The 72089-nt window shown below is 37.5% G+C and overlaps 1 protein-coding gene and 1 pseudogene across 1 annotated transcript; one reads left to right on the top strand and one right to left on the bottom strand.

The window, feature by feature from the left end:
• Positions 1–53935: 53935 nt before the first annotated feature.
• On the bottom strand, positions 53936–68492 carry LOC140852229 (putative receptor protein kinase ZmPK1; annotated as a pseudogene).
• Positions 68493–68852: 360 nt separating this feature from the next.
• On the top strand, positions 68853–70154 carry LOC140852228 (uncharacterized). The gene has a single exon (XM_073245202.1). The coding sequence runs from the start codon at positions 68853–68855 to the stop codon at positions 70152–70154; it is 1302 nt and encodes a 433-aa protein (XP_073101303.1).
• Positions 70155–72089: the final 1935 nt, after the last annotated feature.

Below are 72089 nucleotides of genomic sequence, written 5' to 3'. Positions count from 1 at the left end.
CCCTACCTCGCCCACTATCATCCTGACCCTACCGGCCCCTCCTATGCCACAGCCCCACCTCACCCGCAGTCGCCCTGACCCCGCTGGTCGAACCCTGCAGCCCCTACCCCACTGGCATCCCTATGGCCCCATCCCCATCGTCCTGACCACGCGGCCCCTGCCCCGCCATCCCAACCCTGCGGCCCCTGCCCCATGGTCCCATCCCCATGCCAGCGCACCTACTATTGTGAGTATTAGTGATGATATTAGTGATGGCTAGTGTTGTTTTATGGTTAAAGATGCAAAAGAAGTTGCAATGATTTTTTTTCCAATGGCTATATTCTTATGGTTGCCTTCTTATTTTTTTTTATGATCATCCAAAGTAAATGGATATTAAAAAGACTGGCCTCTTTTTCTTCTTCCCATATGATGTCTTAACACTGATGGATGCCGATGGATTTTGATTGCTATATTCTTATGGTTGCTTTCTTATTTTCTCTGATGATGATCCAAACTAAATGGATATTGAAGGGACTAGCCTCTTTTTCTTCTACCTATATAATGTCTTAAAGTGAATGGATGCCAATGGATTTTGCTTGTTATATTCTTATTGTTGCCTTCTTATTTTCTCTAATGATGATTCCAACTTAATTAATAGATATTGAAGGAAATGGCTCCACAGATTACTATGGGCTCTTTTTCTTATTCCCATATGATGTCTAAAACCTGATAGGTGCCGATAGATTTTACTTGCCATTTTTGAGGACAACAGAAGATTTTACGCAATGAGAACTGATCTCTTCTTCTGCATGTTCGGAGTCCTATATTAGCTCTGAAGCAATAACTTGCTGGTACACTATAAACTGAAACTTGCCTTCCCTTAAACACCTCCCACAAATAGTAATTTCTTTGGAATCCTACAAGTCTAAGAAGTCATGGATTGGGGCTCCACTTACCTAAATATCTATTTATTTTATTAGATCAACTTGATGCCTCTAGTAACGTTGTCTTTAATCTACGCCACATGATGCACCACAGTAGATCTATCCTTAGACCCATCAATCGATGTCGATCCTTCATCAGAGAGATCAGATGTTATGTAAGATTGTTAGTTAGCATCTGCAATATATCACCAGAAAAATGATTCTCATCCAGTAGTACATGATAATGTATTGGTCTGCATGGCTACAAAGATCGATGTCAAACTCTGACAGATGACAAATACCTATGACAAGTTGCCTTTCATCAAAGAAAAACTACTTGTAGAAACTAGGATGCTCGAAAGGGAACTGAAATTGTACATCAACAAGATCTGGGCAAAAGTATCCTATTGATGCAGTCAAGTATCTATTTCCTGATTTATGTTTCAAACTAATATTGCTCATTTTTTTTTAGTCATAAATTATGCATGTTACTTTTATAAATATGGTAAAAAGTTAAAATATCATGATATATAGTTAAATAAATATGATACATAGTTATTTTATTCTGGTACATAGTTAATACAATATGATACATAACTATTTTTATTTTCAAAGATTATAGATCATGTCTTTCTGAGGTCGGAGCCATCACAATCGAAGAGGGAGCTCTGGAGGAAAGAGCTCTCATTTAGTTAGTTCATATGATTTTGCGGCACATATGTCATATGGTAAACTCTAATACTTTAGTTATTTTTTTATATTATTTTATCCTTTATTATCTAATATAACATTCTTTATGATATCTTGATACTCTCAAGTTCGGACGATAGGGGGTCACCAGTGACCCCACAGTCACATGCAGCAGTGACCGGCTATCAGATATAGAGGCATAGTAAAGGACCCACCTAGCTCGCAGCACCTCTAACTCGATTGAAGGATAGAGAGCTCATCCATATTTAGAGCCGCTCATAAGTACTATATTTTTACTGAATATGTTTAAAATTTAGCCATTGTAGAGTCTAATATTTATTGATCACAATTAATTTTGCAGCACATTTAAAAAGAGCTCAGTGCCTCATGTGGTTATCGAGATCATCTGGCAATTGGTGCTGGGGCCAGTGGATACGTTCTCCAGTTGGCTGTCGGAGGCACGTGATGTAGTCTGAAAGATGTTCTGAATAAGTCAAAGGTATTTAATTTAATAATTCATGATAAGTTTGTATTCTATATATTAATACATACTTGCTTCTACTTACAGGACTACTATCGATTCTTATCTCCTCAAGACGAGGAGGCTAGCCATCCAATCTTCGAGCAGGTGGCCTTACGTAGGTTTCGAGATGGACTACATAGCCTACGGCGGTCCACCATCAAGCATTTCGATTCTCAGTCACCATCAGATTGAAAGTCCCACAGGGATCACTAGATATGGGCAGACATATGGGAGGCCCTTTGCAATCAGTAGAGCAGTGAGGAGTACGTCGGTAGGTGGTAGAGGGTCCAACAAAATCGGGCCACCCAATAGGATCCGATCAGGCACACAAGTGGTTCCATCGGTACATATGTTGTGATCGATAGACTGGTAAGAAATCTATATCAAAATTCTTTACTAGAACTATAAAAACTCTTATATACATACTTTAATTAATTTATTTTTATTATGTATTTATTGTAGACATGACAGTTAGGTCATCCACCAGACCAGCTGTAGTTGTGGCGGGCCATACACCAGTCTAGAAGGACTAGTGACTATTTAGATTCTATGTCATGATAGATCATAGTAAGAACTTTAAATTTTATTTACTAATTAAGTTGTTACGGGATCTAATTTTTATATTAGAACTAATATATTTCTAAACTGTTCAGATATGTTATGCAGCATCCATTGCTGAGAGGTACGATGATGACCCATTTTCTCAATCTCCCTTGATCTTGAGGGATGGCTCAACTGTTGGGAAATGTGTCCCAAAAAAAGCCAATCATCAAGCTGTTGACGGTTGAGCAATCAAGTATTGTAATTGATTTGTTAATAAATAAAATATATTCGGCATCTTCAACATAAGCTTTCATCTTCTAATGAACTCCATTGTTATGATGAAGTCCTTAGGACTATTTAAGTTCGATAAAGAGAGAATTTATCGATTAGTCCTTAAAACTGTTCACGACCAAATGATAAGCTGTTAATAAGGACGACAGCTTCTATCGAGCATAGGTCGCTGTAGGCCATATGGGTTGGTTGTCCTCTTAACCAAGGAGTGTGGAGACACTGGTATGGCATATAGGTGAGATGTAAGGGTACATCATCATCAAACATGACCAACTCCAGAGTATTCTGCTGTCGAGAATGTCTCTGATGGGATATAGGTATAAGTATCCCTTAGACTTGAGATCATCTCAGTGACTTGCAAGCAACTCACTGTGCTTTGATACTGGACTAACTGAATTTTTAATTCAGGGATGGAAGGCTTCTGGGCACAGTCAAGTACTTATGAAGTCAGAGTGTGATCGAGATGGGATTGACCACTCCAAGAGTTGGAGAAGAATGAGTCGCTGTATTTCAATTTAGCAAAACCTTGGCCAGGGTAATCCATCAGATGGATTTGATATTTTGAAATACAATGTGGACAACCTGATCAGAGTTGACAGATGAACTCTGGGGTGTCCTATGATCATTTTGGTCAAAGAGATGAATTATATGAAAACTATATCCGCATGGATTCTAAGGATGTTGTTCTACACATTCGACCTATCCGATCGTCGGGTATCATTGCTAGATGGTCACTTCGATTGGTACAAAAATTTATTTCTGTGCTACCGAGGTTTGAACCTATGAGGTCACACACATTAGAGTTTATGATCCGATCAGATGGTTGATCAATGATTAAGAATCGTTCTAGGGTTAAATGATCAATACGATTGACATTTAACCCAGTGCAAGTATTGCAGGAGGATCGATTAGCAATTTGATTGCTAATTGGCTTAATTTGATTAAGCCAATGGGCTGAGATTAAGTCTAATTAAATATGATTTAATTAGATTTATTTTGGACTTGATTGGATCAAGTTCAATTGGTTTATTGGATAAGCCAAGTGCAAGGAAAAATTAGTCCTAGTTCAACTAGGACTTGGGTCAATCTAATCTCTAATTTGATTAGAAAATTAAATCAGATTTAAATATAATTTAATCTGATTAAATTAGATTCTTAATTGGGTTAAGACCTATTTTAATTAGGTTGATCTAATTTTGGTTTGATTTGGTTTGGGAAACCAAATTAAAACAAGTCATAAGATAGAATCCTAGTAAGACTAGGAATCCACCTTGCGCCACATAAGCCTTCCCCACACCCTCTCTCTTATTCAACGTCAATCTCCACTTATTTTGTGTGACAAAAGCCCTCTCCCAGGTCTCTCCCACGTTCACAAAAGGTTTCCTCTCTTCTTTCTTACATGGAAGGTGGTTTGGATCAAATCAAAAAGGAATAAGTTTGGATTTCGAATTCTATGAGATAGAGTTTTAGAAATCCAAAACTCTTTCAATTTTACACCGAATTTATCCAATTTTTTTTTAGAATTTTCATGGATTTTAGGGTACACATTGTGCACCCTTTTCGAGTGATCCATGTATGAAAATATGGAGGAGGTGCTCAAGAGTTGGGCGCCCCTTAACTTGCCATGTTTGGATAAGCCTTGACTAGGTATTTGACCTAGATAAGGACTCTATCATATCTCTCTATATAAAATGAGTTTCTTTGTGAAATTTTAGGAGAAGATAGAGATTTGAGAGTCCTTTTAGCCATCCAAAAATTAGAGAGAAAAACCTTTGGGTCGTGGAGATATAGAAGACGCAAGTTAGGGTGTCTATAGAGAAAAACGTGAAGAAGAAGAGGGTCTTCTTCTAAGTTTTTTGTTTTCATATCTTTTCTCCTTCCATCTTGAGTTTCCTGAGAGTGTCTCAGATCTGAAACTCCTTCTTTTACTTTCCATCTTTGGAAGAGTCCAAATCAAGAAAAAGGAGGCACCTGATCAACCATCAAAGAAGGATCAGCGCAGTACTAGCATACTGTGCTGATTTCCTGAAGCAGGACTTCTGATCGAGATTCGTGGGCTCGTGTGGATGACTCCTAGAGGTCGGACGCATGTGCGGCTTGCAACATCATCCTCAAGCCCGGATCAGCGAGGTTAGAGCATCTAGCTTGCAAGGTAATAGATCTGATCTATTGTTTAATACATACATTAGATGTGGTATAGAAACATGTTGATATGATCAACTTGTAGTTCATGCTATATTTATATATTTTAATTTTTGATTTAATGATATATAATAATCATGCAATAGGATCTTAGATCTAGAGATTCTCTAGTTTTAGAAAATAAATTTTAATTTATTTTAGCCTTCCGCTGTATGATCTTGAAAAAGTTTCAAGATCTAACCCTGAAACCCTAGATCTGGTTCCTTCATCAACACCATCGGAGGGGTGAGTAGGCACCGGGTTATAGGATTCAGCTACAGCTTCGACCCTCCACCAGCTCGATATCCTTCGACGTCCTCATAGGCCTCGACGTTCTAGACCTGGAGCGATGCACACATGGAGGAGGTCATGCAGAGGCTTCGGAGCCAGCGACCCCAAAGCTTCTTAGATGCCATCCATGATACAGTCATAGAGCTTCTTCAGGATCTGCAACTATGCGATCGGTTGGGCTCGTCATCTCAGCCATCACATCAGATAATTATATTACTAAACCCTTTTACTTGTTTTAAGTTTTCATATTTAGAAACTTCATATATTTAGGTTTGAGTTTGAAAAGGAGATCTAGAGGCTAAAATTTTAATCTAACCATCCAATCGATGGGTCGGGGGTGTCTATAGCTTCATATCATCGAATGAAATGTGTTGAAATAATTTATTCGAGAATCGAAAGAGTATATCGAAAGATACATCTTCGTATCAAAATTTATTAATAATATTTTTTTTTTCATTACAATATGCTGGGACATCCGGCTCTCATCCACTAGTTACAAGAGAGGAGCAGGAGGAGGAGGCGGATGACGATGAGGATCAAACCTAATTTTTTTTTGATGTATTATATTTTTTTAATACTGCTTGTAAAAAAATTATATAATTTATATTTTTAATATAATATAATTAGTTTTTAATTTTTGATTATCATATTATCTTTGGATTTTAATTATAATAGGTACTAATAACCCTAATTCATTGTGATTAATAAAAATAGATTTTAAAAAAATATTATTATTAATTTTTTTAAAAAATAAAATTAATTATTAGAGATGGTATTAATGATGGAGCATGTCATTCCTAATACTTATTAGTAATGGTATTAGCAACGATAATATCATCACTAATATTTTTTAAAAAAATTATTTAATTTAAAAATTAAAAAAATAAAGACGACATTAGTGACGGCATTATTGGTCGCTAATAATTATTAGTGATGGCATTAACCATGAAAATATCATTGTTAATATTTTTTAAATTTTTTAAAAAAAATTTAATTTAAAAATTAAAAATAATTAAAGATGAAATTTTTTTATCGCTAAAGCCATCGCTCATAGCCTTATTAGCGATGGTTAAGATTGCTATCGCTAATAAGAGTATTTAGCGATCAAGTTTTTTTCAGATTGGCTGTTATGACGGAATCAGCAATGGTGAGATTATTAGCAATGGCGAGTGGACTATTAGCAATGGCAACTAGCCATCGCTAATAGTCGGATTCTTGTAGTGTCCATTATTGAAAGTGAAATTCAAAAGCTACTCCATATAAATATCTTTCTTAAGATATCTATTTAGGAATGTAGTTTTTACATCCATCTGTCATATCTCATAATCGTAAAAAGCTGCAATGACAAGTAGTGTCCTGATGGATTTAAGCATAACGATAGGTGAAAAGTTATTCTGATAGTCAATACCTTCATACTGACTATAATCTTTCATCACGAGTCTAGTTTTATAGGTCCCTGCCTAACCATCTACACCTATTTTCCTTTGGTAGATATATTCATATCCAATTGGCACTATACCCTCTAGTAGATTCACTAAGATCCATACTTGGTTTGAATACATTAAGTCAATTTTTGACTTCATAGCATTCAACTATTTCTCGAAGTCGATGTCTGACATTACCTCATCATAGATTTTGGGATCATCTCCATGACCCTTATCTTCAACAAAAAATATTTTCTCTATATCCTCGGTAAGCATATTTAAGTATCTTTCAGGAGGATGGGAGACTCTACTTGATCTATGAGGTGGAGGTGGAACTACTTGCTCATTGTTAATGAGTTCGTCAGGTTCTTTAGCTTGTTGCTCTTTGAGACTTTCTCTTCGAGCTCAACTAACCTCCCATTGCCACTATCCTAGATAAACTATTTTTTTAAGAATATAGTGTGTCTACTTACAATCACATTGCGATCGTCTAGAAAGTAAAAGTAGTATTTTATTGATTCCTTAGGATACCCTATGAAGCAAGCTTTAAAAGATCTAATCTCTAACTTGTCTGTCATTTATCTTTTGACATAGGCTGGACATCCCCAAATCTTGAGATGATCAAGATTCGATTTCTTATCATGCCATATCTCATATGGTATAGTAGGAATGGATTTAGAGAGAACCCTGTTCAATAGATAAATTATGGTTAGTAGGATGTGTCTTCAAAGATTTAAGGATAAGTCAGTAATGCTCATCATAAAACAGATCATATCTAATAGGGTCCTATTCCTCTTCTCAGATATCTTGTTGAGCTGGATGTATCAAGAGGAGTCCATTATGAGACTATATTATTTTTCTTAAGATAACTCAAAAATTTTTCACTAAGATATTCTCCTCCTCGATCTGATCGAAGAACCTTAAGGAATTTTTCTATTTGCTTTTCCACTTCATTTCTAAATTCTTTGAACTTTTTAAAAGCGTCAGATTTGTGTCTTATAAGAAATATATATCCATACCATGAAAAGTCATTAGTAAAGATAATAAAGTAGTTATAACCACCACTAGCTTGCATATCAAATGGATCACATACGTCAATGTACACCTGGGCAAGTATCTTAGTGGCCTTTTTCCTATGTCCTACAAAGGATAACTTGGCCATCTTTTCTTGAAGGTAGAATTCATAAACTAGATATAACTCAAAGTTAAATGAGCCTAAGAGACCATCTCTTTCCACTTTGTTTATCCAGTCTTCTTCAATATGGCCAAGACTAAGGTGCCACATATACTTGTGGTTAACATCATCTCTAGATCGATTATGACCTACAATACTACTGACTATTTACTTGTTTATATTCACACACGCATCAACATCCAGGTGATAAATACTATCAATTAAAAAATAACACGCAATCAATTTATTTCTCAAATAAATTGAACAGAAGTCTTTATTAAAATTAAAAATAAAATCTTTCTATGCTAGTACAGAAATGAAAATTAAATTTTGATTAGCTATAGGCACATAATAATAGTCTTACAAAATTAATCTAAAATCAGACAATAATCGAAGAAGATAGGTACCAATAGCTTTTGCAGCAACTCTTACTCTCTTGCCGACCCTAACGATCATCTCATCATGTCGTAACCTTCTACTTTCCACTAGACCCTGTATAGAAGTATATATATGAGCACTTGAATCAGAATCTAATATCTAACTAGAAGTAGAGAAAATCATAAGGTTAGATTCAACAATGAGCATCCTGGATATACCTACCGAAGGTTTGTCTCCCTTCTTGGTCTTTAAGCTCCAAGTATAACGGACAGTTCCTCTTCTAGTGGCCATCCTTCTGAGAGTGAAAATATTTTTCTTTATCTACAGCCTTCTTTAGAGTGTCCTTCTTTGGCTTTTTCTCTTTCTTCTGCTTTTCCATAGGCTTATTCTTCTTCTTTTCTGAAGACTTTTTTTTGAAAGAAGATGTCTACTCCACAGTAAGAATGGAGCCCCTTGAACTTTTGAAGGTCCCCTCTGTAGTAATCAACATGTTGGCAAGTTCGGATAGAATGCAGTCTAACTTGTTTATATGGTAATTTACTATAAATTATCCATATAAACTAGTCAAGGATTGCAGGATTAGATCTAATTGTAATTCTTTTTGCATCGTAAGGCCGAGCTCTCAAGCTCTTCCAGGTCCTGGATCATTATCAGACCAAGCTCGTGGATCGATTGCCCTTCATACATCTTAGAGTTGAAAAGTCTCTTCAAAACTTCAACTCTCATAATTTTACTCATCATACAACTCTTGCAGATAAGTGATTATAGCCCTGACAGTTGGCATGTGCTCATGCTAGCTTTGCAACTTGTTTGATATAGAAGCCAGTATATAGCACTTGACCTGATGTCATCATCCATCCATTTATCTAGTGTAGCTCTCTATTTTGCACTAGAATGGTTTGACAAAGGAGAGGGAGGGTCCTGATCGAGAACATATCCTAACTTTTTCGATATCAAGACTATCTTGAGATTCTAAGTCAGGCCTTGAAATTGGTTTCGATCAATCGATTGGACTTTGATACAGACTAAAAGATTTAAAGCTGACATGGTTAAACTATGAAGAGTAAAGATTCTAGTTAGATATTTATATTTTATTTTATATTTGTTTTAAAAATTTTAAGAAATAAATAAGCTCCCACTATTTTTTAGGATCTCTCACACTCTCCGGATGGAGAAATGAAAATCCTAATACGATAAAGATTTCTAGTGAGTACTGCGGTCCCATCAATATACGTGCACCTCACCTGACAGATATTAATTAATATATTATACCAATGAGTGGACAACTCTTGTCCAATGTTTCTCCAAGCATGATGCAGTGATTCGGTCTCTAAGTCATGTAGGATTACCTGACAGATATTGGCTGCACTTGTTAGTTAAGTCAAATCCACCATTCAAAATAAGAGTAAAGTCATTATTGGATCCCTTACCTGATAGATATTGAGCTCAACCCTATCATCACCCTACAACAACTCTTTGCTAATAAAGTAGTTCGTATTTTCGGTGCAACTAAACTACTATAACCAGTCAAGAACAATCAACACCAGTTACACGTCCGCATATCTACAATAGTGGAAGACTGCTAGATTTAATATATATGCGAGGAGATTTTAATTTAGGTCTCATCTAGTTAGCCATCACCATGACTAGTCATATTGGCATGGGCTAAACCGAATTATCAAGCAACCTGATTCAAAACTCAATCTACCAAATTGGATAGGATAGTGAAGATGAGTGGGAGGCTCCCCTTTGAACATTCAAGGATCCTAATTAAGTAACCATCATCTAGTACTTGCCTTAGATACTAATTGATCAATTGATTTCAAATAGGTTAGCTTAAATGATTGAGGCTCAAGCCACCGAGCCGAATTAGGTCCTTGGATAAGCGATTTGATATTTGGGTTTCAATCAATCCAACCAACTACAACTATTGATTTGATTGTGAGCACTCTTGACTTAATCCTAATTAACTCTTGAATGGATTTGATCAGCCACTCAGATCGATTGGGTTCCATTAGGTTCAAATCAATTATCCTAGGTGTAGTCAAATTATTTGACCTAATTTTGATTTAGCCATGACCAATTGTTAATTTTATTAACATAAAATTTTGATCTAAACAATAAATGTCAGATTTGAAACACATGAATGATTTAACATGTTATGATCTCGAAACAACTTTCATATTCTAGATCAAAATTTTAAATTTAAGATTTAAACATATTATGATTTTGAAATTATTTTTCAAATTTCAGCAATCATTCAGATATGATAAATTTAGGTCTAAAACTATTTTTTAGATCTAAATTACTACTTATATATCTCATATATGAATAAAAATTAGATCTAAAATAACTTTTCAGATCAACAAAAAATCAGATCTAAACAATCAAAAATACTTTTCAAAAGGATCTAACATCGATATGTGATAACCTTTGCAACATATCGATATCGGATCATTAATCAAATTAATTTTTAGATCTAATTAAAAATTAGATCTCATCTTATTTTCATACATATGAATCTATGGCTCTGATACCACTATTGAATTTTAGGTATTTTGCATGTAAAATTTAAAATAATTTTGAATACAAGCAACGGAAGACTAGATTAAATCAAATTTAATCCTACGCATGCATAGATCTAATTCAAATACCTATGGATCTAGTTCATATGATGATAAATAAGATTAAAAATATTTAATTTTAAAAAATAAAAATAAATATGTGATCGAATCACATATCTGAATCACTAATCTCCTCTTTCAGATCAGGATCAAAGGATGTCTCAGGTTCTAGTATAGTCACACACATGCTCGGCTTCTATGGGTATCCACATGAGGTTTGATCTGATTAGAGGCTTTTTGATCTTCTTGGAGTGCTAGCTCCCTTGCAAAAATCACTTCCTTGATAGTTAAAAAGAATCTTCTTCAATCTCTAAGGCTATCTGAAAGAAGAAGACTAAGAGGAAGAAAATGAGGAAGAAGAAGCTATGAGAACCCTTTCTCTTTTCCTTCTCTCTTCTATCTAAAACCCAACACCCAAGAGGAACCCACACCCAAGCTCATGCCCCAAGAAAGGTTTTTGTTCTTATTTTGAAGTCCCAAAGCCCCTTTATTTATAGATGGCATCCATGAGTTGGATAGGGTTTAGATTTTGACAATGTCAAACACCTTATCAAACTAGGACTCCTATTTTAATTCATAACCAAATTGATTTAATTTCAAATCAAACTAGATCTGAAATGAGAGCAAGGGAGGACATGTAGAAGGCTTGATGTGATGTTTTGGATGTGCAAAAACTCTGGGGATGCAGTATTCGTATAGGCATGGACATGTGGGGCGCATAGAGATAGAATCCTAGTCCAACTAGGATTCCTTTAAGTGCTGATTTAAATCTGATTTAATCCTAATCAAATTAAGATTAGGTTACATTCAAAATAAGTTAATTTCTATTCTAATTAGAAACTCAATTAAATCTGAATTAAATTCTAATCAAATTAAAAAATTGATTGAATCAAGTTCTAGTCAAACTAAAAATTGATCTCTTTATATAATTGGATTATCTCATAATCCAGTTAGGCTTGATGTAATCAATCTCAAACCATATCAAATTGAATTAATTTAATTAGATCTGATTTGAACACCATAAATTAATCAAATTGAGCCAGACAATAATCTAATTGCTAATTAATCTTCCTACAATGCACTAACACTTAGTGAATTGGTTAATTGTAACTTTTGCATTATCAATCATATTGATAATTGATTTCTATTATGATTCATAATCGTAATCCAACCATCTGATCAATCAAGAACTTCTTTTATATGTGACCCTATAGGTTCTTGTTCTATCTAGTAGTGAGAGATATCATGATCCATATTATAGTATCTTCGAAATACTTTTCGATGGGCTAGAATAATTCTAGCTCATACTCAACTAGGATTATCGATCTATAATGATCCTAATGAGTTTCATAATCCACTAGTGACGCCTAGTAGCATGTGGTGACAATCCAACAAAATAGAAAATAGAATCCTTAGGTGTAGTTACCATGTGATTCAGTTTCTCTATCGTGAGTTCCAACAAGATGAAGGTCATGAAAACTCGTCAAACCCCAACATCTATCATATGAAATATTAGATTATCTTAAGTCCAAATATGATACTCATGAAAACTCTTTCCATCAATCACCTTGCTATGGGACTTAGCTTCTCAAATCCTATAGGATTACTCCTTATCTACTAAGATCGATAGATCTCTTATAAATGTACACCCTACTCCTACAATGAACCTATTATAGCCAACATACACTACAAAGATCTGAATGACTAAAAAATCATATTTATGTGTAGTCAAACTATAATAACCCACTGTGAGTAGTCGAGACATCGCAGATCAAAAAATTGCTCACACCACTACTGCATCAAAAAGATCACTGACGAGTGAGTAGATATCCATGTGATCTCTCATATAGTCATGCTCAGTACCGATGTTCTCTAAGAACCGCCCACACTCTCGCTCAGTCTCTCTATACTATAAATTCGAAACTCATCTACCTCGAAGTAAGCGATCTGTGCACCACTCTAACTGGATCAATCAACATCTCTATGACGATCCATCGATTGAAAGTAATTTAAGAATTAATTATACATGTCTCAAATCTAAACTCTTTAGAATATGTATCTTTAAATTATTAATTTTTTGGATGATTCTCAAACATATAATACAAGAATGGATAAAAATTATCTATTTTATTAATAAATTAATTATTTAAGTATAAAAATATGTCCTAAAATTATTATAATGTGTTTGCTATATTGGCTTTTAGGGCATACATCTAATGGGGGGCTAAGGAGGGGTAGCGTGCTAAGAAGTGGCCAGCCATGGGGTCCTGAGGATGGTGGGAGATGCAGTGTAGTGCGGTGTGGAAGCAGTGGTGGAAGTGAAAGATGAGGAAGAGGAAGAGGAGGAGAGTGGGGAGAAGGAAGGCATTATCCATGAACATGGTGTCAGAAGCATCGGTGGTAGGGCTGGAAATGGGGTCCAGCATGGTAACCCATTGGTTCTTGTGGCCCACTATAAATGGAGAAATTATTCCATGCACCAACTTCAAGTGAAGCAAGGCAAATCCCGAAGCATGTGCATGGTGGATAGTGTGCAATCGGGAATTGGTCAAATACAATGGGTAGCGTGGCATGTTATCCACCGTGGCATTTGATGCAGTCAATTATACCTAATGCATGCAATGCGGAGGCCTATAAATGGGTGGGATCCAACAAGGCTGTCAGTCTTCAAGACAACCTCAGTATCGCATGCACCAGGTGCAATTGGACCATGCAAATCCCATGATGGATAACACGCCATGCTATCCCTTATATTTCACCGATTCCCAATTGTGCACTCTCCATAGTGCATATGCTCCCCAATTTGCCCTAGTTCACTTGCACCTAGTGCATGCAATAATTTCTCTGACATCATAAACTTTTCATGTTCTATGCCAAAGCGACCCCACCTTGAAGGAGAAATTATTGCATGCACTAGGTGTAAGGGCTAAAGCCGGCCTATCTCTTCCCTAATAATATCCAAAAATAATTTTTTTTAAAAAAAATAAAAATTATGTTAAGATTATCAGAATGCAAGAAGATATCTTGAAACTAACCAAATATGTTATAACTAAATTATCTTAGAATTAACTTCCTTTTAGGATTAACTTCATTTTTAGAAAAAATATTTAGAAATCCTTGTGGATTGAGAACATGTAAAAAGGAAAATTAGCTTTTGTTACCAGCTTATAACCCCCATACCATGCGCCAGATGCGATATTTTCAACAAAAAATATTTTATTTTATATATTAATAAAATATTTTATTTTATTAATCTATATATATATATATATATATATATATATATATATATATTAAAATGGAGGCTTCTCATTGAGAAGCCTCCCTTTGACACATGGAGCTTTAGGAAAATCAGAGGAAGCTGCATGGAAGCGCTGCAGCTTTAGGAAAAGCATGGGAGCGCATTGGCCCATCTTCTTGGCAAAACACAACCGAGCAACAGAGCCCACTTCTTGCTCTGCCTCCGCCACAGCTGTCATGGCCCTCGACACGGCTACCTCGATAGACATGCGATCCCTTACAGTAATGACATAATAGCATTCCCCAAGAGCCCCAAGATTTCTAGGGATTTTTTTGATGAGATGTGGTCAATCCTGATGATGGAGCCATGAATATCCAGGTGACTTTCCAATGAGAAGCGGCTGATGTGGATGAGGAGGCCAAAATTCGAGCACAGGTTCTCGAAGGAGATCGGCAAGGTCACTGATGGTCACAAGATCGGGTCTCAAGAGGGCCCAACAGCACCTCAGCCCCTCTGACCTCTGAGACTTGGTCCAGAGATGGCAGTCCTTGAACTCTATGCGAAGCCTTATCGATTCCACCATGGCGAGAGGGGGAAGAGGAAAGTGATGGAATGAGAGGAGATGGGGGAGGAGAGGATACAGCGGTGGCGAGGTCCTTTTGTTGGCATGCGCAATGGCCTTGGATTGCTGCTAAATGCATGGGGTTATAGCATTCTATGGGGTTTAGTGCAAGCCTTGGACAACATGCCAATTTTTAAGTCCTCTTAGAAATAAGTTTCGCTGGATCAGTTGGGTTTTGAAAGATACAGGAGTATGATGGTACAGTTCATCAATTAATATTTGTCTTCTTTGAAAAAAATATCTTGACTTTTGGGATGGTTTGCCGAATTAAATTTCACAGATTGATTTTTAGAAATAAAACATCTATTAAATAAATTAACTTGAACAAAATAAACTACTCAAAATTATTCACTAACATGACTGACTTCATCATGATATTAAACACAGAGAAGCATCTAAGTTATTCTAGGAGTGCACATGGATATTGATGTATTATTAATTTTCTATAGGTAGACCCGATCATTAGAGTTACATAACTTTTCAATCCTATTTTAAAAAAAAAAATGATGGAAGGAAAATAAGTTTGATAGGGACTTATCTTCCTCCTTGATGTATTGAGTTTGAGAGTGATCTAGATGCAAATAGAACTTTTAAATTTTGATTTAAGTAAATAAACTCATTGACCTTTCTTTCTATTATTCTTGGTCCATAGACTATTGATTCTGGCTCAATTTTTTTGGAAAATTTAGTCTTTGAAATTCTCATATTTTATTAAGAATCGGCTCAGATCTATTGGCTTTCTGTAGTGATTTTTGAGCATATATTTGTTTAAGATTTTCATTTGATTTTTAAGCATATATATTAAAATGGAGGTTTCTACATTGGCATAGACATGAAACAAGGTAAAAAACCTTTGAATGCCTCACTAATCTTTCGCTCTATTATTCTTGGTCCATAGACTATTGATTCCGATCGGCAATCATCGAATTTTCTTAAGAAACTTAGTCTCTGAGATTCTCCTATTTTTCATGATTTTATTGATCTTTTCTAGCACCATCATTGCTGCCAATCACTGGATTGAAGTCTCTTGGTTGCACTGTTGTGGTTTGCTCTTTTAGCGATGGGCAGCACCAGTTAGGGGGGGCTTTCCCTATTTCAAGGGGCAATGGATCCTCCATTTTGTGAAAGAAGAAAGGAAGAAAGAAGAACGAAAAAGAAAAAAAAAAGAGAAAAAAGAGGAAAAAAAAAGAAGGATTATGGGTTTTACTATTGAGACTTCTTAGTAGTTAAATAAGGAATTTAAGAGTAATAATTGAGATTCACTAGTTGAAAAATGAAAGATAGTTATCCTATGTAATAATAATATAAAATCATTTTTTTGGATCATATTAATTAATTTCAAACTTTCAATTACCTCTCATATTCAAAGAATTGATACGAATTATCTCAAAATTTATCTAATAATTTATAATCCACACTATGTATAAAATATATTTTTTTATTATTTTAATTATTTTTGAAATACATATAAAATAGATATAATATAATAGATAAATAAAAAAAATATTTTTTAAAAAATTTACATCCATGCATTGCACGGGATTATAAGTTAATCTAATATATATATATATATATATATATATATTAAAATGGAGGCCTCTTGATGAAAAGGCCTCCATTTGACACATAGTATGTGGGGGAGTGGGAGAGGGAGCCATGTGGTTCATGCGTAGCTTCCCTGTTCGCCTTTATCCAGTGCTCCGCCGAAGACGCATCGTGGAAGTTAATGGAAGAAAGAGTCGGGGCCGGCAGTAGAAGAGGAGGGAGGGTTTTGACACCACCGTGGCCGATGGAAAGGCCAATGTCGGAGATGATAGGGAGGAAGGTGACGGCATAGAGTGGTGGGAGGTCCGAAAATACATTGGACCATGTGCAAGCATTGCAGGTGCTTGAGAGGTTGGGGAAGGGGCCACCTCGATGGCCAAGATGTGGATGCCAGCATAGACTAACCGATGGAATGGCCACTCGCACTGCCTCGGGCACTATCTCTCCGCATTCCCCTCCTAAATGTATGCTGCTCACGCCTGTCCACCACACCAGTGATGAGGCAAGATGTATGGAGGCTGCATGCGCTCGAGCAGAAGCCCTCTATGGCTACATCCTCGACCGTGTGCACCACCACGAGGGATGCAGACGCCAGTGTAGACTGGTCGATGGAACAGCCATGTGCATTTCTCCAAACACTATCCCTCCATGTCTCCACCCAAATATACGTTGCCCATGCCGACGACAAGGCTTGATGCATGGAGGCTGCACACACTCGAGCAGAAGCCCTCATGGCTACATCCTTGGCCGTGAGCACCACCGTGAGGTCGGTGGCGAGGCGAGAGCAGTTCAAGTCAGTAGGAGTTGGGGTTTTAATCGGATAGAGGCTTGGAACAAATAGGAAAGCTTAGCCAGTGGCTTGGGTTTTGGATTTTGAGTTGGGTATTTATATATAAGAGTCCAGAAAGAATAAATTTCCATCTAAAGATGTAGGGCTCAAAGGTCCAATCTTGTCCATCATTATCGGTATAAAAAAAATATCTAACACAAAACCCCAGCCATCTTCCATTAAAAAGCAAGCAAATATTAACCAAAGGTGGTCAAATCATGTAGTCATAATATATTGATGAATTTATTATGATTTTGAAAATTTTTCAAGACTTAGTTTTTATTAAAAATTTATTTAAGTAGGGAGCAGTAAGGAGATATTTTAATATTTTAAAATTACCGACTACCAAATTTAAAAATTATAAGATATTCATAATTTATTTTATATTATTGGGATAATTCAGTCTATTATCCTGATTTACAGTCGGCCAATTAGATATCTATCGATTATGGACGATGAACCATCGAAGCTACATCACAAAATGAGTTCCATCTCAATTACAACATCACCTGACTTTCCATCGGCTTGATAGATACAAACCACCGACTGTCAATCAGTTGGCCAACCAACAGTTGGCTATTTTCAACTTCTCTAGCAAATAGTCAACCGTGGTAACTTAACCGACGTGATGACCAATGACCATCGACATATCAGAGTCACCGACTGATGGTCATTCAAACTTCTACAATTACCGACATACAGTCGATACATTCGAACTGCTGACATAGAGTCGGTATATTAGAAACTACCAGCACAAAAAATACATAATGACCACAACATGATCAGTGGTGGGTACAACCATCCATCCCACGATCACGTAGTTCCAAAATAAGCAGGATCCACATGTCTAACCGTTACAAACAATTACCAACAACTCACCTATAAAAGGAGGTAAATGAACAACATTTGGTAAGATACTTCTGGGCTAATACTCTGCCTCTCTAAAAATTTTATCTGTTGTTCACCACTTCCCACTGACTTAGGCATCAGAGGATCCCCGTCAGATATAATTCTGATCCATGTGGACTTTTTTTGCAGGTGTTCTTCTCCGACAACGGAGGCATTAGGGGATTGGCCACAACAGATTGACGCACCAGGAAGAAGAAATAATAAAAAATTATGATAAAAATCAAAGCTCAAAATAACTCCACAGGATCTGCAAGATAATCTTTCCATCAGAAAGACCTCCCTCCTCCACCTGCAATGGCAGAGCTCAATTTTTCGTATCCTATAGTCACTATAGACACACAAATTGCTAATTTAATACAACAAATGAAGGTACTGACAGAGACGGTACATAGCCTCCAACAATAACAGATACAACAGTAGTAGCAGCTGCTGGCGGAAGAGCCGGTGATGCATTCAGTGCCATCCAGGCATAGCCGCCATCCTCCATGGCGATCTCTCTCTCCATCTCTAGAACGATGATCGTCTCGACATTCTCATCATGTCGAGCAATCACTTTTTCGACATTCTCATCATGCCGCTCATCATTCATGGCGATCTCCCTCTCCTTCCCATGTATATAGCATTAGGAAGGGGAAGAAGCCGCATACACTTTCTACATCTCCATCCTCAAGTTCTTTAGGAGATTCTACCTCTAGATTTTTCCAGCAATGGTGGCTCGATGACTATGAGCGTAAATTCAAGGGGATTGATCATCAACTTGTCTGACTCCAAGTGGAAGGTCGGAAGTCCTCCAATGACCTCGGCTTCCACATTGCCCAATCCCTCTCTCAGTGCATCTTGGACGAGCCGATCCCATCTCAGTTCAAGATGCCATAGATGGAGCTATATGATGGCTCCATTTGTCTAATTGATCATCTAGAGAGTTACAAGGCTCTCATGATGATCCAGAGGGCAATCGATACTCTCCTATGCATTGGTTTCCCAGCAACAATTCGGAAGGCTACTCGAGCCTAGCATTCTGGGCTCCAACCGAGGAGTATAAGTTCTTTCGAATAGCTGAAACATTCATACGTGGCCCATTTTAGCACTAGTTGAAAGATGCTATGAATATCAGACAGTCTCTTCTCCATTAAGTAAGGTGAGATAAAGACATTGAGAGATTTTGTGACTTGCTTTAACGCAGCCATACTTGAGGTCAGAGACCTCAATGAAGATATGGCCATCTCGATCATGAAGAGAGGTCTAAAGGGATCCAGATTTACTTAATCTCTGGATAAAACTCTTCCTTAAACCTATGCTGAACTTTTGAAGCATGCATACAAATATATTCGCTTGGACGAAGGTGCTTCTGACCGATGCCAGACAAAAGAAAAAGATCAGAAAAAGAAATAAAAGAAAGACAGAGCTCCAACTGAACCAAGTCAATCAGCAACTAATAAAGGAGCTTCACTTCACCGATGGAGTCTAAGATCGAATAATTATGGTAGTAGGTATGACTCCTATACTCTTCTTTCTGCTCCTCATGCACAGATTCTAATAGAGATTGAAGAAGAAAAGTACCTTCGACATCCCCCACCGATGAAAGCACCACCGAGGAGCCACGATAAGAAGAAGTATTACCGATTTCATCATGATCACGATCACGATATCGAACAATGTATTCAGCTCAAAAATGAGATAGAGGTCCTGATTTGATGTGGCTACTGTGGGAGATTTCGATAAGACTGTCCAACTCAATCTCTCACCGACCAACAGCCTTAACCATAATCTGAGGAAATGATCAACAATCAGCCAATGGTGGGAGTGATCAACATGATTTATGGGCAATCAAAGGATTGGAGGGCAACTTTTGAAGAAGAGTCAGGAAAGAAATGATGACTTGACAATGTAATCTCTTTTTCGAAAGATGATATTCAAAAAATATAGACTTCTCATGATGATGCTGTCATAGTCTTGACGACGATAGTAAATTACGATGTAAAAAGAGTCCTAGTTGATAATGAAAGTTTCACTGATGTTCTTTTTTACTCGATTTTCTTTCAAATATAATTACTGACTGACCGACTTAAAAAAGTCTTGATGCTATTAGTCAGTTTCACTAGAGATGCAGTTGCCATGAAAGGAGAAATCACTCTCTCACTAACTGTAGAAATAGATCCATAATAAAGTACCATTTTCTTAACATTCATGATCGTTCGAGTTCTTTCGGCTTACAATGCCATACTTGGACAATCAGAACTTAATGCCTTGAGAGCGGTAGTATCAACATATGATTTATTGATCCAATTTCTGATAAGAAATGGAGTTAGAGAAATATGCAGAGATCAACAACTTGCCAGACATTGCTTTATGGTCTCTGCGAAGAACAGTAAACCTAAAGACTCTTTGTCGGTTGATAAACTGGACCAAAGAGAAAATGAAGAAAGGGATGAACTAGCCGAACAACTGGTTTCTATCCTATTAAGGGAAGATGATCCTGAAAAGATGGTCCAAATTAGATCATAATTTTCTGATTCAGAATGAAGACAACTGATGAACCTGCTAAGAGCAAAGCCGACATTTTTGCTTGATCGACAACCGATATGTCAGAGATTCTTTCAGAAGTAATAACTCACCGATTAAACATTGATCCCAAGGTTAAACTGGTGAGGCAGAAGAAAAAATCTTTTGCTCTCGAAAGGCAAAAGATCATTGACGAGAAGTTGACAAACTCCTCGCAGTTGGTTTCATCAGAGAGGCTAATTATCCAGATTGGCTTGCTAATGTAGTGATGGTAAAAAAAATAAAAAAAAATAAAGAATCTGCATTGACTACACCAATTTAAATGAAACTTATCCGAAGGATAACTGTCTTTTACCAAAGATCGACCAACTAGTTAATGCGACTTTGAGACATCGACTTTTGAGCTTTATGGATACCTTCACAGGCTACAACCAAATTTGGATGACATCCGAAGATGAGGGGCATACTGCCTTCATAACCGACAAAGGCATCTACTGCTGTAAAGTGATATCATTCAGTTTAAAGAATACTAGAGCTACTTACCAATGGCTAGTCAATCGATTGTTCAAGACATAAATTGGATGCAACATAGAGGTCTATATTGATGATATGCTGGTAAAAAGTTTTAAAACTTTCAATCATATTCGAGACTTAGAAGAAGCCTTTGATACACTTTGACGACACTAGATAAAATTAAATCCGACTAAGTATGCATTCGGAGTGACTGCTGAAAATTTTTTTGAATTTCTTATATCGCAATGAGGAATCAAAGCTAATCTCAAAAAAATAAAGGCTATCATTAATATGAAGCATCCAAACTCTAAGAAAGAGATACAACAACTCAATGGAAGGATCGCCGCACTCAGCTGATTCATTTCAAGGTTAGTAGAAAGGTGTTTACCCTTCTTTAAGATCTTGCAACAAGTAAAAAACTTTTTGTGGTTGGATGAGTGTCGGCAATCCTTCAAAGTTTGAAAAAATATTTGACATCTCCACCACTACTCACAAAATCGAAGGTAAGAGAAATATTATATCTCTATTTGACGACCTCGACAGAGGCGGTCAGTTCGGTACTTGTTCAAGAAAATAAAAATTGAATTCAACGATCGATTTATTACACCAACAAAGTACTTCACAATGCGGAAGCATGATACTCAAAAGCAGAAAAGATGATCTACGCTCTGATCATATCATCACAACAACTTTGATCGTACTTTCAAGTACATCCGATAGTTGTCCTAACAAATCAACCGTTGAAGGCAATATTGTACCAACCTAATACTTCTGATCGAATAATGAAGTAGACAATAAAACTCAGTGAGTTTGATATTCAATATTGCCTACGACCATCAATGAAAGCACAAGTTTTGACCAACATTGTCGTCGAGTGCATCGTGCCCGATGATAATCCTGAGGACGAACCAATGGCAAATCAAAGTAAATTGAAACTTCTGATGCCGACTTAGTATCAGTATAGGTGCTACATATTGATAGAGCATCCAACGTATAGGGTAGTAGAGCCGACCTCATCCTTACTAATTTTAAAGCCTCAAATAATCAAGCTGAGTATGAAGCTCTTTTAGTCGGCTTGAAAATCATCAAAAAACTTGATGTAAAAAATTTGAAGGTCTTCACTAATTCACAACTAATTATCGGATAAGTCAAGGATGAGTTTGAAGTCTGAGATCCCATTATAATGAAGTACCTTCAGAAAGTGAAAGATCTTACATCAACCTTGAAATATTTTGAGATCTCTCACATCCCAAGAGCAGAGAATACTCGAGCTGATGCACTTTCTCGACTCATAACTACTTCATTCAGTTTGCTCGATCGAACGTTCATTAAATATCTTGAATAACCAAGTATTAACAAAGTTGAAGAAATGCTACAAATCAATGATGAACCAAGTTGGATGGATCTGATCATTCAATATTTGACTGATGGAACTCTACCTGCAAATCCTTCAGCGGCCAAACGACTAAGGTGGATGGCCTCATAATATGTTTTGATGAATGGATAATTCTATAAGAGGTCATTCTTACTTCTCTTACTGAAGTGTTTGAGACCTACAGATGCTGACTATGTACTCCAAGAGGTTCACAAAGAGATTTGTGAAAATCATTTTGGAAAAATATTATTGGCTTATAAAGTTTTGAGACAAAGATATTATTGGCCTACCATGAAGAAAGATGTAGCTGAACTTGTCCGAAGATGTAAACTATGTTAGAAGTATGTCAATATACAATATCAACCAGTCAGTCAGCTGACATCAATTATTGCACCATAGCCCTTCATGCAGTGAGAAATCGACATACTCGATCCCTTTCCTCCGACGTCTGGTCAAAGAAAGTTCGTAATGGTTGCCATTGATTACTTAACTAAATGGATAGAAGCTAAATTCTTAGCACAGATCACTGAAAGTAAGATGGAAGACTTCATTCAGAAATCAATCATATATAGATTCGATTTATCATACACTATCATCATCGACAATGGTCGATAATTTGGCAATCAAAACTTCAAAAAATTTTATGCAAAATTTTATATTACGCATAAGCTCACTCAGTCGGCCATTCACAATCTAACGACAAAGTGAAAGTGACAAATCGAACAATTCTATACGATCTTAAGATTAGATTGAATGAAGCTAGGGGCCTCTGGGTGGAAGAATTATATCCAATCTTATTGGCATATTGGATAACTCCTCGCATACCGATAGGAGAATCATCATTCAACTTGGCCTACGGAACAGAGACAATAATTCCACTCAAGATAGGATTGCCATCAGTAAGAGTCGAACAATATAATGAGCCGAGTAATTTTGAATGTCGAAGAGCTGACCTAAACTTACTTTCAAAAGTTTGACAGCAAGCTCAAGTTCAGATGGTAACATATCGATAGAGAGTAGTCCGGTACTACAATATAAAAGTCAAGTCGAAAGTCTTCCATCTAGGAGATCTGGTCCTAAGGATGGCAGAAGTTTCAAAATCTCTAGACCTGAAAAAATTATCTCCAAACTAGGAAGGGCCTTACAAGATGATCGAAATACTTCGTCTGGGTGCATATCGACTAGAAACCCTCGATGAAATGACTATTCCTTAAACTTAGAATGTCAATAATCTGAAAATATACTATCAATAAAGTTGTTCACATGTACGATATATTTGGAATGAAACATCAGAATTTTGGATCTCTTTGAAATATTCAGTTACATACAAGTTATCTACAAAAATGGTGTCAGACCAATAAATAGTCAGTCAGCTTGTACCGACTATGTCTCAATTTTTCATTGTAAAAATTGACTTAAGTTGAATGACTACTCATGTCGACTTGGCTTTAGCTAACCGAAATATTATGCTGACTCAACTCCAATCGAGTAGGAAGTACATCGATTTGACTCCGATCAGTTGAAGGATATTCGGCTTGCCACCGTCTATCAAATATCTAAAAAGCTCAATCGACTGATACCTTACTAGCAAGTAGATTCTACTACGACTACTGATCGACATTCAACACACCGATTGATAGTTGGTGGTCTGACTAATATTCAATGGCGTCGACAACACAACGAGATTGAGAAGGGATTTCACACAAAATTTTTTTTTTTCATTCATTGAAAAAAAGATTACAAAATTAGACTATTGTTTGATTATAAAAAAAAAGATATTACACCTGTCACCAGTCGGCTTCTTCTTCAGCTGTGTCAAAAATCACTGCAGCTTCGGCTCTCGGTAGCAACTCACTTTGGTACAACTTCAATGATGGCTGGAGCAGATTCTGGTGCAGTCAGTACAGCTCCTTCAATCGGTGTAGTTTCTTCGACAGTCTCATCTCTCGAATCAAGAGCAATAATGTCGGTCAGGTCCAAGTTCGGATACAGTCTTTTGACTGCATCCCTACCGTCTTCATATCCGATGTAGTAAGAGACGTATCCACCCTCAAGGACTTCATTTTTGAAGCTTGTGATTCTCTAAAGTCCTCGACGGCTCCACTCAGAGCGTCTTTTGCCGATCGAGCTTCCTCCTTTACGGAAGTTGACTCTACATCAGTTAGTGCCAACTTCTCCTAAGTGGCCCGATGTCGTTCCCATTCCTTCTCCAGCTCTTTAATGCAGCCATCATGTTCCCTCCAGAGCTGACTGATTGTGTGTTTTTTGCTCTTAATCCGAGACTTTAGGGACTTGACATTTTGCTGAGCCGACTCTAATTCGGCTTTGGCCAACTCTAATTCGGCCTTTGCATGAGAGAGCTCCTCCTGAAGCTCCTTCTCTCACTCCACTGCTGCCCTCTCTCATTTAGTTGCCGCCTGGAGTTGTTTAACAGTGGCAGCTTTCTCGGCATTTGCGGTTACCATGTTATCCATCCATACTCGGCAATTTTCCAATTTCTGCTCTCCAGTGCATGCATGTCATGTGCCAACTGACAAGGAAAGAAAACAAATCAGATCAAGTAAAAAAAAAGAAAGAGAGAGACAAGTATCGTCAACTTACACCAAGTATCATCGGATAAAAGGAGAAAAATATTTCAGACACCGTCTGATCTCTTCTATTCTCCCTATCAGTCGGAAGAAGAGCAGCCTCGATGAGCCGCTGGGCCAACATCGGATTGGCTAAGGCCAACTCACTGACAGAAATTTGGATGTCAAAAAGGGTAGGGAAACCCGTCGACAATCCATCATCGACAGAGACGGTCGGTGCCTTTCCCTGCTCTCTAGTTGGCGGTCGTTTGCTCGAAGCTGCTATGAAGTTAGAACTTGACGGTGCTTGAGATCGCATCCACCCAGTTGAAGGTGTCGAATGAATTGTTGGCATGGCAGCAGATAGTTCTAGTTCGATCACGACTGCAGACTCGGCTTGACCCCCTGCTGATGGAACCAAGTTTGGCATCATCTCAGCCGCTGCTGGTGTAATGGCCATGACATTGCCATCTCTTATTGGTTCTTCTCCAACCGATGGCACATGGGCAGGAGGAAGCACTATTGGAGCCAACAATGCAATGACTGACTCAGCATCGAGAGCCACCACCGACAGAATGTCAATCTCCCTTGTCGGTACCGACTCTGAACCGACTCGACTCTTCTTTGTCGTTCGGGATGGTCCAGCACTGGTCGCTGCTCTCTTCTTAGCAACACGTTGGCAAACATCGGCAGCAAAAATTCATACTATTGGGCGCATAACTGCAATCAAAAAGCAAAAAGGTTCGGTTATAGAGTTCAAAAGTAAATAAAAAATAAAATGAGTGACTGACTAAGATACCTAAAGAGGTCATCAGACTAAGTCCAACATCATAGAGAGCTTGCTCCGTCATTAGCTCTCGCTGTGCGGAGACTTCCATATCCTTCAGTCAGAGAAAGACCTTTCGATCGATAACATCCACCTGACTATGTTTGTTGAGACTAGTTCTCAAATTTCTCTAGGATGAAGAAAAGCCCCAGGATGATGGGGAAGAAATGAAGAAAAATTAATTTTTTCACCCATGAATAGATGATGGAAGATCGAAAATAAAAGATAAACCCTTCCTCGGGTTAAAGAACCACCAACCTTTTGCTTTTGGATGGAGATGAAGGATGAAGAAGGCACAAAAAAATGAAGGCCGAGAGTTGGTCGGGATCAGACGACACAACAAAACAAAACTAATGTTAAACGAATGGAGTTTGGAGCCAATTGAGTAGGCCAGAGACAATAATAATCAAGAAGATTATGGACAAACTCCAGAATCGAGAAGTGAAGACTGGCTCAAAGGTCCTCTACATAAAATACTACCTGACCTGGAGGAGGAGAACTTACCCGACCATTCAGACCAAGTGCAAAGAGTTAAAATTGCTTTGAGATATAATATTATTCTCGGAGCCGATCAACATTAGATTTGGATAACGAGGAAACTTCCATCTCTAAACCCGAAAGAAAGTCGTCAACCAGATTTTTCGATCAGCTATCTCGAGGAGTTTCATCTATTCTAACCTTCCCCTAATCTTTCCTACTCCTACTTGCCAATGAAAATGGTAGAGAAAAACCTAAAAGAAGAAGGAAAGAGGAAGGAAAACTCAACCTAGAACTAGAGGATGATGTGAAGACTAGAAAAACAAAGAGGAGGACTTTAAGAGTCCTAAAGCTCTTAGCACCCAAGACGGAACCCTCTATTGTAGGAGAAGATGACAAATACAGAAACAAGAAATCCAAATGAAAGCGACATTATATATATAGAACCTATCAACAGTCAGGATGAAATTATTCAAATCAAGACTGCTTCAGATTCCAACACATGGCTACATCTGAGCCGACCATCGATCGGACGATTTGATGCACCTACCACCAGATTATGCCACCTCACCTCTATCTACGTGAATGGCTCCGAGTCAATGACATCTGAACACCTGACTAAAATTAACTTGTTAGAATCAAATCGATCAGATTCTCCGAACGTCAAACCATCTTCTCGAATCGACACCCCCAATCATGATCTCACGATTATTGAAATAACAAAAGCGGCTAGAGACTCTTCATTTTTCAAAGAAATCATTAATGTCTGTAGTCAAATCGGAGCTCGAGGTAGCATGTGACAACTCCCTTCATCCATGTGCTAATCCATATGTTAGGTTACCTTAGACATGGGAGTGGAGGGCAACTATTGGGATAATTCAGTCTGCTATCCCGATTCACAATCGGTTAATCAGATATCTGTCAAGTATGGATGATGAACCATCGAAGCTACATCATAGAATGAGTTCCACCTCAATTACAACATCATCCGACTTTCCATCGACCTAATAGACACAAACCACCAACTGTCAATCGGTTGGCCGACCAACAGTCGGTTATTTTTAATTTCTCTGGCAAATAGTTCAACCGTGGTAACTTAACTGACGTCATGACTAATGACTGTTGGCATATCAGAATCACCGACTGATGGTCATTCAGACTTCTACAATTGCTGACATACAATTGACATATTCGGACTACCGACATAGAGTCAGTATACCAAAAACTGCTAGCGCAAAAAGTACATAATCACTATAACATGATCAGTGGTGAGTACAACCATCCATCCCATGATTACGTAGCACTGAAATAAGCAGAGCCCACATGTCTAACCATTACAATCGGTTACCAACAACTCACCTATAAAAGGAGGTAAATGAACAGCATTTGGTAAGACACTTCTGGACTGATAATTTATCTTTTTAAAAATTTTATCTGTTGTTCACCACTCCCCACTGACTTAGGCATCGGACCGGTCAGTGTGGACTTCTTTTGCAGATGTTCTTTTCCTACAACAGGTGCAATAGGAGATTGGGTGCAATATATATTATTATATTTTAATATTTTATTTAACTCACCTCTTGCTATCTCCACCATCATCTTCCTTTTTATTGTCACTAGCATCGAACGTTCTCCTTCAATGTACCATCACAATGTGCAGCACATGAAAATCAGCCAAATCATTGGAAATTAGAATAACAAAAAATTACATATTTACATATATGATCGCATCCCATGCATCGCATGGGGTTCTAAACTATATATATATTAAAATAAAAAAATTAGAGAAAATTATCTATCGGTCCTTAAGTTGACTCGGAATTATTTTTAGGTCCCTCAAGTTTTCAGTTAGACTAAAACATCCTTGGACTGCTAATTTTTTTTTTTGGATCCCCACCATCTACTATTGCCATATGCTGCCATTTAAGCCCATTCAAATGATCGAAATGATCTTTACGATTTTGGAGAGAAAGATTAACCCTACAGAGAAGCCATCATCAGAAAGATTAACCCATTCTCACACTCTAGTGATATCGGTGGTGACCTTGATAGCACAGGCATGCGGTCACCCAAATGCACGCGGCCGCCATCCTCCCTTTTTCCTCCATCTCCACCAGCAGCAGATGGCAAAAATTTATCGATACGCCCTCCCTTTTCTCTGTTCTCCTTCCCCTTTTTCTTCTTTTTCCTCTGATCTCTCCCTCTGGTGGTCCGGACTAGCGATGATGTTAATTGTTTCAGTTTTTCTCCCTTGTCCTAAGCCTCGCTTTACTCGGTTTATCTCTATTTTATGGTAACGGTAAAGTATGTAACCAAAATTTTGAACTGTGTACCCATTTATTATCATTATATTTATTTAGTTATTTGATGTGTTTATTTTGTGGTAAGAAATGGTTGTATGCACTTGAAATGCTAGTAGAAGAAGGAGATCCAAGGAGAAAAAAGAGAAGAGCAGGGAGGTAACGTATTAGATTGAATTACCTGCATATTTCATAGGGGAGTTATATGGGTTGCTGATTTAGTTATGTAAGTATTTACGTGGTTACATATATATTGGTTATAGTCACCTGTATTTATACTTTGATTACAGAAATCACTTATTAAGTTTGGTTGCATAAAGTCCTAATTATATATACTTTCTAAGTGTTTATTTTTAAATTAACTTTGGTTACATAATTGATGTTGTCTTTTTGCAGATTTGATGACTTTTTATGTTTAAGATTTTTGTTTTATGTAGGTTATAAATAAGTTGGAGTTGAAGAATGACATCAGTGAGGATGAGGAAGAGAAAGAAGCTGAGAGAGGTGAGGGCAGTGATAAGGGAGAGGAGAGAAGTGATAAGGATCCTCTAATTAATTATTGCTGTTATATTACATCATATCACCTCTTAATTATGTTGAAAGTCAAAAAGAAAATGAGCCAACACCACTTCAGCCATATGAGCATGACTCGATTTCGTGCATTGCTTGATATACCCTCTATCAAACAAGAGAGAGTAGTTATTGATGATCTACTTACAGCATATGATATAGATTCTGGTTGTTTTAGTATAGATAGTCTGTTGTTGAGATGGAGTGCAAGGGATGTTGGCTTGATTTTAGGTCTCCCGATATATGGTGCCCATGTCAGCTTCAAAGTGGGTGCTTGAAAAAAGATTGATATAGTTAGGAAGTACTTTGACTAGAGGATACATGACAATGAGATATTTAAGCGGAAAAGATTGGAGGACCTTATACTATCCTTGGTAGAGCGAGAAGGGATGGAGAACTTTGAAGATTTTATCCATCTCATGTGTTTATACATCAAGGAGATATTTTTATTTCCGATAAATAATATGAAAGTTGCTAGATGGATCTTTAGGTAGATATTCTAATTTTTATAATTTTGATTTATTTATAAACTGATATATTAGAAATACTTACAGTCTGTTTATTTTGTAGATATGTGGAGGATCCCTCTTCACTTTCAAACTTTGTATGGGGTCATGCTGTATATGATTTCATGCATAGCATTATCAAAGAGAAAGCCTCATTGGTACAAAAATAAAATGTTGGTGAGAAGGTGAATGTTGGGTACTTAAGGGGTTGTGTAACCCCTCTTAGTGTAAGTGGCCATCACCTCCATGATGCTTTTTATAATTTTGCATATATTTTGTAGCAATGTATTTTTTTTTCATATGATGCAGGTGTGGTTATATGAGGTTACAGATTTGGTTGATCGTGCCCACCATGATTTTTTTCTCCGTATTTTGAACTATAGTATAAAGAAATTTTCAATTCAGGGAAAGCTGCAATCTAGGATTGCTAAAGAGTCTCTCAAGAATGTAAGTATTTTCAAGTTTGGAAATGCACCTCCTTTTAGAGTAGAGGATATATGCTTTCATTTGACAAGATTGCTGAAATCCATACATTTTTAATCTTAAAATTTATGTACAATAAATTATTTACTCTAATATTTAATTTTGCAGATACAACCCCTTGTAGAGGAAGAGGAGGAGAAGTGGCTCTTCCAAACAAGTGAAGGACATGGCTCAGACATCCATGCTATTGCCAAGATGAGAATTGGGCTGTCCAAGAAGATAAAATTTGAGAAGAAGATGAGGGAAAGGAAAATAAAAGAGAAGAGAGTGGATAAAGGGAGAGGATTAAGAAAAATAAAAGAGATCATCTCACACTACAAGAAAAAGCATCGAAAGTTGAGATGGATAATTTATGAACTAAGAAAGAAAAATAAAATTCTAAAGCACAGAATTATTGAGCTTGAAGGAAGCTTTGTGCCTCCAAAGGATGAGGAAGAAGTAGAGGTTGGAGATGATGGAGCTCCATCTACATTTTTTAGCAATCATTTTGATCTTTCTCCAACAGGTGCTAAAATTATGGGAAAAGAGGAATATGAACAGAAAGAGAATGGTGGTGCTAGAAAGAGGAGGGGCATAGGTGGGTTCATAAAAAAATCAAGTTCAATAGTTAGGATGGTGAAAAGTAGGGGAAATAGAGAGAAATCTGTAAAGATGAAAAGCCCTTATACAATCCTACCTATCTGCCAATCAAGAAGAGATAAAATACTTGAAGAAGCCCATAAGCCAGTCACTCCACCCCCCACTGTTACATCTATCATTAATTCAGATAGCGTGACTACTCAATTCTGGCTGGTATGCAAATAACCAGCCTATTATTTTTTAGGACAAAAATAATACTACGATACTCATAAGCTTAATTTTACTTTTGGTGATATTCAGGTGTACCATAAAAAATGACTGGATTATCCAGGATTAAAATATATTACAGAGGAAGAGAGAGAGATAATAACGAGATTCCTCCCACTGATAATAGATCGGTAATATATTTTTAGTTATACTGAAAATGTCATTCTGGTTATCCAGTTTTGCCTTTGGTTATATTTCTTCAATATTGATTACACAGTGCTAAACTGTGGTTACATGAGTTTTTTATGTGGTTATAGGATGGTAGTTTGGTCTAATGGAAGTAGCCTTGTTACATGAACACAAGTTCGTGAGCTATTGTTTGAGCAGATGTTGGAAGATGATGTAAGTTGATATCCCAAGTATCATTTCGAACAAAAATGAATGATTGATATTTTTAAATTCATTGAACTGTTATGCAAGTTATCGATGCATTCATGGCACTCTTTCGAGAGTGTCAGGAATTTGAACCAAATAAGCATCTTCCTTGTGTATTTATCTGGTCGTGGCTGTTGGTGAGTTTTTGGTTGAAATTTTTTTACTTTGAAATCATCATGTATGTTATTATTGATCTTCTATTTTTGGTGTTTCCTATAGCAGCATGCACAACAGGGGCTCTAAAAATTTTTGGATAATGTTCTCAGAGGTTTTGAATTTGAAATCAATGCAGCAAAATTGATCTTTATGCCCTTGTGTACGAAGTGCCACTGGCACTTACTAGTGATGGATATGGAGGAGAAATGTTTCAAGCATTACTCCTCTCTCTTTCCATCCATCTATTATCCTGATGCACTTAATTTGGTATGCTTCCTTAACCCTGTACATATTGTCATGATATAAATCACTGATAAATTACTGATTAATTGTAACAGAGAAATTAGATTTCTCAATATTTGGCTAAGCATCATAATCTGCCCCAAGCTTCAGATTGGCCGCTTCAACAAATTGATGATTGTCCTCAGTAGGAACCTACGTAGATATCAGTTTAATATTAAACAAGCTCATCATATGTACTTGTCATAAATTTTAATTTTGTGTTCGATCACTATTTTAATTTTAGGAGTGTTGATTGTGAAGTTTTTGCAATACGCTATATGGAACTATTGTAACATAAGGTACAATTAGACATAGTACCGAGTGATATTATAAAGTTACGAGCTGAATATAGTACACTTCTTATTCATGAAGGTTCAAAAAGAGAGATTGTCTGTGAGAAAACAATAGATGAAAGTCCAAAAGCCAAAAGTGGTACTGAAGTACAGTTTTTAAGTAACAGTAAGTATGCTTATCTGATTCGTGTGTTTAGTTATCCATATTTTTGGTCCGATTACATGTTTCCATTGTACCATTATATGATTGTGTTTATGCATATATTGTATGTTTTCAGTGGAGCAAAAGCCTATCAATGATGAAGAATAATTTGAAAAGTCTGCTGCAGATGAAGTGAAGAAAGGCTGTGAAGCTGCTAATTAGCATGGAGTGGGTGAGGAGACTGCAACTAACATGGATGGGGGTAGTATAAAGGGAGATCAATTGTAATTTTTACTTGTAGATGGGCAATCTTAATGTAACTTTTACTTGTGGATGAACAATTGAGGTATAATTATGTAACTAATGTTTAATTTTAAAGAAATTTATTGAAAGCCAACTGTTTATCTTCTCTTCGTGCCAAACAGTTGTCTGGTTATGTGTCAGGCCAACTGTTGAGCTGTAGCTTATGTGCCAGTCGGTTGTCTGGTTATCCAGTTTTCACTCCTCATTACACAGATTTATGTTAAGATAGTTTTTATGGTTAGTTAAGTTGGTTACGCATGTCCATGGTCAGGTTACCCAAGTAATATTCAGGTTACACAATACCCTATTTAGGTTACACAGTTTTATATTCTGGTTATCCAATTTTAATATTTGGTTATCCAGTTTTGATGTCTGGTTATCCAATTTTCATTTTGGTTATCCAATTTTAATGTTTGGTTATCCAGTTTTGATGTCTGTTATCTAATTTTGATTTCTAGTTATCCAGTTCTGATGTCTGGTTATCCATCTTTTATCTCTGATTATACGAACCCACAGATATACAAGTTCATATTCAAGTTATGTGCCGCGTAATGTTTAGGTTACACAGGTTTATGCTCAGGTTATGTGCCGGACCAACGTGCCAGTTCAACTTCATGCCAGAGTTGGTGGTCTGGTTATCCAGTTTTGATATCTAGTTACCCATTTTTTATGTTTGGTTATCCAATTTTGATGTCTGGTTATCCATCTTTCATCTCTGGTTATACGAAACCACTTAGCAAGTCCATGTTCAGATTTCAGGTTCTCTTCTCTGGCTATGTAGTAGCTGGCTCTTATTCAAGCTACTTACATGTATAATCCTCCTAGTTCCCCTGCAAGTTGCACAAGTTTGTGTTATAGATATACAAGTTCATATTCAGGTTATGTGCCACTTAATGTTTAAGTTACACAGGTTTATGCTCAGGTTATGTGCCGGACCAACGAGCCAGTTCATCTTCGTGCTAGAGTTGGTGGTCTGATTATCCAGTTTTCATATCTAGTTACCCAGTTTTCATGTTTGGTTATCCAATTCTGATGTCTGGTTACCCATCTTTCATCTTTGGTTATACGAAACCACTTAGCAAGTTCATGTGCAGATTTCAGGTTCTCTTCTTTAGTTATGAAGTAGCTGGCCCTTATTCAAGCTACTTACACGTACAAGTTTATATTCAGGTTTGTGTTATAGATTCAGGTTACACAGTTCTATGCTCAGGTTATGTACCGGGCCAACGTGCCAGTTCATCTTCATGCCAGAGTTGGTGGTCTGGTTATCCAGTTTTCATTCTGATTATCCAATTTTTATGTTTGGTTATCCAGTTTTGATGTCTGCTTATCCAATTTTCATCTTTGGTTATACGAACCCCCTTCACATTTTCAGGTTCAGTTTTCAGATTTTCATCTCTGGTTGCGTAGTAACTGACTATTATTCAGTCTATTTACATGTACAATGTACTTGCAGGTTCAATAATCTACTTCCATTGATAGAAGTGAATAAAACACAAAAATATCAATAGCTTATATGCAATTTGGTTATATTTGGATGAAAGTAATTATATATACACTGTATTTTTTTTCATAAGTATGTGAGTCTCAACAGAACATATGAGTGTTAATAGAACATAACTATACAAGCTTCAAGAATCAAAAAGGATGCAAAAATATAGATTCTTGATACATTGAAACCCTTCATTGTTTGGACAACCGTTGAGCTGCATTCAAAAGAGAGTAAATTTGAAACAAATAAGAAATAATCAATTAGCTTCATAGAAAAATTTTAGAAGTTTATCTTTTTCGTATATATGAGTGTCAACAGAACATAACTATATAGGCTTCGAGAATCAAAAAAGCCGCAAAAATATGGATTCTTGATACATTGAAATCCTTTATTGTTGGGATAATTGTTGAGCTGTATCCAAAAAAGAGTAAATCTGAAACAAATAAGAAAAATCAATTAGCTTCATAAAAAATTTTTATAAGTTCATCTTTTCCGTACATATGAGTGTCAACAGAACATAATCATATTGGCTTCAAGAATCAAAAAGGCCGCAAAAATATGGATTCTTGATACATTGAAACCCTTCATTGTTTGGACAATTGTTGAGCTACATCTAAAAGAGAGTAAATTTGAAACAAATAAGAAACAATCAATTAGCTTCATAAAAAACTTTTATAAGTTCATCTTTTTCGTATATATGAGTGTCAACAGAACATAACCATGCAGGCTTCAAAAATCAAAAAGGCCACAAAAATATGGATTCTTGATACATTGAAATCCTTCTTTGTTTGGACAACTATTGAGCTGCATCCAAAAGAGAGTAAATCTAAAAAAAAATAAAAAATAATATATTAACTTCATAAAAAACTAATTTTTATAACTTCATCCTCCCTGTATATATGAGTGTCAACAGAACATAACCATACAGAATTCAAGATATACTTATTCTTCAGCTATTGGGGTATTGCATGTCTTCCGATTGTGTCCAACATTATGACATCTCCCACATTTAAGTGGATGAACTTCCTCTAGTTGGGATTCAATATGCTTCTTATTAGGCCTTCCTATCTTTGGTTTGGTTATAAGTAGTTTAATAATCAGATCTTCACGTTTTACACCTGTAGGTTTAGAAATATCCATGATAGGAAAGATGGCATACTCATACATTCTCTAGTAAGCATCCACTGTGAAAAATTCAGATACATATGTATATACTGACTCATGCTTCCTAATTATCGTTGCACATGCATGTGAGCAAGGATGACCATAGACCTGCCAATACCTGCATGAACAAGTATGGGTGTTAAGATTAACTTCGTATAGGCAATCTGCGACTACTTCAAATCTCTCGCCATCCGAATATCGGACTGTAAGACCCCTTCCATGTTTAATGTTTATATTTATCAGCTCTAAAATCTTAGGAACTAGATATGTCTGCCATTTATGAGAGCGATCACATCTCTCATGCATCAACTCCATCATCTTATATCGTAGCATGTCTACCATAGGAGTTATTGGAAGCTGTCATGCCTCTATCGCCCAATTGTTAAATGACTCTACAATATTAGAGTACATCTCTCCATATCACTCCCCTTTAAATAGAGCATTTGGCTAGTGATCAATATTTGAGCCACGTTCAATCCATTCACATGCCTTTGACGAAATCTCTCTTATGTCACTAATATAACCAATGAATTGTGATATCTGTAGTGCATAAGCTATGATATCAAGTAGGCTCAATATCTTTTCTCTTTGTGTTGCAGACAATCCACCAAGCTTTTTCTTGAAATTCTCCTTTAGATGTTGCAAACAATAACCATGGGTAGCATTAGGAAATAAAGTCCCCACACCCTTTGTCAAGCCTTTTGCTTTATCTGAAATAAAACATAATTGATGATAGTAAGGATCTTTATTGTTATAAATTACATCATAGAGTTTCTCACAAAATCAAATCTAACTGACATCATTCTCTGCACTAACAATAGCAAAAGCTAGTGGAAACATCCCATTCTCAGCATCAAGTGCCATTGTTGAGAGCATTACACCACCATATCTATTAAGGATATGGGTTTCATCCATGAACAATAAAGGATGGCATCCACTCTTGAATCTAACTAAATATGCATGAAAATATATAAACACCCTCTCAAAATGTCCATTTCGATACTCAAGTACAAATAAACTTCCTGGGTTAGTTTCAGCCACTACTTCACCATACCATCGCAAGAGATCCAATGATGCATAATCTTCACTATGTAATGCAACTCTAGCAACCTCTTTACCAAGCCAAGCTTGCCTGTAAGGAAGATGAATGCTAAAATATTTTTGAATATCTTTCTTGATATCAAGTGGTTTATACAATGGTCTATCTCTAACTTTCTGAAGCACTATATCCGCAACCCATGTTTTCGATGCCTTTGGATGTCCTATTCTCTCGACGCCACTGCCGCAAGTATGCGTGTTATTGAATGTTTTGATTTTGAAAGTCTCCTGCTGCCTAACTCTTGATGCATGCAGTCGTCATGGACAACTTTCATTGATGCATTTGACAGTAACTCTTAGTTTATCATTCTTGACGAATTGATAATCTTTGTTATGGGCGATTGAATAATTTCTTAGTGCCTCCTTAAAATGAGTTGTATCTTTAAATAACTGATCAATGCCTATTATGGCATTCTCCCATGATCTAGCTAATCGAAGGTTGGATATAGATGTAGAACCTTGGGATGAAGTTGTGACTGTGAGAGCCATACTCCCATCGTCTTGTGGACCAAGTATGCTGTCAAAAATATGAAATAAGTACTGTGGACAATAAAATTTGGATGAATCAATTAACAATGAAAAAAATTAAAGAAAAAAATTTTATGCCAACTCAATTAGATGAGTTGATTCTGATGTATTATTAAGGTTGGTCTCCACATTGATCTCTATTAACAGAGACTTCAGTGCAATGTAAAAATCAAGCATGCGTTGGACATCCTCATTATTCTTGAGTTTAAACATAGTTTTTTAGAGTGAGAAGCTGATATTTCAGTATCAGAATATCTTTATCTATGCCCCACCTACTGCATATCCCATCTATAATTTTATCGAATATGCTCTCTCGGTTCACCCTCAATATGTTCCCTTCTTATCCGTATTTTGCCACCACCATATAATAATCCATCTACAATTACTTGCTTTATGAGTAATGTATAGTATAACATATTGATAAAGAGAATATGAAGTAGATATCAGTCATCCATCTACATATCAAGCTATTAAATAACATAATAAATAAATACTTAAAAATATATTTAACTATTTATTTATATAATAAATAAAAAATGCTATAAATAAAAAAAGGGAGACTATATCCCTTTTTTTTTTAAAGATGGGTGGCAATATTTTGAAGCCAACAAAACAGGGATAAAGATGGATCACCTGAGACCATGCTACGGATCCAAAGAATCATACAAACGACGGAGAGGTCGGAGGAAAAATAAGAAAAACAGGAAGGAGAAGAGAGGGAAAAAAATAAAGGGTATAAAAGAGAGATTACCACTTTCACTGCTAGTAGAGATTGAGTGAAAAGGTTCAACGTCAAGTGCCACTGCTAAGGGTGGCGGCTGCGGCAACGGATGTGGAGTTAAGAAAGGATTCCACTTAAGGGAGTTAGAGGGGCGGCATTTGTAAATAATCCAAAAAACCATCACTAAGTAAGTTTTTGGAGGGTTAATCTTTCTCTCCAAAAGCGTCAAGGCAATTTTGGTCATTTGAATGGGTTTAAACGGTAGCATATGGCAATAGTAGATGGTAGGAATCCAAAAATAAGTCATTGGCAGTCCAGAGATGTTTTAGTCATTGGCAGACAGTAGGAATCCAAAAATTTGAGAAACTTAAAAATAATTTCGAGTCAAATTAGAGGCCGATAGATAATTTTTTAAAAATTTACCTCCATCTACCGTGTATATATTTTTTCAAACCACTATCTAACACATGACCCAAGGTAGCACTTTTTTTCCCTTTGAAACTTTCGTGGGGCAGGGCAGAAGTTCGAGTCGAACAGGAGGGAGTTGCGCTGGGCATGGCCGAAGTTCGAGTCAGCTAGGAGGGAGGTGCCAGAGTTCAGTGGCCTTGAGGCGGAGGTCCGTGGTGAAGATGGAGGTGACGCCGCGGAAGCGAACATCGAACTGGAGGAAGGTCTGGATGAATTGGGCGGCATCTCGAAGTCCTCAGCATCGAGGGCGCGGCGGGCATCGTCGAGGCACTGGGAGCACTTGACAATGGAGCTCGTGGACCTTTCGGCTGATCTGGTCGGTGAGGTCGGTGGTGGGGCAGATGGAAGAGATGAGGAGACTTTTGAGAATGAAAAAAGAAAGGAAAGCTCCTGCCACCTAGTTGGGACTCTTGAGAAAGGAAAAAATAAAGGAAAAATGGGGGAAAACATAGGAAAAACTAGGTCAGCGAGATGATGAGACTCCTGAGAATAGAACAAGAAAAGAAATACCCAACACAAAACCCCAGCCATTGACTAAGCTTCACTGTTCTGCCGCTCCAAGCCTGCCACTTGGTTGGGACTCTTGAGGACAGAAAAAAATAGAAGAAAAACAGGAGAAAACAGAGGTAAAAACCCAAACCATCGTTTAAGCTTCCTTATCTGCTTCTTTTTCTTTCATTGCATTATCTTTTTCAGAGATTTGTGGGAACGGAGAGCACTTGAGAGTGATTAGAGGGGTTTTTGTTTTTTCTCAAATATATGGGATTCCATGCATGGGAAAGGAAAGTGCTTGATAGAGATTTGAGGGGCTACGATTGGGATTTTTCTCAAGACTCCGTGCGTGGGAAATGAGAGCACTTGAGAGAGATGTCACGCCCCTGATCCGAGATTGTGAGTCGAAGGTCATGGCAACCACCGCATACTCATAAGAAGCTTTTCTTATAAGCATGCAAGGTAACTCATCATGACATCATACATATAAAGTTAAATAAATTTTAATCTTAATGATCAAACCTTAGTTCAAATAACCAATCAAAACTTAGTGTCAAAAAGGAAGATAATTGTCTGACAAAGTCAACACTTAAAATAAAAATCTTGCATCAATTCTGAGAAAAAAATCCTAAATCAAATAAGCCAACTCCATCTCTAATCGCTCTCCCAACCAAATTCCATATCATGCTAATTTTCTGGATCTGTAAAGAAAATGTAAACTTATCATGAGCTAAATAGCCCAGTAAGCAGTGTATATCTTTAACTGAATAAATCAGGCAATAATATTGTACATATCGATTTATTGATAATAACATAAATAATATATAAATTCATGAATTCATAATTTAATTCATCACACTATCAATCATATATAAAATTTTAATTCATCATAATTTCAAATTATGCTTATCATCTTAAATTCATCAAATTTCTTAAGTTCTTCTTACCAATCATGAACTATGACCATATTTTTTTCTGTGGCAGGATCATAATACCACGTATCTTCTTGCGGTGAGCTGCGAATCATCTGGCAGCAAAGTCTTTCAGAACTGCTGGTCTCTCTGGCAGTTTGTCGCGATCTCGCTGGCGACATAAACTCTCAGGACAAATCAATTGCCAACGTATATGCCTCCATTGGCGGGGTCCTTTACATAGCCAGGTTGTCAATTCATATCATCTTTCAATTCATATATTATTTCGAAAGTAATATAAATAAGTGATATTTGAGTCAATCAATCATATCATTCTTTATGATCATACATCATCATAATAATTTTCAACAAATATCTTCAATCATAAATAATTTTCAACAATTATTTTCAATCATAATTAATTTTAACAAATATTTTCAAGCATAAATATGCCATGAATTTATATAATTCAAATTTATAATTTATCAGATAAATTCAATAAAAGTAAAACACTACTTACCTTAAAAGAAAATCCAAATTAGGGATCTTAGAAATCTTGAAAATCCTTCTCCAAACCTGGTACGACAAATATCATATTTTTGATCAAAATTTTATCAAATAAAAATAATAAAAATTCTTAAAATTCAATATCCTCACATGGATCAACTAAATGACAGCATCCAAGATTTTATTATTATTATTATTATTATTATTATTATTTATTTTTATTTTTTTATTTTTTTAATCCATAAATCCTAAAAAATCCAAGAGAGAGAGCAGAGAGAGAAAATAGGGAGAGAATCTAGAGAGAGAAAATGGAGAGAGAAGGTAGATAGAGGAGAGAGGAAAGAGAGAGAAAGGAGAGAGAGGAGAGAGAAAATTTCTCTCTTTTCTTCCTTTTTTCTATTTTTCTATTTTTCTATTTTTTTTCTTTTTTTCTTTTCTTTTCTTTTTTTTCTTTTTTTTTCTTTTTTTTCTTTTTCTTTTCCTTCTTCTTTCTTTTCCTTCTTCCAACGGCCTCCTTTGGACCGAAACAGGGGAAGACCGTGAGGTCCCCCCTCAGTGGCCCAGGCTTCGACGAGGTGGTGGCTTGGTCGGAGGTCTGGCAACGACGACCGACCATGCGAAGCCAGTCGACGATGGGGTTCGGCCGGCAAGTTTTTTTTTTTTAATTTCTCAAAAAATAGAGGATCCGTCCCCTTTCTTCATGATTTTCGGCCATTGGTCAGTCGTCGGCAGCCAAGCACTCAAGGGAAGAGAGAGAGAGATGGGGTCCGATCTCGGGGATGAGACACCACAATCGACGGCATCGGTGGTCGAGAAAAAAAAAAGTGGCCGGTTGAACAGGGGTTTCATGCTTCATGGGTTTTCTGGTGATCCTGATGGCCGGCGAGGGGTCTAAAATCATGGGAAGAAAGAAAAGAGGGAGAGGAAGAAAGATTGAACCTTTACCTAAACTCTGGTGGCCTCTTCGACCTTCGATTTCTGACGAACACAAGAAGAGGGTGCCGTGGCTTCCAAAGGAAAAAGAGAGGAATTGGAGCTCAATGACCGTCGGTGGAGGCTCGAGAGGGAGAGGGGAGGCTTATTTATGGAGGGTCCTAGAGTTTCAAGAGTCCTAGAACCCTTCTCCGATCAAAATTCATCGGAGAAGAAGACTCCCTTTGGGAGTCTTCTTATGTTCCCAGTTTTTTTTTTTTTTAATTGGGCTTGGGTTTAGTGGGCTTTAGGCTTGGGTTATAACATTCTTCACCCCTAAAAGAAATTTCGTCCTCAAATTTTTTCATACCTGTGGTCTCGAAGAGCTGGAGATATTTTTGCTTCATTTCTTTCTCTAGTGCCCAAGTAGCTTCTCTTTTCGAATGTCGACTCCACTGTACCTTGACATAAAGAATGTTGCGATGCCTCGCACTTGTTCTTTACGGTCCACGATCCGTACCGGATATCTTTCATATGATAGATCTTTTCTAGCTTGCAAGGGTTCAAGTTCCACGATGTGACTTGGATTTGATAAATATTTCTTTAACATAGAAACATGAAAAATATTATGTACTCCTGCAAGTGAAGGTGGTAAGGCAAGTCTATACGCCACCTCACCAATTCTTTCCAAAATCACAAATGGACCTACATATCTAGGATTCAATTTGCCACGAATGCCAAATCTTAAGATTCCTTTTGAAGGAGACACTTTGAGAAATACATGGTCACTAATTTGAAATTCTAATTTTCATCTCCTGTTATCTGCATAATTTTTCTGTCTGCTTTGTGCTGCCCGAAGTCGTTCTTTAATTAATTAAATCTTCTCAACTGCTTGTTGAATAAGTTCGGGGCCTAATATTCTTTGCTCACCAACACATCCCAGTGAATCGGTGACCGACATCTTCTACCATATAATGCTTCATATGGTGCCATACCAATGCTAGCCTGATAACTATTACTATAAGCGAACTCAATCAAAGGTAGATGCTCGTCTCAAAAATTTTTCATATCTAAAATATAAGTTCTCAACATATCTTCTAAGATCTGAATAGTTCTCTCTGACTGGCCATCAGTCTGTGCATGAAAGGCTGTACTAAAGTTTAATTTTGTTCCTAATGCCTTGTGTAAGCTCTTCCAAAACTGTGATACAAATATGAAGTCTCGATCCTATACAATGGTCACTGAAATTCTATATAGCCTTACAATTTCTTTCATATATAATTTTGCTAGTCTTTCCAAAGTGAATCCAACTTTAATTGGTAGAAAGTGTGCAGACTTTGTCAATCGATCCACAATCACCCAGGTTGCATCATTTTTACTTGGAGTCTTAGGTAGTCCAGTTACAAAATCCATGGTGATATGTTCCACTTCCATACTGGAATATCGAGAGGTTAAAGTAATCCTGCAGGTCTCTGATGTTCAGCTTTAACTTGTTGACACACCAAACATTGAGCCACAAATTGAGCGATCTCTCTTTTCATATTATTCCACCAGTATATTTTCTTCAAGTCCCTATACATCTTAGTATCTCCCGGATGAACTGTATAACCGGTCTGATGTGCTTCCTAAAGTATTTTCTGTTTGAGTACCGAATCATTGGGTATGCAAATTTTATTTTCGAATCTCAACAAACCATCATCATGTATCTTGAATTCAGATTGAACACCAGCTTCCACTGAATCTCTTATTTTCGTTAATTATGGATCACCATTCTGGACGACTATAATATTTTCAATGAGTGTTGGCTGAACCCTCACGTTGGATAATTGTACTATTGAGTCATGTACTCAAATATCTAATTTCAGTTTTCTTATATCCTTCAATAATTGACTTTGATGTGTAATTAAAATAGCCAAATTCCCCATGGATTTTCTACTAAGGGTATCAGCGACAACATTAGCTTTTTCGAGATGATAATGAATTGTTAAATCATAATTTTTCAACGATTCTAACCACCTTCTCTGTCTCATGTTTAATTCCTTCTGCGTAAAAATATACTTCAAACTCTTATGATCAGTAAACACTTCACACTGCGCACCGTATAAATGATGTCTCCAAATTTTCAAGGCAAAAATCACAGCAGCTAACTCCAAATCATATGTTGGATAATTCTGTTCATATGGTTTCAATTATCTTGAGGCGTAGGCCACTACCTTACCCTGTTGCATCAATACACAGCCAAGTCTCTTTTTAGATGCATCACTATATATTGTGAATCCTTCATTTCTTGTTGGTATAGTAAGAATAGGGGCTGAAATTAATCATTGTTTTAACTCTTGAAAGCTCTGTTCACAATCCTTGGTCCACTCAAATTTAACCCCTTTCTGAGTAAGATGAGTCAAAGGTGTATCTATGCGGGAGAATCCTTCTACAAATCATCTGTAATAACCTGCCATTCCCAGAAAGCTCCGAATCTCAGAAATATATGTAGGTCTATTCCACTACATCACAGCTTCCACTTTTGTTGGATCCACAAAAATTCCATCTTTAGATATGATGTGTCCTAAGAAGATTATTTTGTCCAATCAAAATTCACACTTCTTTAATTTGGTATAAAGCTTTTCTTTCCTCAATATTTGTAGTACACATCGTAAATGTTCTTCATGCTCCAATTTGCCTCTTGAATATATCAAGATATCGTCAATAAATACGACAACAAACTTATCAAGATAGGATTTGAATATTCTATTCATTAAATCTATGAAGGCCGCTGGAACATTGGTTAACCCAAATGGCATCACTAGAAATTCAAAATATCCATAACGAGTTCTAAATACAGTCTTTGGTATGTCCTTTACTTTGATTTTTAACTGATGATATCCTGAACAAAGATTAATTTTTGAAAAAACTTATGTACCTTACAGCTGATCAAACAAATCATCGATTCGAGGTAAGGAATATTTATTTCTGATAGTGTTCTTATTCAACTCTCTATAGTCGATACAAAGCCTCATACTACTATCTTTCTTTTTCACAAACAAGACTGGAGCTCTCCAAAGAGACACACTAGGTCTTATAAAACCTTTATCCAATAAATCCTATAATTGATCTTTTAACTCTTTCAACTCTATGGGAGCCATTCGATAAGGAGCTTTAGAAATCGGATCGGTATTGGGTGCCAACTCAATGGTAAATTCAATTTCTTTGTCTGGTGGTAGTCCAGGTAAATCATCAATGAATACATCCAAAAATTTATTTATGATAGAAATATCTTGTAACCTTAATTCATCATGTTCTGTATTCTTTATTGATACTAGATAACCTCTACATCCCTTTCTTAGCATCTGTCTAGCTTGCACAAATGAAATAATACGTGGAGGGGTGGTTCCTGTACTTTCATCAAAACTGAATGTTAATTCTTCCGATATTTGAAAGTTCACTCTCTTTCCATGACAATCCACAGAGGTATGATAAGTAGCAAGCCAAGCCATTCCTAGAATGACATCAAAATCATGCATAGCTAGGACCACCAAATCTGTCGATAATTCTCTTTTTCCTATTCTGATACTACATGACTTGCACATACTTTCGGTACTCAAAATACCACCTACTGGTGTCTCAACACATAATTTAGTTTTCATAGGTTCACATACTATATCATATTGTCTAATAAAAGTAGTGGATATAAAGGAATGTGTAGCACCAGAATCAAATAAAACTGAAGCATAAATACCAGATACAGGAATGATACCTGTCACCACAGCATTAGAGGCCTGAGCATCCTGTTGTGTGAGTGCATAGATCCTTCCTTGAGTTTTCGGCCTTTGACCTCCATCCTTTGTTTGTGTAGATCTATTCTCATTCCTCTGGGGGAAATCTGCAATTTTGTGTCTCTTCTGTCTACAGCTAAAACAAGAACCGGTATTCCATGGGCAATTTGAAGACTCATGCTCTCTTCGGCCACATCTCGAACATCTAGCCGTCTCATTCTCACGATTCTTATCATTTGTTGACTTCTTTGCTGGACCCTTATTATTCTGATTTCGTCCTTGAGTTCCACCAAACCTATTTCTCTTCTTCTGTTTTCATTCTCTTTCCGCATGTACTTCATTAACTTCTCTCTCAATTATTAGAGCTTTATTCACAACTGAGGTATAAGTAGTTAACTCATAGGGTACAACTTATTTCCTAATTTCCATCTTCAGTCCTATTTCAAATTTATGTACTCTGTCTTGCTCAATCTCAACTAATCTTGGAACAAACTTGGCTAACTCCATGAATTTAGCTTCATACTCTGCAACAATCTGTTTTCCTATTTCAGATGAATGAACTCCTACTCTTTCTGCATTCTGACACTTTGAGGAAAGTATTTGCCAAAGAATTCACCTCGAAATCTCTCCCAAGTGAGTAGTATCTCATCGTGTTCATATTTTTGTTCAAGTATACACCACCAGTTGTATGCCTCACCTTGTAATAGATATGCTGTGTAGCGGATCTTCTCATCATCGTGGCATTCTTGCACGGCAAATACCTTTTTCATCTCCATAATCTAGTTGTCAGCTTCCAGTGGCTCGATGGTCCCTTTAAAGCCTGGAGGAGCTAGCTTTTTAAACTCGACGATGTTGTTTCGCTGCATCAGATGTTCTCCATGGCCAGGTGTCGGTGGAGGATGCTGATGCAGCTGCGCATGTTGTTGTTGAAGTAACTGTTGCTGTGTTTGAACTACTCCGATCAGAGTTTGCATTAGTTGAGTTATGTTCGGCTCTTCTTGTACTGTCGGAGTATTTTCAGTAAGGTCAATGATTCCCTCCTGCTGAGATGTGTCGCTATTCAAATAGGGTGTTATCACCAAGTGGATTTGATGTCCCTCCTACCGCTCCTTGAGTATTCTTCATTCGTCATGGAGGCATATTGACCTATGACAAATTTAAGATGATAACTTATCCTTAATAAAGTTATTAATTTACTTAAGATAGGTCAGATCATAATCATCATAACTAACCTTTCAAATTTCCTAATATCTATCCATCACTCGCTCATTCTATTCTACATGTCTCTATCTATCTACTTATGCTCTGATACCATACTAATTGTCACGCCCCCTTCCCGAGATTGTGAGTCGAAGGTCATGGCAATCGCCGCATACTCATAGGAAGCTTTTCTTATAAGCATACAAGACATCTCATCATGATATCATATACATAAAGTTAAATAAATTTCAATCTTAATGATCAAACCTTAGTTCAAATAACAAATCAAAACTCAGTGTCAAAAAAGAAGATAATTGTTTGACAAAGTCAACACTTAAAATAAAAATCTTGCATCAATTCTGAGAAAAAAATCTTAAATCAAATAAGCCAACACCATCTCTAATCGCTCTCCTAACCGAATTTCGTATCATGCTAATTTTCTGGATCTGTAAAGAAAATATAAACTCATCATGAGTTAAATAGCTCAGTAAGCAGTGTATACCTTTAACTAAATAAATCAGACAATAATACTGTACATATCAGTTTACTAATAATAACATAAACAATATGTAAATTTATGAATTCATAATTTAATTCATCACACTATCAATCATATATAAAATTTTAATTCATTATAATTTCAAATTATATTTATCATCTTAAATTCATCAAATTTCTTAAATTCTTCTTACCAACCATGAACTATGACCATATTTTTTTTGTGGCAGGGTCATAATACCGCGTATGTTCTTGCGGTGAGTTGCGAATCATCTGACAGCAAAGTCCTTCAAAATTGCTGGTCTCTCTGAAGATTTATCGCTGGTCTCGCTGGCGACATAAACCCTCAAGACAAATTAATTGCCAATGTATATCCCCCATTGGCGGGGTCCTTTACATAGCCAGGTTGTCAATTCATATCATCTTTCAATTTATATATTATTTCAAAAATAATATAAATATGTGATATTCAAGTCAATCAATCATATCATTCTTTATGATCATACATCATCATAATAATTTTCATTAAATATCTTCAATCATAAATAATTTTCAATAATTATTTTCAACCATAATTAATTTCAACAAATATTTTCAAGCACAAGCATGCCATGAATTTATATAATTTAAATTTATAATTTATCAAATAAATTTAATAAAAATAAAACATTACTTACCTCAAAGAAAATTCAAATTAGGGATCTTAGAAATCTTGAAAATCCTTCTCCGAACCTGGTACGTCAAATATCATATTTTTGATCAAAAATTTATCAAATAAAAATTCTTAAAATCTAATGTCCTCACACGGATCGACTAGATGACAGCATCCAAAATTTTATTATTATTATTATTATTATTTTTATTATTATTATTTATTTATTTATTTATTTTATTTTTTAATCCATAAATCCTAAAAAATCCAAGAGAGAGAGTAGAGAGAGAAAATAAGGAGAGAATTTAGAGAGAGAAAATAGAGAGAGAAGGTAGATAGAGGAGAGAGGAAAGAGAGAGAAAGGAGAGAGAGGAGAGAGAAAATTTCTCTCTTTTCTTCTTTTTTTCTATTTTTCTATTTTTTATTTTTTTTTTCTTTTCTTTTCTTTCTCTTTTTCTTTTTCTTTTTTTTTCTTTTTTTTCTTTTTTTTTCTTTTTTTTTTCTTTTTCTTTTCCTTCTTCTTTCTTTTCCTTCTTCCCGCGGCCTCCCTTGGGCCGAAACAGGGGAAGACCGTGAGGTCCCCCCTCGATGGCCCAGGCTTCGATGAGGTGGTGGCTTGGTCGGAGGTCTGGCAACAACGGCCGACCATGCGAAGCCGTTCGGCGATGGGGTTCGGCTGGCAAGCTTTTTTTTTAATTTCTCAAAAAATAGAGGATCCATCCCCTTTCTTCATGATTTTCGGCCATTGGTCAGTCGCCGGCAGCCAAGCACTCAAGGGAAGAGAGAGAGAGAGATGGGGGTCCGAACTCGGGGATGAGACGCCACAATCGACGGCGTCGGTGGTCGAAAAAAAAAAAGAAAAGTGGTCGATCGAATAGGGGTTTCACGCTTCATGGGTTTTCTGGTGATCCCGATGGTCAGTGAGGGATCTAAAATCATGGGAAGAAAGAAAAGAGGGAGAGGAAGAAAGATTGAACCTTTATCTGAACTCCGATGGCCTCTTCGACCTTCAATTTTCGACGAATACAAGAAGAGGGTGTCGCGGCTTCCAAGGGAAAAAGAGAGGAATCGGAGCTCAATGATGGTCGGTGGAGGCTCGAAAGGGAGAGGGGAGGCTTATTTATGGAGGGTCCTAGAGTTTCAAGAGTCCTAGAACCCTTCTCCGATCGGGATTCATCGGAGAAGAAGACTCCCTTCGGGAGTCTTCTTACATTCCCAATTTTTTTTTTTTTAATTGGGCTTGGGTTTAGTAGGCTTTAGGCTTGGGTTATAACAAGAGATTAGTAGTGTTTTTGAGGCTCTGATTGGGTTTTTCCTTAAGGGTATGGGATTCCATGCATGGGAAAGGAGAGCACTTGACGGAGATTAAAGGGTTTCATAGGTTTCGATTGGATTTTTTCTCCATTATATGAGACTGTGCGAGTTGCAACAGTGTGAGTAGATTCCTTGGTCTTGAGAGCTGAGTCTTGGTAGAAGCATGATATTTTGTAGGATTGGAGATTTTTGATTGTTAGGCTTCCCTGAAGCCTGCCATCCGGTAGGGACTCTCAGGGATGGAGAAAATAGAAAAAAAATAGGAAAAAATATGGAAAAATTAGAAAAAAAAGAAAAAGATGAAAAAATTTAAAGGCAAGATTTTTTACAAATAGATGATTTTTTTTTTGTTTGCTTCTTTTCCTTTTCATTTTATAATTTTTGTAGAGATATGTGGGAAAGAAGAGCACTTAAGAGTAAGCTCCGAAAGCAAAGAACAAAATAGGTGGAAAATCTAGATGAGAACCTCAATCTTAGACATCCGAAGGCAAAGAACAAAATAGGTGGAAAATCTAGATGAGAGCCTCAATCTTAGACATCTTGAGGGGGAAGAGCTTGGAGTCGAAAATGATGGTGAAGGGGTCTCTTGACCAAGGGACTTAGCAAGGCCCATGATAATAGTGGTCTTGCTAATGTCGGACTGGCTAATGAGAAAGATGATGTAGCCGGTGATCTTACCATCATGGATGAGTTAGAGGATGAGATTAGTGATTTTGCGAGCATATTGCAGGTTGACTATGCCTTCGAAGATGGTGCGAACCTTTAGAGTGGAGTCGAGGCCCAAGCCATGGATGTGCATGTAGGCGTTGATACGTTTAATCCATCGATATGTTTAATCCGGATGAGGTTCCGATTCTTTGAGAGCTTCTTGAGCTTCGTCATGATGGTCGAAAGGAATAAGAAAAAATGAGCTTTGGAAGTGAAGAACAAAGCAGAGAAGAATGAATGCTACTACGGAAAGATGATGGGGGTTTTAGGACCAGACGCCAAGATATCTATAGGGAACCTCAAATTTAAAAAAAAAATAAAATAATTTATAATACATACTATAATAAAATATATTTTTTTATTATTTTAATTATTATTGAAATATATAGAATATATATTAATAAATTAATAAAATAAAATATTTTTTCAAGTCATATGCCTGGTATGGGATTATGAGTTAGTTAATTTATTACGTTTAAGCACCCATCAACATGGGTTTGGCATGTCCCATCAGGGTACCTCATTATTCTGTGAACACCAAACATCGAGCGATGCAAAACTACTGTAATATCCTAACATTTGATAAAATTCATCCCCACTGCTCTTTTTATTTCTTTCGAAGGAACAAAATATATGGAAGAAACATAATGTTTGTGGATATCATCATCCAGGTTCGAATTTTGAACCTTTATTTAGTTCTGAGAAGAATGCCAACCGAAGGAGGAGTGGAAATACCTAGACTAGTCCTAGAATCGAGAATTTGCACCCAAAAAAATCCTGAAAAAATTATCATATTAGTATTTGGTTGCCCTTATTCTAGGTGGAATAAGGACTTATTCCACCTAATTCCTTCAAACACCTTCTAAAATGGTGGTGGGCTATGTAGAAATATCAATTCTGGTCAACCTGCATTAATTGTGCATTAATTGTACGTTATTTTTATCTACCTTGAATAAGCTATTCCATGTTGGACTATGGAATAGCCTATTTTAGATCTTTAATGAGAATTATTGCACCTTATTCTAGATTTGCATTAATTGTACCTTATTCTTGGTAGAATAGCAAATTTCCAACCAAATAGAAATCTGGAATAGACATGGTGAATAATTATTCTCTGAAAATTCGTATTCCTATTTCAGGAATACCAAAAAATCTACCAAACACTACTAACTGATTTGAGCTCTTTGAAGGGTGTAGCCCGGCAAACTTGTTTATGTGCCAAACCTTTAACTAAATGGACCATGATAAAATGGGCCTCATGCATGGGTCTAGCTTGGTTTCTTGGATACTCTAGGAAGTACAATTCTTTACTAACAAATGTGCAAGACTGACATTCTGTTGGTCTTGTAGACCAATTTGCTGTCCAACCGGAGGAGATTGAGGGATGTTTTGTTTTCCAATCTATTTGGATATATTGATACTAGATTGGTGCGAACAATGGTCTTAGCAAATAAGAAAAAGAAAAAAAAAGCACAAGAGAAGCTGGCTAAAACCAATGATTGTGCTGGCTGTCCTAATTAAGATTGCATTCAGCATGAGAAACTATGTACATCTGGCATCCTAGCATTTCGTTTCAAACTCATTGGTCACAACGATATCATTTTGCTGCATCACTCTCTATCCTAGCCTGCCTATACAATAAGCACGGAGGGCTGAACAGTTGACGGCCTTGTCAAATGGCCGAAGGCCCTCTCGAATCTCGATCGCCACATCTATGGGCAATACATCAAAGCAGGCTAGCTCGAATTATGGGCCTCAGTTTTTCTCCCTTCTAGATTTGATTGGGCTAGGTTTAAAAATCCATACCTAACCCAACTAAATGGTTGGGTAGTGATCACGGGCTCATGTCTAGTTTACAGGTTTTGTATCAGGTATGTGAAACCTGTTTCGGGTCTATGTGGCCCAGCTGTCCTCCTAATATTTAGTGATAACTAGTAAGTAACCCGAGGTACACAATGGGATTAAAAAATATTAGTACAAAAAAATACTATAAACCTCACTACAAAATAACAAACCTTATAATGGCATAATATGCATAAATTAAAATGATTTTAAATCAAATAAAACAATTGAAAGCCATTAACTTTGAAAAATTGGATGTTTCTACATTCTCTCTTTTTTTTTCTAGCCATCTTCCCGGGACATTTCTCACTTCATAAATCTAAGTAGAAAATCTTTTACTTAATTATAGTATAAGAGAACTGATGCTAATTATAAAATTGGTGTGATGTATAGTAGAGTTATGAAATAAATAAGGCGGAACCCTAATAGCTGATATTTAATACAAAATGAACTTTACCAATGCAATCTTTCCATACATCAACAGTATCACCAAATAGATTCTGAAAGCCTTGTGTTGGGTGAGTTCTTAGCTTGTTCAACCCAGGCATGGAATGAGAGGTCACACTCACAAGGTGACCTGGTGCCCACGGGCTAAGCTTTTGATTCCCCCCAACCCCACGGGCTAAGGTTTGAATTCTACCTATATTTATCGTCACTTTCCAGTCTGCAGGTGAAAAATTCTTATCACAGGGAACTCTAAAGTCATGCTTAAGACTTGGTCGCACGTTAGATGTTCTCCCCCATCATGGCCGTCCAACAGGATTCGAAATAGCAGTTTTTCGTGACCAATCCATCCCAAAAAAAACACGCATGTTGGTTGGCTGTTAGGTGTGGTGGCCTACCTTGTCTATTTGTCATCCCAGGTTCTTCACGTGTCCCACGTTATTCCCACCCGCTTTCTTTTCGATGATCTAGTTGTGGAGACCAATGGAGGCTAGGGCTATGGACATGCCTCCGCTAAATGTTGTGACCCCTAATTTCCATGGAAAAGAAAAAGAAGTATTGGCACCCTTACTGATTTATGTTCAGTGATGCAAAGGAGGAAACAAAAATCCGACAGCCTATTTGTTGCTGTCGATCTCTTTGCTTGAGATCAGATGCCGAGGTGGATGTGGATGAGATGAAACCACTGTTGGAGCTTCATCCGAATATCTACAAAACAAGTCCACACCGGAGTGGCACTCTCCGATGTAAACCCTCCGACGCTCAAGTCAGAAGATTAGAGAACAATGAGAGGAGAGAGCTAGGAGTCGGTTTTTTATTGCGTACCTTGGAGGGTTCTGAAGCCTTAATTTATAGAAAAGGAGTTTAAGTCATATCCATCTCAGAGTCCTAATGGTTTTCGGATTTATCACACAAATTGATTCAAAGAAGAATTTTTCTTTTATGAGAGATTTGATTGCGGAGAAGTTTTACCTTATATGAACTTTCCTAATTTGGAGGAAGGACGGATCTGTTGGTGGGAGAAATAATTCAGCCACCATCGATTCAGGATAGATCATCCAAGCCGACCTTTAGTAGGTCGTTATGACCGAGGTACCGAAGTTCGTGGAGTGAATACTTGTCCTCTTGCGGATAGGGATAGATTGATCAGGTACAAGCTACATCAAACCGTCTAAAGCCAAGGTCATGAAGATCTATAATGTAGACACCGATCTCTGGGTGATCCGAGATAGGTCGACTGAGGACGAAGATCTATAATGTAGACATCGATCTCTGGGTGATCCGAGATAGGTCGACTGAGGATGAAGTTCGTGGAGCAAATAGTTGTCCTCTTGCAGATAGGGATAGATTGATCGGGTACAAGCTACATCAAACCATCTAAAAATGAGGTCATGAAGATCTATAATGTAGACATCGATCTCTGGGTGATCCGAGATAGGTCGGCTGAGGACGATCTAAAATAGATCGTCTGAGGATGAAGAGTCGAGGTCCGCTGCTGACAGGATATTTGACTTCTTGTCACATTTGTGTTTGTGTTGAGTCATCCATCTCCCATAGCTCGATCAGAACTATGGATGTCTTAGCCAAGGCTGAGGTATAGATCTACAACAATATTTAATACCAAAATATGACGGCTAATAGAGTAAACTTTTGGCATGCGGGTATGGAAAACAACATATAGCACATTTTGTCATGATTCCTATTATAGGGGATGGTATCTTTAGTCTCACATCGGTTGTGAGTCAAGAGAAAGTATGGTTTATGTGGATTGAAATATTCTCTCCCATGTAAGGCATCTCTTAAAGGACTAAACCGTGAGACTTCAAATGATCAAGGTCCATTGAAGTTCAAAAATGCTCCAAGCCAAAGCAGACAATACCTCCAACAATTTCTGTCTTGGTCCTTCTAATTCCAATCTCTTGGCTCCCTTGGAATCTGGTTCTTGCATGCACCTGGTCTACTAGTTCTAAAATATCTAGGTTTTTTTTTATCGTTTTCAATTTCTTTGAGGCTGGTAGTTATTCTGAACGGACTCTAGTATAGTTATGTTGGAAAAGCATTGGACTATTCTTTAGTATATTGTATATATAGACTTATTGCACCAGCTAATCTATTCAATCTCATAAATAATGAGATAATGATAGTGGATAGTGAAACCACGTTCAGCTCTACGAACTGATAAACATTAATCCAAAATTATCACATTGGTAAATAATTAGAAGATAATTACTACTACTATCTTAATTTATTCCTTGTTAACTTAGAGAAAGTTTAGACTTTTTTTTTTTTGATGAATGAGAAAGTTTAGACATATTAATATTTAGACCGGTTTACAAGTAGGAGAACAAATGTTGAATACAAGTTCTTTATTTGCCTTTGTGGCTTTTAACATATAACGTGTACATACATACTCTTTTCGACTAACACACATTACTACTTTTCAACAAAAAAAAAAACATGCACAAAAATATTACTTGATGTTATGACTACATATTAACAACTTTATGCCCAACTTACTGGAAAGATGCTTCCTAGGAGATTAGCCCACCATCGAATAAAAGGAGCATTTGGACTACAGATTTCATAGATGGTCTTTTGCTTCTCTCCTCTTCGAGATAGCAGACTACTGTCTCCACCATCATCAATCCTTGCTTGCTGTCGAAATGTCCATCCAATCTGGAGTCAACAAAGTCCCCAATCCATGACTCTTCTCCATCCTCCAAGTTCTCTCTGAGCAAATCAACTGACCTCCTCAGTACCATCTCTACCTCCTCCTCTCTACCAATTATCCAGTCTGAAACTCTAATCCCTTTCACTAACTCTAGAAGCACGACTCCATAGCTATAGACATCAACCTTCCCAGTGATTGGAAGACTGGAAGCCCACTTTGGAGTAATGTAACCTCTCGTCCCTTGGATATGTGATAAGTTGCGCCCAGATCCACCTCTATTTAATAGTTTGGCTAGTCCAAAGTCTGCAATCTTAGGCTCAAAATCATGACCTAACAATATATTCTCAGGCTTTACATCACAGTGGATAACTCACTCAAGGCACTCGTGATGAAGATATTGCTGGTTGATCATGCCCTCAAAGATGGTGCGAACCTCCAGAGTGGAGTTGAGGCCCAAGTCATGGATGTGTGAGTAGGCATTGATACGTTTAATCCATCGATATGTTTAATCCGAATGAGATTCGGACTCTTTGAGAGCTTCTTGAGCTTCGTCATGATGATGGAAAAGAAGAAGAGAAAATGAGCTCTGCAAGTAAAGAGCGAAGCAAAAAAGAATGAATGGTATTACGAAAAGAAGACAGGGGTTTTAGGATCAAATGCCAAGATATCTATAGGGAATCTCAAATTTAGAAAAAAATAAAATAGCTTATAATACATGCTATACATAAAATATATTTTTTTATTATTTTAATTATTATTAAAATATATATAGAATATATATTAATAAATTATTAAAATAAAATATTCTTTTAAGTCATATGCCTGGTATAGGATTATAAGTTAGTTAATTTATTACGTTTAAGCATGCGTCAATGTGGGTTTGGCATGTCCCATCAGGGTACCTCATTATTTTGGGAACACCGAACACCGAGCAGTGCAAAACTGCTGGAATATCCTAACATTTGATAAAATTCATCTCCATCACCCTTTTTATTTCTTTTAAAGGAACAAAATATATGGAAGAACCACAACATGCATGGATATCATCATCCAGATTTGAATTTTGAACCTTTGTCTAGTTCTGAGAAGAATGCCAACTGAAGGAGAAGTGGAAATACCTAAACTGGTCCCAGAATTGCACTATAAGGAATTTGACTTTTAACGATGAAATTTTAGCGACGAAATTTATTTCATTGCAAATAATTAAACTTTTACAATAAAATTTAAATTTCATTCCCAAAAATCAGGTATTTGCGATGAAAAAAATTTCGTTGCAAAAAGTTATATCTTTTGCAACGAAAATTTTATTTTTGTTGCTAGAAGTTGATCTTTAGCAACAAAATTTTTTTTCTATTGCAAAAAATAATATTTTTTGTGATGAAATATTTTTTCATAGCAAAAAAATATTTTTTTGTGATGAAAAAAAATTTTATCGCAAAAAAATTACATTGTTTGCGACGAAATTGATATTTTGTTGCAAAAAATAAGGGTTTTTCCGACCAATTTTATTTATATTTAGCGACAAAACTATTTCATCGCTAAAATTTATTTTGTTAAAAAAATTTAAATATTTTACGATGAAATTTTAATTTTCATTGCTAGAAATTGATCTTTAGCTACGAAAATTTTTTTCATTGCAAAAAATTATTTTGTTTGGTGACGAAAAAATTTTTCATTGCTAAATTTTTTTTTTGTGACAAAAATAATTATGTCATAAAAAAATTAATTTTTTGCTATAAAATATTTTTTTTGTTGCAAAAAAATTGATTTTTATGATAATTTTTTTATATTTGTGATGAAATTAAATTTTCATTGTAAAAAATTAATCATTTGCGATGAAATAATTTTTGTTGCAAAAAATATATTTTTTTGTGACAAAATGTTTACTTTTCGCAACAAATTTATTTCATCGCTAAATATTTTTTAATTAAAAAAAAGCACTTTGAAATAGGACAAAAATTTGCCCTAATCAAAAATTTGCCCATGCCGTTGCGGTCGTCAAAGCTCTTTCTCCCTCCCCGATCTCCGACGATAGTCCTCCCCCTCCGATCGTCGGTCATCCTTCCCAGTAAGTGCTCTCCCTCCCCGCCACCATCCTCTCTCTCTCCCTCCCGACCACCATCCTCTCTCTCTCTCCCTCCCCGCCGCCGTCGAGCCCTCCCTCCCCGCCACCATCACTGCTCGAGCCCACCCCCCGTCGCCGATCGAGCCCACTCCCCAGCGCACCGTCTCCCTCCCGCCTCGCCACCCTCTCCTCCACGCACCGTCCTGTTTCTTTCTCTCCCTCTCGGTCTCCATTGGTCACCGCCGGTCGAGTCCTCCCTCCCCACCACCGTCACCGGTCGAGGCCTCTCCTCCGCCGCCTCCACCTCTGAAAAGAAGAGTAGGCCCTCTCCCAGTCCACCCTTCACCACAGAGGACCTCACGCCTGTCCTCTCCCTCCTCGCCTCCACCGTCTCCCTCTCCCTCCGCTTCCTCTCCGACTCCGACCTCCTCCTCCTCCCCTCCCAAACCCTATCCCTCGAATCCTCCCTCTTCTCCGCCACCTTCTCCCTCTCTCGCCTACTCTCCCTCCTTCCCTCCAATTCCCTCCAATCCCTCGAAACCCTAACCCTAGAGCCCTCTCCTTCATCTTCTTCCTCTTATTCTTGGTTCCTTCGCTTCCTCTCCTCCTCCTCCTCCCATGGCTTTGATCCTCGTTAGATCGAAGTTTTTTGCATGTCTAAGCCTTCCTTCTACCTCCTCCTCCAGCATCTCTCCCCATCCTCGGTAGCTTCGCCCGGTTCTCCGTTGAGGGAGAGTTGAAAGGGGGGTCGGTGATCGCCCAGGGGTTGGTGGATTCGGAAGGGAGGTTCCTTGATGTCTCACTCTCCCTCCCTCTCTTTCTCACACTCCTCCCTCCCCACCGTCGATCGAGCCCTCCCTCCCCGTCGTCGGTCAACCCCTCCCTCCCCTATCTCCCTCCCTCATTTTCTTTCTCAGTCTCCCTCCCTTACTTTCTCTGTCACTCTCCCTATCTCCCTCTCTTACACCTGGCTTGTCTGGTTTTGTAGGGCTGCCACCACCACCGCTGCATAGCTGTTGGATTCACGGAAGAGTTGAAGGTGAGAATAATTTTTTTAATTTATATATTTTTTAATTTATATATTTTTTAATTTATATATTTTTTTTCAATTAATTTTAGCCATTAGAAGTAATTATTTGTTATTTTAGTAATTAGATATAATGTTAGATATAATTATTTGTTTGATATAATTAATTTTAGTCATGATTTAAAAATATTTTAAAAATAAAAATAATTATAATAATAATATATTAATTGTAGCATAACAAATTTATAAGCCTTAGAATTTCTGTTCGAGGATAGCGTGCATAAACCAATTATTTTTTTTATGAAAAAAATATTGGTGCTTTACACACTATTCTCGAATTGTCCTCGAGAATTTGCACCCAAAAAAATCTTGAAAAAATTATTGCATTAGTGTTTGGTTGCCCTTATTCTAGGTGAAATAAGAGCTTATTCCATCTTATTCCCCCAAACACCTTCTAAAATAGTGGTGGGCCCTGCAGGAATATCAATTCCGATCAACCTGCATTAATTGTGCATTAATTGCACATTATTCTCATCTACTTTGAATAAGCTATTCCATGTTGGATCCTATCATGGAATAGCCTATTCTAGGTTTTTAATGAGACTTAATTGCACCTTATTCTAGATTAGGAAATAACACCATATTAATTGCATCTTATTTTCGGTGGACTAGTAGATTTTCAATCAAACAGAAATCTGAAATAGACGTGATGAATAGCTATTTTCTAAAATCCGTATTCCTATTCCAAAAATATCAAAAAGGCCACCAAACACTACTAACTGATCTAAGCTCTTCGAAGGGTGTAGCCTGGCATACTTGTTCACGTGCCAAACCTTTCACTAAATGGGCCTCATGCATGGGTCTAGCTTGGTTTCTTGGATACTATAGGAAATACAATTCTTTACTAACAAATGCACAAGACTGAGCATTTTGTTGGTCTTGTAGACCAATTTGCTGTCCAACTGGAGGAGATTGAGGGATGTTTTGTTTTCCGATCTGTTTGGATATATTGATGCTAGATTGGTGCGAACAATGGTCTTAGCAAATAAGGAAAAAAAACACCAGAGAAGCTGGCTAAAACCAATGATTGTGCGGGCTATCCTAATTAAGATTGCATTCAGCATGAGAAACTATGTACATTTGGCATCCTAAGATTTCATTTCAAACTCATTGGTCACAACGATATCATTTTGCTGCATCGCTCTCTATCCTAGCCTGCCTATACAATAAGCATGGAGGGCTGAACGGTTTGATGGCCTTGTCAAATGGCTGAAGGCCCTCTCGAATCTCGATCGCCACATCTATGGGCAATACATCAGAGTAGGCTAGATCGAATTATTGGCCTCAGTTTTTCTCCCTTCTAGATTTGATTGGGCTAGGTTTAAAAATCCATACCTAACCCAACTAAATGGTTTGGTAGTGATCACGGGCTCATGTCCAGTTTACAGGTTTTATATCAGTTTGTGAAACCTGTTTCGGGTCTATGTGGCCCAACTGTCCTCCTAATATTTAGTGATAATTAGTAAGTAACCCGAGGTATGAAATGGGATCTAAAAATCATAAGTACAAAAAAATATTATAAACCTCAATACAAAATAACAAACCTTATAATGGCGTAATATGCATAAATTAAAAAGATGGTTTACCAAATAAAACAATTGAAAGCCATTAACTTAGAAAAATTGGATGTTTCTACATTCTCTTTTTTTTTTTTTTCTAGCCATCTTCCCGGGACATTTCTCACTCCATAAATCTAAGTAGAAAATCCTTTTACTTAATTATAGTATAAGAGAACTAATGCTAATTATAAAATTGGTGTGATGTATAGTAGAGTTATGATACAAATAAGACGGAACCCTAATAGCTGATATTTAATACAAAATGAATTTTACCAATGCAATCTTTCTATACATCTACAATATCACCAAATAGATTCTGAGAGCCTTATGTTGGGTGAATTCTTAGCTCGTTCAACCCAGGCATGGAATGAGAGGTCACACTCACAAGGTGACCTGGAGCCCACGGGCTAAGCTTTTAATTCCCCCCAACCCCACTGGCTAAGCTTTGAATTCTACCTATATTTATCGTCACTTTCCAGTCTGTAGGTGAAAAATTCTTATCACAGGAACCCTAAAGTCACGCTTAAGACTTGGTTGTGTGTTAGATATTTCCCCCCTTCATGGCCGTCCAACAGGATCCGAAACAGCTATTTTCTGTGACCAATCCATCCCAAAAAAAACACGCATGTTGGTTGGCTGTTAGGTGTGGTGGCCCACCTCGTCTGTTTGTCATCCTAGGTTCCTCGTGTGTCCCACATTATTCCCACCCGCGTTCTTTTCGATGATCTAGTTGTGGAGACCAATGGAGGCTAGGGCTATGGACATGACTCCGCTAAATGTTGTGACCCCTAACTTCCATGGAAAAGAAAAAGAAGTATTGGCACCCTTCCTGGTTGACGTTCGGTGATGCAAAGGAGGAAAAAAAATCCAACAGCATATTTGTTGCTGCCAATCTCTCTGTTTGAGATCAGATGCTGAGGTAGATGTGGATGAGATGAAACTACTGTTGGAGCTTCATCCGAATATCTATAAAATAAATCCACACCGGAGTGACGCTCTCCGATGTAGACCCTCTGACGGAGTGACGCTCTCCGATGTAGACCCTCCGACGCTCAAGTCAGAAGATTGGAGAATAATGAAAGGAGAGAACTAGGAGTCAGTTTTTTATTGCATACCTTAATGGGTTCTGGAGCCTTGATTTATAGAAAAAGAGTTTGAATCGTATCTATCTTAGAGTCCTAATGATTTTCGGATTTATCACATAGATTGATTCAAAATAGAATTTTTCTTTTATGAGAGATTTAATTGCGGAGAAGTTTTACCTCATCTGAACTTTTCTAATTTGGAGGAAGGACAGATCCGTTGGTAGGAGAAATAATTCAGCCACCATCGATTTAGGATAGATCATCCAAACCGACCTTCAGTAGGTTGTCATGACTGAGGTACCGGAGTTCGTGGAGCGAATACTTGTCCTCTTACAAATAGGGATAGATCGATCGGGTATGAGCTACATCAAACCGTCTAAAGCCGAGATCATGAAGATCTATAATGTAGACATCGATCTCTGGGTGATCCAAGATAGGTTGGCTGAGGGCGATTTAAAATAGATCGTCCGAGGCTAAAGAGTCGAGGTCCGCTGCTAACGGGATATCTGACTTCTTGTCACATCTGCAATCGTGTTAGTCATCCATCTCCCATAGCTCGGTCAGAACTGTCGATGTCTCAGCCAAGGCTGAGGTACAGATCTACAACAATATTTAATATCAAAATATGGTGGCTAATAGAGCAAACTTTTGGCGTGCGGGTGCGGAAAACAACATATAGCATATTTTGTCATAATTCCTGTTATAGGGGACAGCATCTTTAGTCCCACATCGATTGTGAGTCAAGAGAAAGTATGGTTTATATAGATTGAAATATTCTTTCCCATGTGAGGTATTTACTAAACCATGAGACTTCAAATGGCTAAGGTCCATTGAAGCTCAAAAATGCTTCAAGCCAAAGCGGATAATACCTCCAACAATTTCTGTCTTGGCCCTTCTAATTCCAATCTCTTGGCTCCTTTGGAAGTTCTTGCATGCACCTGGTCTGCTAGTTCTAAAATATCTGGGTTTCTTTTTATCGTTTTCGATTTCTTTAAGGCTGGTAGTTATTCTGAACGGACTCTAGTATAGTTATGTTGGAAAAGCATTGGGCTATTCTTTAGTATATTGTATATATAGACTTATTGCACCAGCTAATCTATTCAATCTCGTAAATAATGAGATAATTATAGTGGATAGTGAAACCACGTTCAGCTCTGCAAACCGATAAACATTAATCCAAAATTATCATATTGGTAAATAATTAGAAGATAATTACTACTACTATCTTAATTTATTCCTTGTTAACTCAGAGAAAGTTTAGACTTTTTTTTTTTTGATGAACGAGAAAGTTTAGACATATTAATATTCGGACGGGTCTACAAGCAGGAGAACAAATGTTGAATACAAGCTCTTTATTTGCCTTTGCAGCTTCCAACATATAATGAGTACATACATACTCATTTCGACTAACACACATTACTAGTTTTCAACAAAAAAAAAAAAATGCACAAAAATATTACTTGATGTTATGACTACATACTGACGACTTCATGCCCAACTTACTGGAAAGATGCTTCCTAGGAGATTAGCTCGCCATTGGATAAAAAGAGCATTTGGACTATAGATTTCATGGATGGTCTTTTGCTTCTCTCTTCTTCGAGGCAATAGACTGCTATCTCCACCATCATCAATGCTTGCTTGTTGTTAAAATGTCCCTCCAATCTGGAGTCAACAAAGTCCCCAATCTATGACTCTTCTCCATTCTCCAAGTTCTCTCTGAGCAAATCAACTGACCTTCTCGGAACCATCTCTACCTTCTCCTCTCTACTAATTATCCAGTCTAAAACTCTAACCCCTTTCACTAACTCTAGAAGCACGACTCCATAGCTATAGACATCAACCTTCCCAGTGATTGGAAGACTGGAAGCCCACTCTGGAGCAATGTAACCTCTCGTCCCTCGGATACGTGATAGGTTGCGCCCAGATCCACCTCTATTTAACAGTTTGGCCAGTCCAAAGTCTGCAATCTTGGGCTCAAAATCATGACCTAACAATATATTCTCAGGCTTTATATCACAGTGGGAAGATAGGCCAATCCCTTCGCCACCCCCACCGCAATTTTAAACCTGTCACTCCACCTTAGAAAGCTAGTGGAGCCATCACCATTAAATAAAACCTTGTCCCATGAACCATTCTCCACGAACTCGGAAACTAAGAGCCTGTGGGAGCGTTCTGAACAAAATCCCCACATTCTCCCTAAATTCATGTGGTATATTCTTCCTATGAGGCTCAGTTCGGCGCGGAATTCCTCTTCTCCTTGAATCACATCTTCCAACTTCTTGACCGCCACCACCCTCTCATCATCCAAGACTCCTTTGTACACGGCTCCTGAGCCTCCTCTCCCGAGCACTTCCCGGAAGTTTCGAGTAGCCCTTTCCAGCTCTTTGTAAGTGAATCTTCGAAATTGAGTAGATATAGCCTTATATCCTTCCTCCATGGGAGCTGACTGCTTCTCCCTCCTGAAAATAAACCACCAACCAAATGTAACAAAAAGGAGTTCTATTACAAAAAATGCTGATACGAACCAATAGAAGCAAGCCCAATTTTTTCCTCCGATGCTCTTTCGCCGTATATTCTTCCCGGTGCTCACTTCTGTGACATTGCACTTAACATCCTCATGTTAAGTATTGTCAGAGAGTTTTGAGGTATTTACAAATCTCGATAATTTTAAGAATATGCTGCCATCGATGCCTGGATAACTTCTTCCATTGTGGAGGGCAGTTTTTGGATGACATTTCCCAGTTTCCTTCTCATACCTGAACGCTTCGCATGAACAGTCCATTTGGCAAATCTTCCTGCAAGCCCGTAATGACAAGGAGGAAGTGCGACTGAAATCAGAGCCCCAAAAATCTGTGTGGGGAAGCTCGAAAAATTTAACTTGATGAGATTTGTGGCAGTTCATGATGCTGTCTTTGCGCTTGCAACCTTTGCTCCAGTCACTCGGGTCGTTCACTTCAAAACCAGGAGCACAAGTGCACTTGGGTGTCGGGGTGTATACACAAATTCCATTCCTACCACACAGCGAATGCACCAGACAAATTGATGAAAGAGCAATCCATGAAATCGACCACATTTTTGTCGACTCGTTCAAGCTGTACAGCCTAAGATTACCATCATAATCCAAAGTCAGCCTCCTCCTAATCCCTGGACCCAAGTCAGAAGCTTTGAATGTCAAGTTATCGCTCGACACGAACCGCCCCATGTCATCAAGGACTGCATATTTGCTACTGTTGCAGGTTGATCTGCCATCCTTCCACACTACATGTGCAGGATCGGGCCAGTAGATGCTGGCAAATTCCGGTGTATCGTATATGAGTATCAAAACATTATTGTAATCAAAATAAGACTTGTAGTGGCCGGAAGCAAGTAATCCATTAGCGGCAGCAGATACCAGCCTGGAATTTCTTTTGAATACCTGGTTAGGGAGGAGAGTATCTGTTATAGCCCAAACCTCAGCCCACCAAAGCCATTCAAACGAAAAAAAAAAAAAAAAAAAAGAAAAAACAGAGTAAAACCGGGAAGAACACTCCCGGTAGGAGTCTTCTTCTCCGGCGAGTCCCGGGCAAATTAGGACTCCTAGGACCCCTCGGAGTCCTAGGGTGCTCTATAAGAAGACCCCCTCCCTCTTGAGACCAATCATTGGCCTCCTCCCTCTCTCCTTCTCTCCGATTTTCTCGAATTAGAGCCGCGGACACTGTCCGATTTCTCGCCGTAATTGCTTGCCGGCGAGGTCTTCGGAGGCTGAGGTGAGTCTCCTTCTTCTTCTCCTCCTTCTTCTCCTTCCTCCCATGCTCCTGTGCACGGCTGCCGGCGACGAGTATCGTCGATCTTTCGGTCGGGAAAGACGCCCTGTTTTTGGGCCTTTTTCCTTGGATTTTCCGGCACCGGCGATCGGAAGTGATCGCCGGCCATGTCTCCTCCGTGACCGGGGGAGTGGCCCCCGTCGGCCGCCGGCCTCCGCCGCGGCGGCCGTGGCCCGAACGGCCGGTCAAGGCCGGAGGACGCCGGTCCTCTGTTCCGGCACGGGAAGAACTAAGAAAAAGAAGAAAAGAAGAAAAAAGAAGAAAAAGAAAAAGAAGAAAAAGAAAAGAGAAAGAAGGAAAAAGAGAAAAAAAAAGAAAAGGAAAGAAAAAAAAGAAGAAAAAGAAGAAAAAGAAAAGAAGAAAAAGAAAAGAAAAGAAAAGAAAAGAAAAGAAAATAATAATAATAATAATAATAATAATAAATATATATATATATATATATTTATATATATATGTATGAACAAATAAATAAATAAAATTGAAATTGATGAGAGAGAGAGTTTCTCTCTCTTCTTTCTATCTGAACCCTAACTTTCTCTCTCTGGAATTGGACTTTCTCTCTCTACTTTCTCTCTCTAGGATTTTCTCTCTCTACCTTGTTTTTCTCTCTCTTGATGGATTTCTCTCTCTAAAGTTATCCTTCTAAGATTAGCATAGGGGAAGGCTTCATCTGATGATTCTGATCGAGTTTAGAGACGAGTCTGATTTTTAAGCGAGATTTTAATTTTGGGATTTGTTAGATTTAATTTTGAATTAAATTAATGTAAAAATATAATTTTGGATAATAGGCACGGAAGAATCTACTAGAAGTTAGTCGATCCATTCGTTCAGTGCTCCGTGAAAGATAAGTAATGAATCATCTTCTCGAGATATTCCATATTTATTTTGAAAATAAATAATTATTCTCTGAAATTATGCATGATTTATGAAATTATGTTTTGAAAGAAAAGTGCTTTTGAAATGTTATGGTATATCGATTTATGCACATGTTTAGTGAAAGATTATGATATATATTATGGTACTAAGTGTTTTGATATAGATCGGATTTATGCTCTCAGCCTAACTATGTTTCAGTGGGCCCCGCCAATGGGGATTATACGTTGGTACTTTGTGGACCCTGCCAGTGGGGGTTGTGCGCTGGTATTTGTGGACCCTGCCAGTGGGGGTTGTGCGCTGGTATTTCTGGACCCTGCCAGTGGGGATTGTGCGCTGGTATTCTGTGGATCCCACCAATGGGGGTTAAACGTTGGTCATAGTCGAGGCTGTTGAGTTACGAGTGTTTTGAATCGAATCGGATTTATGATTATATTATGTGTAAATTTTTAAAAATATTGGATTTGCATTAAATCAGCATGAAATATATTTTTATGTTTATTTGCAACATTATTCTTGAAAATTATATAATATGTGTGAAATATCTGGTAGAGATACTTGTTACTTACTGGGCTATCTAGCTCATTACTTTTCTTTCTATTTTTCAGATTCAGATAATTAATTTCAAGCGTGGGAAGAAATATTGGGACAGAGCTTTTAGAGGCGAGATTTAGCATTGTCAACTTCATTGAATTTAGATCTATAGTTTTATTGTTAGTGGAAAAATTTTATTGGATGTAAGACATTTGATTTAATTACTTGAATTACAGTTGAATAATAATTATTTGAATTTATTCCACTGCGATGCATTGATATCATGATGAGATGCCTTGCATGCTTATGGAGAGAGTTCTTCATGAGTATGCGGCGGTTGCCGCGACCCTCGATTCGCAATCTCGGGTCGGGGGCGTGACAATTAATATGGTATCAGAGCATAAGTGGATAAATTATGACACATAGAATTTGACATAGTTGAGTGTAGGTGGGTAAACATTAGGAATATTGGGATGTTAAAGTATGAGCATCATAATAAACCCAGGGAAGAGTTTATGCGCTTACTCAACAGAATCCACAGGCTTCCAATACAATGGTGACAGGTATGAAAAATTTTGAGGACGAAATTTTTTTTTAGGGGTGAAGAATGTTATAGCCAAAACCTCAGCCCACCAAAGCCATTCAAACGAAAAAAAAAGAGAGAGGAAAAACAGAGTAAAATCGGGAAGAAGACTCCCGGTAGGAGTCTTCTTCTCCGGCGAGTCCCGGGCAAATTAGGACTCCTAGGACCCCTCGGAGTCCTAGGGTGCTCTATAAGAAGACCCCCTCCCTCTTGAGACCGATCATTGGCCTCCTCCCTCTCTCCTTCTCTCCGATTTTCTCGAATTAGAGCCGTGGACACCGTCCGATTTCTCGCCGTAATTGCTCGCCGGCGAGGTCTCCGGAGGCTGAGGTGAGTCTCCTTCTTCTTCCCCTCCTTCTTCTCCTTCCTCCCATGCTCCTGTGCATGGCTGCCGGTGACGAGTATCGTCGATCTTTCGGTCGGGAAAGACGCCCTGTTTTTGGGCCTTTTTCCTTGGATTTTCCGGCACTGGCGATCGGAAGTGATCGCCGGCCATGTCTCCTCCGTGACCGGGGGAGTGGCCCCCGTCGGTCGCCGGCCTCCGCCGCAGCGGCCGTGGCCCGAACGGCCGGTCAAGGCCGGAGGACGCCGGTCCTCTGTTCCGGCACGGGAAGAACTAAGAAAAAGAAGAAAAGAAGAAAAAAGAAGAAAAAGAAAAAGAAGAAAAAGAAAAGAGAAAGAAGGAAAAAGAGAAAAAAAAAGAAAAGGAAAGAAAAAAAGAAGAAAAAGAAGAAAAAGAAAAGAAGAAAAAGAAAAGAAAAGAAAAGAAAATAATAATAATAATAATAATAATAAATATATATATATATTTATATATATATATGTATGAACAAATAAATAAATAAATAAATAAATAAAATTGAAATTGATGAGAGAGAGAGTTTCTCTCTCTTCTTTCTATCTGAACCCTGACTTTCTCTCTCTGGAATTGGACTTTCTCTCTCTACTTTCTCTCTCTAGGATTTTCTCTCTCTAGCTTGTTTTTCTCTCTCTTGATGGATTTTTCTCTCTAAAGTTATCCTTCTAAGATTAGCATAGGGGAAGGCTTCATCTGATGATTCTGATCGAGTTTAGAGACGAGTCTGATTTTTAAGCGAGATTTTAATTTTGAGATTTGTTAGATTTAATTTTGAATTAAATTAATGTAAAAATATAATTTTGGATAATAGGCGCGGAAGAATCTACTAGAAGTTAGTCGATCCATTCGTTCAGTGCTCCGTGAAAGGTAAGTAATGAATCATCTTCTCGAGATATTCCATATTTATTTTGAAAATAAATAATTATTCTCTGAAATTATGCATGATTTATGAAATTATGTTTTGAAAGAAAAGTGCTTTTGAAATGTTATGGTATATCGATTTATGCACATGTTTAGTGAAAGATTATGATATATATTATGGTACTAAGTATTTTGATATAGATCGGATTTATGCTCTCAGCCTAACTATGTTTTAGTGGGCCCCGCCAATGGGGATTATACGTTGGTACTTTGTGGACCCTGCCAGTGGGGGTTGTGCGCTGGTATTTGTGGACCCTGCCAGTGGAGGTTGTGCGCTGGTATTTCTGGACCCTGTCAGTGGGGATTGTGCGCTGGTATTCTGTGGACCCCGCCAATGGGGGTTAAACGTTGGTCATAGTCGAGGCTGTTGAGTTATGAGTGTTTTGAATCGAATCGGATTTATGATTATATTATGTGTGAATTTTTGAAAATATTGGATTTGCATTAAATCAGCATGAAATATATTTTTATGTTTATTTGCAACATTATTCTTGAAAATTATATAATATGTGTGAAATATCTGGTAGAGATACTTGTTACTTACTGGGCTGTCTAGCTCATTACTTTTCTTTCTATTTTTCAGATTCAGATAATTAATTTCGAGCGTGGGAAGAAATATTGGGACATAGCTTTTAGAGGCGAGATTTAGCATTGTCAACTTCATTGAATTTAGATCTATAGTTTTATTGTTAGTGGAAAAATTTTATTGGATGTAAGACATTTGATTTAATTACTTGAATTACAGTTGAATAATAATTATTTGAATTTATTCCACTGCGATGCATTGATATCGTGATGAGATGCCTTGCATGCTTATGGAGAGAGTTCTTCATGAGTATGCGGCGGTTGCCGCGACCCTCGATTCGCAATCTCGGGTCGGGGGCGTGACAGTATCAGTAGGATAATCAAAGCTTTGCCATAAAACTTCACCATCTTTATCCTTTACAACAAGGTTCCCAGCATCGAGAATCTGCGCTTGAGATCGAGTTGAGCTGGTGTCGGTGCTCCAAATGATGGTATCATCGTAGTCTGTTAGAACCAAGTTCCCATCCCTGCGCATCGTAACTCTGGACCCATGACCATTCACAGGGTGGTCACGATTCGCTGTCCATACGACAGTCTTGTTCTTGGAGTTTAAGAACCAGATGGAGAAGGTGAAGGCATTCGTACCAACTTCGTAGAAGCCGCATGCAAATGACTTGTCTTGTGAGATGAGGATGTCTGAGTCATCCTCCACGGAAAGGAAAGAATGGCTTGTCAGAGAGATTCTAGGTGCTGGAGATGCGAAAGGAAGGAGGAGCAGGAAGATGAGAAAGAGAGGGATATTGAAGATGGTGGAAAGAGGAGGATTTCTCGTAGCAGAGAACTAAGTAGAACCACAAAGAAAGGGAAACCAATATGTGCTCTTTGTTGGATTATTTTAAACTTATCATTAAATGACTTTGGAAAACTAAAAGACCTTTTGGAAAACTAAAGGGTCTCTTGAAAATCTGAAAGGCCTCCTTGTAAAAAAGAATAGGCTTCTTGATAGATGAAGAGTTAAATACATAGAATTCTGTAAATGCTCCTTAGTATTCCATGCATAAATTAAATGTTATGGAATATAAAAAGGCATCTAGGCATCTATAAATAGGAAGGTGATTTGCCCATTGTTGTAAGCGAAGCAAGTATTCTTCTTGTCATCTTTCCACCATAAGAGAAGAGTGCTTATTATTTTTATATTTGAGATTCTTCAATTTTATCATTTGGTATCAGAGCCTTGTCTTGTTGAGAAGACTGATCCTAAGGGAAATGACTAGTGATGGTGTGCAAATGCAAATCTCAAAGCTTACTAAGGAGAATTTTGAGAATTGGTGTATCCAGATGAAGTTATTGTTTGGCTCACAAGATCTATGGGAGATCGTTAATGATGGCTACACCGAGCCTACACCAGATCAAAAGAGGGTACAATCAAAATCAAAAGGAGGCTTTGAGGGTTACAAGGAGGAGAGACAAGAAAGCTTTGTTTCAATTGTATCAAGCCTTGGATGAGGTGACATTTGAAAGAATTGCTGAGGCAACTTCTGCAAAGCAAGCATGGGATACTCTCTCCATCATATTTAAAGGAGAAGAAAAAGTGAAACGAATCCGACTACAACAACTACGGGGAGAATTTGAAGTCGCCACCATGAAGGAGACGGAGAATATCTTCAACTACTTTTCTCGAATATTGGTTATCGTAAACCAATTGAAGAGGAATGGAGAGAAGATAGATGATGTTCGAGTGGTGGAGAAGATACTTCGGTCTTTGACACCGAGGTTTGAGCATATTGTTGTCGCTATTGAAGAAGCTAATGATGTGGATACTCTATCCATCAATGCGTTGATGGGTAAACTTCAAGTCCATGAACAAAAGAAGCAAAATAAAATTGAAGCAGCTAATACAGAGCAAATACTTCAATCAAAGGTGGAGGAGGCTAGTAGTAAAGGAAAGGATCAAAGGCAATCTCAAGCATTTCGAGATGCTAGTAGTAACATAAGAGGTGGTAGCAACAACTACCGTGGTCGTGGTCGAGGCCGTAGTCATGGTCAAGGAGGCTACAATGGTGGAAGAGGCCGAACTCCAAATTTCAACAATGGAAGAGGTGGTAGAAGAGGTGAACATGGTCGAGGTAGAAGATTAAATGGAGGTCGTGACCAAGCAAGATCCAATGTCCAATGCTATAATTGCCACAAATATGGGCATTATAGCTATGAGTGTTGGAACAATGAGCAAAGCAACTACTTCGAATCCAAAAACCAAGAAGGAGAGCCAACTCTTCTTTTGGCATGCCAACAAAATGGAGACTTGAAGAATGTGTGGTTTCTTGACTTAGGAGCCACAAACCACATGTGTGGAAGAAAAGACCTATTCGTGGAGTTGCAAGAAGGGGTGCATGGTGATGTGAAGTTTGGGGATTTCTCTAAAGTTCCCGTCAAAGGAAGAGGCAAGATCATGATTCAACAAAAGAATGGTACGTCTGATTTTATTTCCAATGTATATTATGTGCCAGACTTGAAGAGTAATATTCTAAGTATTGGCCAACTTTTGGAGAAGGGTTATATAATTCATATGAAAGGGTCATCACTAACCTTAAGAGATTGGAATGGGAAGCTGATTGCTTGTGTCCAGATGGCGAAGAACAGGATGTTTCCTCCTCTCTTAAAGATAGATTCTCAAAAATGCTTATAAGTGGATATCAAGAACCCTTCTTGGCTTTGGCATCTCAGGCTTGAACATTTAAATTTTGAAAGTTTGAAATTGCTATCTAAAAATGGTATGGTGAAAGGTTTTTCGCATATATATTATCCAAATGAAGTTTGTGAAAAGTACACACTAGCAAAGTATACAAGAGCTCCCTTCAAAGGTGAAAAGTCTTGGAAAGCAATGAGACCATTGCAGTTGGTGCATACTGATATATGCGGCCCTCTTTCAGAATCTCATGGTGGTAACAAATATTTTATAATATTTGTTGATGATTTTAGTAGAATGTTGTGGGTTTATTTTCTTAAAGAAAAGTCGGCTGCACTCTTTACATTTAAAAATTTTAAATCTTTAGTTGAAAAGGAATGTAACTATAAAGTACAAATTTTGAGATCCGATAGAGGCGGAGAATACATGTCAAATGCTTTCAGGAACTATTGTGATGAAGGAGTTCGACATCAATTCACTGCTCCATACTCTCCACAACAAAATGGAGTAGCCGAAAGGAAGAAATGGACCATCCTTGACATGACAAGAAGTATGTTGAAAGAGAAGAACCTTCCCGAGTAATTTTGGGCTGAAGCGGTGGCATGTGTAGCCTATCTCATCAACCGAAGTCCGACAAAGTTCATCAAAGGAATGACACTAAAGGAAGCTTGGAGTGGCTACAAGCCAGGAGTGAGCCACTTAAAGATTTTTGGGAGCATTGCTTATGCCCAAGTGCCACAAGAGAAGAGAAAAAAGCTTGATAATCGAAGCCAAAAGTGCATCTTCATAGGATATAGTGAGCAATCCAAAGCCTACAAGTTGTATGATCCAATGGCAAATAAGGTAATCATCAGTCGAGATGTGGTCTTCAAGGAAGATGATGTATGGGATTGGAGTGGCACAGATTCTCATACCAAATATGTACCACTTCATAATGAAGCTGAGGAGAACATAGAAGTAGAGGCTGCCCAACCAATATTATCACCAACAAGATCATCTCCACCACCACAAGCTACACCGGCTTCTTCAAGTCATTCTATATCAACAAGAAGTCATGGAAGAAAATTTAGAAGTCTTAATGATCTTTATGATGAAATAGAAGCAGTTGAACAAGTTGATTTATATTGTTTATTTGCTGATGTTGAACCTCTAACATTTGATGAAGCAGTGCAGAAAGCTAAATGGAGAAAGGCAATGAAGGAGGAGATCCATGTCCTAGAGAAAAATAATACATGGGAGTTAACTACACTTCCAAAAGGACAAAAGGTGATAGGCGTTAAGTGGGTGTACAAAGTGAAGCACACTGTTAATGGAGAAGTAGAAAGATACAAAGCTCGTCTTGTTGCCAAAGGCTATAAGCAAAAGAAGGGATTCGACTATGATGAAGTCTTTGCACCAGTTGCTCGACTTGACACCGTGAAGCTTATCTTCTCACTTGCATCTCATCACAAGTGGAAGATGTACCATATGGATGTGAAGTCAGTATTTCTCAATGGCTACCTTAAAGAAGTCGTCTATATTGAGCAACCGGAGGGTTATATCTATAAAGGCATGGAAGATAAAGTGTATAAGTTACGAAAAGCTTTGTATGGGTTGAAGCAAGTGCTCCGAGCATGGAATACACAGATCGATCATTATCTCCAAGGATACGGCTTTGTCAAGTGCCCCTATGAATATGCCACCTATGTGAAGAAAAAAGGAGATGATATTTTGATTATATGTTTATATGTAGATGATCTTCTTGTGACAGGTAGTAGCAAGGAAATGATTTATGAATTCAAAGCAGCTATGGGCAAGGAGTTCGAAATGACGGGTGGAGACTTGATGTCCTATTTTCTTGGCATCGAGGTAAAGCACAGAGAAGATGGCATCTTCATTTCTCAAGGGAGATATGCAAGAAACATTCTAAAAAAATTCAAAATGGAGAATTGTAAG

This window comes from Elaeis guineensis, chromosome 10, assembly GCF_000442705.2.
Source record: "Elaeis guineensis isolate ETL-2024a chromosome 10, EG11, whole genome shotgun sequence".
NCBI lineage: Eukaryota > Viridiplantae > Streptophyta > Magnoliopsida > Arecales > Arecaceae > Elaeis > Elaeis guineensis.
This window is presented reverse-complemented; position numbering and strand designations above follow the sequence as displayed.

Excerpts from the sequence above, each read along its gene's own strand:
- LOC140852228 (XM_073245202.1), top strand. The coding sequence starts at position 68,853 with ATGGCTACACCGAGCCTACACCAGATCAAAAGAGGGTACAATCAAAAT.